The sequence below is a fragment of the Herpailurus yagouaroundi genome, unplaced genomic scaffold (assembly GCF_014898765.1).
Source record: "Herpailurus yagouaroundi ecotype Mexico unplaced genomic scaffold, PumYag 160, whole genome shotgun sequence".
Taxonomy (NCBI): domain Eukaryota; kingdom Metazoa; phylum Chordata; class Mammalia; order Carnivora; family Felidae; genus Herpailurus; species Herpailurus yagouaroundi.
In genome coordinates this window covers 50,178,621-50,246,905 of record NW_024412401.1, presented here as the reverse complement: position 1 = coordinate 50,246,905, position 68,285 = coordinate 50,178,621, and the positions used below count along the sequence as shown (strand labels likewise).

Sequence of the window (68,285 nt, the reverse complement as noted above, 5' to 3'; positions counted from 1 at the left end):
TCCACTGTTTGGCATCCGTGTGGAGGGGCAGTGAGGTCCTTGCCCCCGGAGACCCACTCCACTCAGGACTCACGCTCAATGTTGCCCAGGTTGAATTGGCCTGGCTGGAAACTTGGGAGGAAAGTTCTGATCCAGTGGTCACAGAGCTGGTTCCTGTGGAACAAGAGGTGTGTGGGTAAGAGGGTGACAGCCCACCCTGCCACAGCAGGAGGCCCGCATGCCACGCCTCAGATGGGCCTGTCTCTTCCCCGGTGAGCCCATCCCTGCCTCCTCTGCCCTGAGCCACCTGAGCTGCTCAGACTCTCCCTCTGCACCTGCTGTCCTTCCATCTTTGAGGCGTTTCCCTGGGTGGACTTTCCTCTACACTGTCCCCTTACCCAAGGTATTTGTCTCCTATTTTTTTTTTAACTTTTTAAATGTTCATTAATTTTTGAGACAGAGAAAGAGAGAGAGAGAGAAAGAGAGAGAGCCTGACTGGGAGAGGGGGGAAAGAGGGAGACACAGAATGCAAAGCAGGCTCCAGGCTGTGAGCTGTCAGCACAGAGCCCTACACGGGGCTCAAACTCAAAACTGTGAGATCATAACCTGAGACAAAGTCAGAGGCTTACCCGACTGAGCCACCCAGGGGTCCCCTGTCCCCTATGCCTATCTTGTGGCTTCCTGCTATAACCTCTCCTGGGGGAATCAACAGAGGCTCCAGTCTGCTGGATGCCAACACTCCCTTAGCTGTTGGGCCAACCCTGACCTCTCAGCTGCATCCCACCTGGTCCCCTGGCACCATAGAATCAATCTCCCAACATCTGTCTTTCTTCTGCTCCTTCTATGACAGATGCTCTAGCCCCATTCCCAAGTGCCAGAGCCAGAAACCCAGAGGAGCTGGGTAAGCCTTGCCTCCCCTCTCTAGGTCCTAATCCGCCCCTGCTCTGGTCATCTCCCACCTACGACTGATCAGCCTCCTGGGCTGCACACCATCATTCTTCTCCCTGCTACAGCCACACCCACTCCTCACCAGTACCTGAGGCCCCTGCCACTGTGGTCACTACCCCCTCCATACTGCTCATCAGCTCCTGCTCAGGGCAGCCATGCAATGGCTTGCTGTTTCTTGAAGTGGCTCTCTCTGACTCAGTCCAACAGCCCTGCCACGAAGGTCCCAGGCCTCCTTCTGATTCAGGTTGGTTCCTCAAGGCCCATCCCACAGACCACCTCCCTGGAAGCTCTTGACAAAGCCCTAGGTGGGATTCTAGGCTGGATCCAGTGACCCTCCTCCCATTCTAGGACACCCTGTTCTCTTTGTCTTGTTTCCTGATGATGGTCTGTGTCCATTCCCAGGACTGTCTTCTGTCTGTGCTGAAGCGACTGAGAAATGTTGATCCAGTGAATGAAAGAAGGAATAAATACAGGGACCAATTGCCCAGTGGTAGGATGAATTATCATCTTTCAGCTTTGGTCACCCCTTGGCTATGTCATCAGTCTGACTCCTGGACCCCCACGGCAGCCCTCTAGGCCCCCCATATTCCCATAGGAGGTGGTGGCTCTTACCGGAGCAGGGTGGAGGTGACATTGTAGCTGCTGTCTTCATTCAGCTCGTAGGTGGTGGCATACATCTTGAACTGGCTGTTTTCTTCTTTATTAAATGCGTTCCCTGCCAGTCCTACGACATACCATTTCCCCTGGAACTACAATGGGGGCTGATGATAGGCAGAGCCAGGAGCAGCCCTAGGGGGCCCTCTTGCTCCATCCCTGCAGGCACCTCTAGGCAGCCTGGCCCAGAACCAGAGGCCCCTCTAGCTGGGCTGCTGGGACCCAGACTGGCCATACAGGCTGTGCTGATGAAGCCAGCAGGAGCCATTAGGCCAGGAGGGAGCCCTGAGTGTGTCAGGGAGAAGGTGACCCTTGGCAAGTGGCCAGCTGGCATCCCTGAGCCTCAGTTTCTTCATCATGTAGAGGGCCTGAAGATGTTCCCACCTTGCAAGAACTTCAGAGATATGGAAAAGAGTGTGGACCAGGGGAGTCTGCTCAGCTGACCCTCTTGTCAGCAAGGTTGGGTGTGGATGGGGGCATGGGGTGTGCCTTCCATCAGAGGACCCAAGGGTAGACTGAGCTAAAACCTGAGCCCATCCTGCCTCTCCTCCCCTCTGTTCACACTCTTCCCGGAGCTTCCCTGCAGCTGCCCCCCACTCCCCAGGCCTCTTACCAGCTCATCCTGGAAGTCAGGCTGCAGAGGGACCTTGAGCAGAGGCGGGGCTGGGATCAGGTTTGGGGTGGAGTCCTGGGCCTGGGTCTGCAGGGCCCCCAGCAGGACAAGGCTCAGGCACAGGAGACCTAGGGCCATGACTTCAGGGCCAAGGAAGCTGGCACCACTCTGGATATCAGCTGAAAGAGGAGGTGAGTGAGGAGGCTTCCGGAGGGCCCCTTTTATGGTCCTGCTGGGCAATGGTTACCCCAGGGTGGAGCAACTTATCCTTTGCCAAATCCAGGAAGGGTGAGGCAATTGCCCGCAAATCATGCTTAAACTTTTGGCAAGCTCTCCGCGCTTTTCCCCAGGTCAGTATTATGCAAGATGAGGGGCAGGAAGGTCTGGGAGGTAGGGAGGGGGCTTTCCCCATATCTCCACATCTGTGGCAGGGACAGTGAGTCCTTCTACACTCTCTTCCCCCTAGTTAGCACTGCGTGTGGTCAGGGGTCTCCGATCTGGACCAACTGTCATCTCTGACTGCCAGGAGCCTCTCTGCTCTGGCCCAAGTGTAGGATGGCGTAAGTGCAGTGGGGTCCCCTTCCTGCACCTGACCAAAGCAGAGAATGCTCACATCAACAGAACCATGCTGCTTTGTGGGTCTTGAAAGGGAAAGGAAGGGAAGGGAAGGGAAGGGAAGGGAAGGGAAGGGAAGGGAAGGGAAGGCAGCTGAAAGAGGACATTCCTGGTAGGAACGGACAGAGTGTACCCTGTGCTGTTCATAGAGCCCAGTTCCTGGCCCTCCCAGGGACCCACCCCAGGCCCTGGCACAAGGTGAGACACCCTTTCCCTGACCCCACAACCAAAAGCCTGCTGGGGAGTGTTCCTGATGAGGGAGCATAAGGCAAGCCAAGGGCAAAGCACATGATAGGATGCCTCTCATCCCAGGTGGGATCTTTGTGACATTCCTCAGGCACTCCTGGCTGCCCAAGAACAAAGGAAAGGAAAGAAATCAAATGGTTACGTGATAGAAATCACAGTCTTCCATCCGTTTACCTATGTCTGGTAAATTAGGAGAAAAAGGGAATCTTATCAGTAGCCTAATTTCCAGAAACCTATACTCAGTTTCCCGGGCCCTGAACATCATCCTCCTCTCCATAGTTATACAGGGAACAAAGGCAAGAAGGAAATGGGAGACTGGGGCACCTGGGTGGCTCAGTCAGTCGAGCCTCTGACATCAGCTCAGGTCATGATCTCATGGTTCATGTGTTCAAGCCCCGTGTCGGGATCTGTGCTGACAGCTTGGAGCCTGGAGCCTGCTTCAGATTCTGCGTCTCCCTCTCTCTCTCTCTGTTCCTCCCCTGCTCTCACTCCGTCTCTCTCTCTCTCTCTCTCAAAAATAAATATTAAAATTTTTTTTTAAAAGAAGGAAATGGGAGATAATTTCTTTATGATCTGTAGCCCATTGACAAATTCTTGAGGCAAATATGGAGTATAATATTTCTCCAGGAATTCCCTACTGTCTCTTGACCATAGGAAAATCCCTTTAGAAACTTCTCTTGACTTGATCTCCCCAACCCCATGGTATCTAACCAGTCTCTCTTCACAACCCCATGCAGCTCTTTCTGCCCTAGAATCTTGTCTCTGTGCTTTAATAAAATCACCTTTTGTGCACCAAAGATGTCTCAAGAATTGTTTCTTGGCTGTCAGGTTCAAAGTCCCACCATTCCCATCTTGAGTCAGCCCCTCCCCATCTCCATGCCTCATTGGTAGGGTGAACCCAGACCTCACCTGGCTCCTAAGGGACTTGGTCCCTTCTGTGGGCCCAGTGGACAGAATCCCCAAGCTGGGCATGCCGGCCATAAATGGGACAGCTTGACAGAGCAGAGCTCTGAGGCTACAGTCCCAGTTCCATCCTGTGGGAGGACAATGGGGGACATGCATCCTCACTATGTGAAAAGGGGTGAGGGGCTGGGGCCCCAAGGGGGGCTCTCCCTGCTGCTCTGGACACCGGGAACCTTGGGTCACAGTGAGTGCTAGGACTCAGCCTCATCCTTGAGAGGTCACTGAGAGGTCACCTGCCATCTCCGGCCATAGTCTTTGGCTGTGGAGCCCAGGGGTTTATGCCTGGGCCCCCAGAAGTGTTCTCGCCGTGGCTGATCCCAGCTTTGACCTGGAGGGAAACGGTTTCCTCATGGGGGCTTGGCTGTCCGTGGAGGTAGCGATGGGTCTCAGACCCTGGGCAGTGTCTCCTAGATGTCACCAAGAGAGCCAGCACTGACAGAATGCCTGACCTGAGGCTGTCCTGAGGGCTCACTGGCCTCAGATGATAGTCCCGGGGATCTCAGGGGCTCTTCCACCTGCTACGGAGGAACCAGCTCCCCTAGCATGGCCTTTGGGTGGTGCGCCCCGAGGGAAGGGACTCCGGGGGTACTGAGGTGGTGAGTAGGGGATGGCTTCCACCTCCCTGAAGCCAGAAAGGCCCCCAAGGGATCCCTGCCCCCTCAGGCCTGTCAGGGTGATGAAGGCAGGAAGTGAGAATGAGCAAAGCTTTGGGGTATGATGTTGCCATCAAAGCCCAAGTGCCCTCAAAGGCACCAGTGGCCACCCCCCACCCCCGTCATCTCCACTTACAGTTCCGTGAACTCCACCCCTGCTCCTCTCCTTGACCTTAGAAGGTATCTCTGAGTTTGCATGACTTCTAGATGTAGATGGCTAGAGCTCCAGAGAATTTTTTTTTTTTTAAGTTTAATTAGTAATTTCAAGAGAGATAGAGACAACACAAGCCGGAGAGGGACAGAGAGAGAGGGAATCCCAAGCAGGCCCCACACTGTCAGCACAGAGCCCGACGGGCAACTCCATTTCACGACCATGAGATCATGACCTGAGCCGAAACCAAGAGTCAGACGCTTAACCAACTGTGCCACCCAGGCGCCTAACTAGGGGAGAGGCAGTGCTCTGGATCACCAAGGAGTCACTGGACAGAATATTCTAGACTTGAAATGTCATGAGGTAGAATGGCCAATGCTCCTTTGGTATTAATTCACACCTCTGCTCGCCAGGGTATGAACTAGGGAGGGGTTAGGGCCCGGTCTGCAGCCTGAGAAAACCAGGGCCAGGTGCAGGAAGGGACAAGGCCCAGCTCATGGGCCCCCATTTGAAACCTGACTCTCCTAGGTGCTGCCCACCCGCTGCCAGTTTTCCCCTCTGTAAAGACAGCTGCAGACAAACCATAAGAGACTCTTAAATACAGAGAACAAACTGAGGGTTGCTGGCGGGGTGTCGGGCATTAAGGAAGGCCCTTGTTGAGATGAGCGCTGGGTATTATATGTAAGTGATAAATCACTAAATTCTATTCCTATATTATTACACTATACGTTAACTAACTTGGATTTAAATTTTAAAGAGAGAGACAGAGAGAGAGAGCTGCCCTGCAAATTCTGTGAGGTGTTGAAAAGAAAACCATAGGCCCAAAATGGATTCATTTATGTTAAGGGCCCCGTCTCTGTGAGCTAAGACCTAATACCTAATCTCACTGCAGTTTCGGTCCCCCTGCCCCCACCATGTAACCTTTAACTGGTTGGAATGGAATTTCCTGGTCAGCACAATGAAACTTACTGATAGACCCTTCCCGTTTCCGATACGAGGGTAACCTTGCCTAAAACAATGGATTCTTTGATAATAATTTCCTTTTCTCTATTCCTTCTCTACCTTTAAAAAACCTTTCCTTTTCTGCAGCTCAACAAAGCTCCTCTCTCTCTGTTTACTAGATGGGATGCTGCCTGACTCATGAATCATTCAATAAAACCAATTTGATGTTTCAAATTACTCAGGTGAATTTTTGTTGTTTAACCGAGGCCATGCACACACACACACACACACACACACACACACACACACAGGGTGTCTCTACACCAGGCCATCTCGGAGTTTCTGATCAAACCCATTCTTCTCTCTGTGTTGGCTCCAGGCCTATCTCAGGCCCACTGGCCTTGTCTCTCTGTTCTCATCTCTGTATGGTCTGGCCTCAGCTGACACCTGGTGATAGCCATCTTATCACCCCTTCCTCACCTAGCTGCCTCTGCTCTCCTCCACTGGCTCAGCCCAGGAGCCAAGGGAAGGGAGAAGAGTGAAGGGGATGAGGCCTGTCCACGGATTTGAGGCTTAGCAGTGTGTAGTATCCCAGCCATACTTTGTGGGGGCCCAAGGACAGTCATGGTCATGGCCGGGCCAGAGATCAAGCCAAGCTATGGTCAATCCCAGCCAACAAGATGTGGGTACTGGGCTGGTTGGAGCTGGAGGGGTGGGGACCAGCTGGGGGTACCCATTGCATTTAGCCTTAGGAAGGGAAGAGTCCTGCAGGCTGGGCTGGGGATAAAGGTAGAGTTCTGCCTCCCCTCCTCAGAGTCCAACAGGGCTGTGGGGGGAGGGTCAGCTCAACATGCACACCTGCCTCATGTCAGTTGGGACTCAGCACTCAGAGGGATGGCGGAGGACCATGGTGTGGACTCAGGCCAACTCCAAGGGCTCCAGGGTAGACAGGACCCTGAAGGCTACACTATTCACCCGTGTGAACCTGTAACAAGCTACACAGAAGCCTTGGGGCCAAGCCCCTCCTGGGAGAGGCCAGGACTGGGCCTTCTAACCCAACCTCTGGGTCTCTACAGTATAGCAGAAACTTAAAAGGCATCCACACCTAGGTTTCTCTGTGGCAAGAAGCCAGGAGAACTCCAGCTGCTCCAGACCTTCCCCGCTGTCTCTGGAGGGTGGTTCTCCCCACTCCACATACCCAAGAGGAGAGGCTCCAAGGGACTGCAGTGGCCTGTCTTCCCATAGAGGTGCCCAGGCCCCACCCCTTGGATGATTGGGTCACCCAATCACCCAGGGGAGCAGCAAAATGCTCTCTGGCAGTTCCTGCACCTCAGGAATCCCGTCCAACCCCCCAGACTGGTTTCTAGAAGACTGTGAGCAATGTCCAGCCCAGCCCATGTTTGAGACACAAGCAGTCCTCTCTCCCCTGCTTGAAGGCTGGGCAGGCCATCCCCAGGGGAAGGGGACAACTGGACTTCTCAGAGCCCAGGACCACACCTGGGAGGAGCCTCCAAAGGAGATGCCCCCTGGAGGCCAGTCACGGCAGCAGGAACTCTTGGTGTCCACCGATGAGCCCTCCTTGCTCGCTGCAGGTCCAAACACACTGGAGGGGGAAGGCCTGCTCCTCCAGAGCCTTGGCTTGAGTTTCTAGTTTTCAGGAGTTTTCCAACTCCCACATCTCACCTGTCATACTAGGGTTCACCAGGGGGCCTCAAGGATCTCCCAGCTCCTGCCCCTTCCACGGTTGGGGACCGTGCCTATGGAAAGACTCTGAAAGGCAGTCCCTCCCTACCTCTCCCATAATACACCCACTGGGTTCCTCCCTCTGCAAAGGTCCTTTGGGCCCACAGGGCAATGGGGAGCGGGCCCTGCCATACAAGGTCTGGGCCTTGTCAGTCTGGGCCTTAGGTACCTGGCCCAAGCACGCCTCCTAGCTGGATATTCCTGCCTTTGACTCCAGGACCTGAACTCCCATGCAGGCTAGAGGGCCTATGAAGACCACAGTGGGGACTAGAGGCCACTGCCCTGGGCAGGGTCTGCGGTGGACATCCCAGTGCTTAGTTTATCAGGTCTGTGGCTGAGCCTCTCCCTCAGGGAAGGGGGTCATGAGCAAGGTTGTGACAGGCAGTAAGGACAAGGCCAGACCCCCAAGGGAGAGTACATCCAGCTTTAAAAGAAGGGGCTAACTTGGGATCAATGGAGAGTGGGGTGAAGGGCCAGGAGGCTGGTGCAGGGGGTGGAAGAAATGCCGAGAACATGCACTGAATCCTCTGCAGAGGACAGAGTACAGAGCACAGGTCTGGGTGCCTCCCTCTGGGCCCAGCATCCTTCAGGTCTTGGGTGGGCACTGGCCTCCCACCAAGGCAGTGCAGCTGCAAGCATCCCTCCCTAATTGTTTAGCCGGGTCAGCCAGGACTGGAGTTTCCCATGGCTCTTCGCTTTCTGCCCATACCCCTTGGTCCCCATTTACGGGACTGAAAGCTTAAGTCATAACCAGCCCCCCAAATTCATATGTTGGAACCTAATCTTCGGTGTAGTATTTGGGAGTGGGGGGGAGGGCCTTTGGGAGGTAATTAGATAATAGGGGTGGAGCCCTTGGGAATGGGATTAGTGCCATTGTAAGAGACCCCAAAGAGCTTCCTCGCCTCTTCTGCCATGTGCACAGTGAGAAAGCGGTCATCTATGAACCAGGAATCGGCCCTCACCAGACACTGAATCTGCCAGTGCCTTGTGGCAATGCCTTCCCAGCCTCCAGAACTGTGAGAAATAAATTTCAAAAACATTTTCGAGGGGCACCTGGGTGGCTCAGTTGGTTAAGCATCCAACTTCAGCTCAGGTCATGATCTCACGGTTCATGAGTGAGTTAGAGCCCTGCATCGGGTGAGCTCATGCCCCGCTCTGGGCTCCACCCTCTGCACTCTCTCTCCCTCTCCCTCTGCCCCTTGCTCACTCACACTCTCTCGCTCTCAAAACTAAATAAATAAATAAATAAATTTACTTAAATAAATTTTTATTTGAGTAAAGTTGACACACAATGTTACATTACTTTCATGTGTACAACATAGTGATTCAATGTCTCTGTAAATTACCTCATGCCCTCAAGTGCAGCTACCATCTGTCGACAGCGCCATGCAAGATCATGGACCCTAGTCCCTATGCTGCCCTTGAGAAATAAATTTCTGTTGTTTATGAGCCACCTAGTCTGTGGTATTCTGTTAGAGACTGAGATAGTCACCTCCCCATGCCGCTGGATCTCCCTGTCCTGGGCCACCTTCCCTCCAACGCCCCTGGAGACCCATCTTGGGCCACCTCTTCCCCCACATCCTTTGGTCTCCTGTTTAGCCCATACCCTTGACTTTCTCTCCAGAGCACCCTCTCCGAACAGTGAATTTCCTACTTTTAGGATCTTCTGGAGAGGATGCTTATTTCCCAATCATCAAATTACTGCAAAAAATCACCACGAACTTTTTAGGTAAAATTAACACATTCCAAAGGCCAGAATCAAAAATCAGAAGTTCACTGTGCTGGGGTGCCTGGGTGGCTCAGTAGGTTAAACGTGGACTCCTGGTTTCGGCTCAGGTCATGAGCTCACAGTTCAGTAGTTCGAGCCCTACATTGGGCTCCGCGCTGATGGTGCAGAGCCTGCTTGGGATTCCCTCTCTTTGCCGCTTCGTTGCTCTCTCTCCCTCTCAAAATAAATAGTCTTAGAAAAGAAAAATAAACGGTTCACTGTGCCAAATCAAGGCGTGGGCAAGGTCGCACTCCCTCTGGATGTTCCAGGCGGTCATTCCCCACCTCTTCCAGCTTCTGGTTGCTGCTGGCCTTTGTTGGCTTGCGGCCCCACTGATCCAACTTCTGCCTGTCTTCCCATCACCTTCTCCACTGTGTGTGTAATCTCACTGCCTCTCTTCTGAGCACACTCGTGATGGCAGGTAGGGCCCACCCAGCTAATCCGGGATGACCTCCTCCTGTCACCATCCTACCTCATTTAAAAGGTGGAACAACAAGAGGCAAAGAAGGAAGGAAAGAAAGTAGAAGGAAAAGAAGGGAAAGGCCAATCATTAGTTCTGAATACCTGTCTTCTACTATTAAAACATCCGCGAGTTATGAGAATCATTTTCTTCTCTTAGACATTTGAAAACCGAATATACTCTGGGTCATATTATGAATCCGGGGTGGGAAGGCTCTGCGGTCCCTTCCATGCCCCCAGCGCGGCCCAGATTCCCCTTCCCAAGGAGGCAGCCCTGAGAAAGCGAAGGTCGCGTCAGCAGCCCGTCCGTGTCACCTGCTTCCCCGAAGCCACCGTTCCCGCCTTCCGCGCCCGCCTCCGCCGGCCCGCCCAGGTCCCCGTCGGGGCCCGACATCGCGGGCTCCGGTGCCGCGGCGACCATCCAGCCGACAGCCGGTGGCGGGCGGAAAGTGGGGGCGCCTGACATAACGCGGAGCGCGGAGAGCGAGATAAGGCAAAGGAACGCCACCGCACCGCCAGGTCAGCGCAGCACCAGCCCCGCCCTGCTCCCGCCAGACTCCGCCCTTCACGCCCAGCGTTCTGCCCCGCCGCAGCCCAGCTCTCGCGCTTTCTCCCGCGAGCCAAGCTCTGTCCCCGCCCCGCCGTCAGACTCCGCCCCTCCCCGCCCACAACGTGACCCGTCTTTCGGATGGCAGCCTATTCTCCAAGCCCCGCCCCTCCCCCGGGTGCCGGGCGGGGCCATCCGGGGCTGCCCGCCGAGAAGCCTAGGTGGTGGGGGGCCGGGCCCTCAGCTATGGCGAGCGAGCCCCGCAGAGGGACAGAGACAGCCTCCACTCAGCCCCTCCGGCCGCTGGGGACCTACGGGTCAGTCAGTGAGCCGGCGCCTCCACAAGGGCGCAATCTGAGACACGTGGTTTCTAAGGCCCCTTACGTGTATGGAAGAATTTATGGTTCGGGACGCAGAAGAAACCGTGCAGCAGCGCGGGAGGGCAGAAAAAAGCCAGAGTTGGGGCACCAAGTCCGGTCCGGCTGTTTCCGCGTCCCTCCTGGACCCAATGCTGTGGCCCTTTTTCTGACACTCTGAAGGGTTCAGTATCTTTCGATTGGGTGCATGAGGTAGAAGTTAATAAACACACATTCCGGAAGACCCTGGGATCCGAAGGCCACACGGCGAGTTCCTGCATTCGGCCCGGGGTCACCACCGAGACCAGTTATATCTCATGTTCAGAAGCCGGGCCTTTAGCGACTTCCATACATCCCAGGGTGTGTTTGAGCGGCTCTGATGGGTGCGTGGAAACTGGGCGCCCGGGACGCAAGCCCATTCCCTCCAGAGTTGTCCTTCCCCGCTCGGCGTCACTGTCACCCCTAGCAACCCTCCCGCGACGGAGACCCGTCCCTTTAAGGGGAGCCTGAGCCCCGGCGGTCTTCGTTTCGCGCGCCCGCCCGCGGCGCCGGCGGAGCGAACATGGCCCAGGTTGCGCGGGCGCTGTGGCCGGTCCCGCACGCTCTGGCCTGGAGGCTGGGCGGTCGCCTCCAGTCGGCACTCCCCGCGCAGAGCCGGGCCGGCTTCGCAGGAGCGGCAGGAGGCCCGGGTCCCGCTGCTACCGCCCGCAAGGGGAGCCCGCGGCTGCTGGGGGCGGCGGCGCTGGCCCTGGGGGGCGTCCTGGGGCTGTACCACACCGCGCGGTGGCACCTGCGCGCCCAGGACCTCCGCGCCCAGGACCTCCGCGCAGAGCGCTCTGCCGCGCAGGTAAGCCCGGGCCGGATCGAGCCGCGCGGGTGGGGGTGCTGGGGGGCAGCAACGAACTTCGGGACTTCTGGCGGGGTCAGGTATCGCCTCCTCCGTCCGTTCGTGACCTTGGGCGACTGACTTGGTTTTAAGTCTCTGAGCCCTTAGCGTCCTCATCTGTGAAATGGGGTCGCTACTAATGCCTGCTAACTAGAATTGTTGTCTTTGCCCTAAAGTCGTTTTCTAACGTGTTTTTAGACTTTTTAACGGAAAGCTTTGGAGATCACAAGAAAGGGAAAGAAAGCTTGCGGAGTTTATTATTTCCCATACTTTGTTGGTCATTTGTCATTTGGAAAGTAATAAACGTTCCCTAAACCCTTCCACTGCCTTCAGATCCTAAAGCTGTGTATTTATTAGTGTTAGTGTGTTTAGGGAGCCGATGACCCTTAGATTCCAGGCCCCCGGAGACAGAGAGGGACAGGGAGGTGTCCCATAGCCGAGTGGTGGCCCAGCTGCCCTCGCAGTGCTCCATACACATCACCAACACAGCCTTTCTCTGCTGTGACACCCACCATCCGTCCAGAGATGCCCCTTTTCTGGACCCAGGGGAGCAGGATGGTGGGAGGGGAGTGGCCTTCTCTGTATCTCTCTGCCCACCCCCATTGGCCAGCTGCGGCTTCCCATCTGAATGGTGAGGAAGGTGGACTGCCGCTGTGGCTTTCCAACATGAATATGCAGCGGCAAAAGTTCACCGGGGGCTGCGGAACATGCAGATCCAGGGCCGAAGCCCAGCTACAACCCTCCCCACTTGGAGATCTGAGCTAGACCCCACTCTGACAAGTGCTGGGCTCCGCCCCCTCACCCAGAGTCCCTTGGGCGGAGGGAGTGGCGGTGGGCACTCCAAGTTGAAACAATTGCTCTGCATCTCGGGTGGCACACCTGGGGATGTCTGATGTCCCCTTGGGATAGGAGGGAGAGGAGAGGTATCTAATGTTGAACAGAGACCGGAAGATGCTTCCTCCCCATACTTCCTACCTGGGGGGCGGGGCGCTGGATGGGCGCTTGAGGCTGGACTGCCCACTGCACGAGGCTGCTCCCCACCTCCCTGTGCCTCCCTTTCTCTCTGCCACCTACCCCCGTTCCTCCTGATGTTCCCTAGAAGTCATCCTAGAAGAATCCCTTGGGAAAAGTTTGCTTGGGAGTGGGGCCTGGGCGCCAGGCTTCAGAAGCCCCTCCTCCCTCTGCTCCCCACCCAGCTCTCCCTGTCCAGCCGCCTGCAGCTGACCCTGTACCAGTACAAAACGTGTCCCTTCTGCAGCAAGGTCCGCGCCTTCCTCGACTTCCATGCCCTGCCCTACCAGGTGGTGGAAGTGAACCCCGTGCGCAGGGCCGAGATCAAGTTCTCCTCCTACAGGAAGGTGCCCATCCTGCTGGCCCAGGAAGGAGAGAGCTTGGTGAGCCTCAGGGAGCGACCCCCCATGTCCTGGGTTTTCCTGGAGTACCCCCGAGTTAGGCCCTGCTGTGCAGCTCTGGAAAAATGTGGGGTCTTTGGACCTTGCTGAGGATTATGAACCAGCTGGGCCAAAGGAGGCAGAGCATCACAGAACTCAACAGTGAGCTCTGAACTCAGGGTGGTCTGGGCTCAGGGTGGGGCTTTGTCACTCCCTGGTTGTGTGACTAAGGGCCACTTAGTCTCTCTGGGCTTGCTTGTTCATTAATCAAAGGAGGACGATACTCTTGGGTGGTAGGAAATGGTTGGCACAGTGCTTGGCTCCTAGCTTGTAGCTTCTAGAGTCCACCCTGCCCCCCACTGGCTGGGAGGCTGGACAGGCGAGTGGGGAGGTCCAAGATGTTAGGTCCTCCCCATACCCTCCTTCCCTTCAGTCACACTTGGGCCTCCCTTACCTAGGATGGGCCTCCCTGAGGATGGGGACTAGGTCCTTGGGGAGGAGAAAGCTCAGAGTGGACATCAGTTTGGGGGACGAACCCCCAGGGATGGATATAAACAATGCCAAGCTTCCCCCCCCGACCAGTTTCTTTGAATGCCTGGGGTTTGTTTTAAGAGGACCTGGTAACCCTGCTGGTGGCCAGACAACCCCTACCCACGCCCCCAATTTAAACCAACCTCTCGTTCTTCAGCAACAACTGAACGATTCCTCGGTCATCATCAGCGCTCTCAAGACCTATCTGGTGTCGGGGTAAGGAGCCCCTCTGAGGCCCAGTCTGGGGTCACATTTCATCCCTTTCATCTCCAGGGAGGCCTCACCTGGGTTCCTACAGGGGCGCAGGGTAGGGCTGCTGCCCGGGTTTCCAGAATGAGCCATGGGCTTTTTACTCTGAGATACCCCCTTCTTTTCCTCTGCACGTCTCCCTCCACCAGGGAAGTGCTTCTGGTGTTTGCCCCAAGTCCCTCTTGCTGCAGGACCTCCTGTGGCACCCACGAGAGGGTGGAAAGTTTTGCGGGTTGGTGCCGGTTCCATCCCGGAGCTGGGTCAGGCTGGGGTAGATACTCACCCTGAGGAGGTCACGGCTCAGCCCCCGCGGAGGAAGAACTACTTGGGATGAGACTCTGGATGTCGTCTCCCAAAGGCAGCCCCTGGAAGACATCATCACCTACTATCCACCCATGAAGGCCGTGAACGACCAGGGCAAGGAGGTGACCGAATTCTGCAACAAGTATTGGCTCATGCTAGATGAGAAGGAGGCCCAGCGAATGTATGGTGGGAAGGAGGCGAGGACGTAAGTGAGGCCGGCACAGGTCCCAGGAGGTGGCAAGGGCGGGGCCTTCCCAGAGGGGACAGGCTGAGCGAGACACTGTAAGGGGGGAGCACTGTGGGAGACCAGGAGGGCTGGGGCCACGGCCAGGGCTGAGTCTCCTTAAGGACCTCCTGCTCAGGCCTCAGCTTCCCATCCGCACGCTGCGCGATCTAGACAGTGTACCTGCTCCCGCGCCTCCCAGGCCCCAGGCTTCCTAAAAGCCCACCTGGCCTGCCCTCTGTCCCCACTTTGTCCACAGGGAGGAGATGAAGTGGCGGCAGTGGGCAGATGACTGGCTGGTGCACCTGATCTCCCCCAACGTGTACCGCACTCCTGCTGAGGCCCTGGCTTCCTTCGACTACATTGTCAGGGAGGGCAAGTTCGGGACAGTGGAGGGTGCCGTGGCCAAGTACATGGGTGCAGCTGCCATGTACCTCATCAGCAAGAGGCTTAAGAGCAGGTGATGATGGTGTGTGTGTGTGTGTGTGTGTGTGTGTGTGTGTGTGTGGCCTGCTGTCTCTCAGTCCCTAGTATAAACCGAGTCAGGACTCGAACTCAGAACTTCCAGTTGCCTCCACCACCCCAGGGGAAGCAGGACTGGCCTCAGAGTCCAGAGCTGGGTGCCTGCCTTCTGCCTTCTTCTGTTTCCTTCTCTGTGGCCGGGTCTCTTTCCTCCTGTGCCCACGGCCTCCCTGTCTGGGACAGATGATGACTGATTTTTGCAGGGGTGATGCCCCTCAGGGGAGCAGCCCTGCCCCCCCCCTCCCCGCGAGCCTTGCTGCTGTCCCAACCTGGGCTGAGGTTTGGAATTCCCCTAATGGACTTCCCCTTTCCCCACCCAGGCACCACCTCCAGGATGACGTTCGTGAGGACCTCTATGAGGCTGCCAACAAGTGGGTGGCAGCCGTGGGCAAAGACCGGCCCTTCATGGGGGGCCAGCAGCCAAATCTGGCTGATCTGGTGAGTGTGGTGGTGGCAGGGGGTGCCCGGACCTGAGGGGCCTGTCTGGGCAGAGAAAGCCCGGATGTAGGCAATACCTCCATCTCAACAGCTCTCCCACTCCGGAGGCACCTGGCTCCCTGCAAGGAACTGTCTTGATTTACATAACTGACAGGTTCAGAGGAGGGGTTGGCTTCAGGCCCAGCTTGATCAAGGGGCCCAAATGGTATTAGGTCTCAGCCTCTCCTGTTTCATCTCAACCCCTTGGGGTTGGCTTTAGCTTGAGGCAGGCCTGGGTCCAGCGCTCTAAGCTTGCACCCAGCAAAAGTCCCGGGACGGTGTCTTGTTGGTTTGGCTTCAATGCCAAGCCTTGAAGCCGTCCTTCAAGCCAAGGTGGAATATGTTGATTTCCAGGTCCGGGTCTTAGAGCTGGGGGGCGGGGGGGGGGTCCCCTCTCCTCAGCACATTTTCCCAAAGGAATCTCTGGAGGTGAGGGTTCTTGCCCAGATGTGGAGTGTGGGTGAAGGGCAGGCAAAACCTATAGAAATCCCACACACTTCACTCAAAGCCCCAAGTGCAAAATTGGCTGTTTAGTGAGCGCTTTCAGAGAGGAGAGGTGACGGGCCCCAGGGCACACAACTGGTGGAGGACAGGGCAGGTCTGGACACCCCCTCTGTACCCACCACCAGGCAGTATACGGCGTGCTGCGCGTGATGGAGGGCCTGGAGGCTTTTGACGACCTGATGCGTCACACCCACATCCAGCCCTGGTACCTGCGGGTAGAGAAAGCCATTGCTGAGGTCCCCCAGTGACCTGAGTGTCCCAGGAGGGGTGCGAGACAGCGGAAGACACCAGCTGCCAGGACCAGGACCATGGGGTCAGCACCTGGTGATGCTGTGCGCTGGGGGACAGGATCGTTCTGCATCTTGCCCCCCCCACCCTCCCAGCCCCAACGTTCTAGCATTGGACACCTGCTGAGGCCGTGGGACGCTGGGGGACAAAACCCAGGTTTGATTTCTGTTCGTAGTCCCCCTGAGGGGCACCCCAGCCCCAAGGAGCCAGCCCACCCCTGCCTCCCGTCCTGGGCCTCCCTACTTTCAGCCATTCTCGGGGGCTCTCAGTGGCTGCTGTGTCCACACCTTGTGGGTGGGGATTGGGTCGGGCTCCTGCCCTGGACGGGAGAAGTGGGAATAGTCCGGTTCAGAGAGGATTTCATCCCTGGCTCCTCTTGGCTCCTGCCCTTCCCAAGTGCCCCCGAGACTCTGTGTCATGTTGGCAATAAAGAAGAGGTTTGCGGCTGTCGTGGAGATCTGTGGCGAAATGCTGCGTGGGAGGCTTCAGAAGGAGGCCGTGTCCAGCCCTGGGGGTAACTGCTACCTGTCCAGTGCCTTCTAGGTGTCAGGCCTGGAGTGAAGGACTTAGCAGGCTTTGTGTCATATAAACCCTGGCACGCCACCACAGGATAAGCAGCAGGGAGGCTTGAAGTGTCCCAGGGCACGGGTCCAGCTCTGCCCCTCGCTGACTGTGGGACTTGGGGCAGTGGCGCCCCTCCCTGAGCCTCAGTGTCCTCATCTGTCGAGTGAGCATAATGATAGTCTCCACCTCGAGGGGAGGTGGTGAGGGTTTGATGGGGAGGTGCAGGTCAAGTGTGGAGAAGGACACCGGGCTCAGAGCAGGGGCTGGACGGATCTCATCCTGCTCTACACATCAGGAGAGAAGGTTCCAAGAACACTGTCCTTTTCAGGGCCCTCTGAGGCAGGTGGGCACCCATGCTTAAGTCCCAGGCCTGCGACTTTACAGGTAGAGGACTCTGGAACAAGGGGTCTAGAGGGAGAAGCCAGCTCTAGGAGCAATGGTCGGGGATGGGGGAGGAGGTGGTAAATGAGTGGTGCCCCCTTCTGAGCAGAGCACCCTGGTCGGGGGTCCCCATTCCCCTGGTTTCAGCAAATGAAGAGCACAGTGGCCTCCCCAGGCCAGACAGGTGGCTAGTGGGCAGAACTCTACTCCCTGGGCTCTCCCTGCGGGGGCAACTGGGCAAACCCTTCCCCCAGACCCCCTCAGGAGAGTTTTAAAATTTTATTTTCTTTATTAATTTTTTTTTTTAAACGTAAAAATAATTTGGGGCACGTGGGTGGCTCAGTCAGTTGAGCGTCCAGCTTCGGCTCAGGTCATGATCTCACTGTTCGTGAGTTCGAGCCCCGCATCGGGCTCTGTGCTGACAGCTCGGAGCCTGGAGCCTGCTTCCGATTCTGTGTGTGTGTGTGTGTGTCTCTCTCTCTGCCCCTCCCCCACTTGCAATCTGTTTCTCTCTCTCTCTCTCTCTCAAAAATAAACATTTAAAAAAACATAAAAAGAATTCATGTGCCTTGTGATGGCAGACGTTGAAATAAGAGGCCTGAGGAGCATTCTGGAGGCAAAACAGCCTAACATTTGGAAGCAGTGGCCTCAGTCTCTCCTGCAGAGCTGGTCTGCTACCTGCTTGTTCTCATTCCCATCACAGGCTTCTGTCCTTGTCAGCACATGTGACGCTGGCGCCAGGCCCCAGCTACCAGCTACCTTCTCCCTGTTTTCACAGATTCAGATATTTTCTTCTGTCTCTGCATTTCACAGAGGAGGATATGGTTGTGGCAGAACCGTGTGCTGGGGACAGGGACCTGGCTGGGGGCTTTTTCCCTGGGGCCGCTGCAGGCCGAAAGGCACCCACCGGCACCCTCCACACCCTCCTCCACTGACTGGTCACCTTGATGAAAAGGCCAAGGACGATAGTAGCTAGACCTGTTCCCTGCGACTGAGGCTGGGGAATGGCCAGTCAACCCAAGGCCACCGTGGGACACCAACTGAGCGTGCTTCTTCCCTTGAGTATCCTCCACCGCAGGTGACAACCCTGCCTCAGTTTTCCCAAATGCTCCTTGGCCAGCCCCTGGGTATATTTTCCCATAACCACCAGAGGGCAGTAGAGGATGCGAAACAGGGCCTCATGCTGCCACCTCGTGACCAGCTTCAGAATCGCATCTCTTGTCTGGCTGGTCTTTGTTATCCAGCGACTCTTGGCTCATCTATGAAATGCGTTGAGCAGGTAAGGGTCCGAAAATGGGCAGGCAGGAAAAGCCACACCTCTCGGAGGAAAGGGCCCCAAGCCAAGAACCTCTGCCCCATTTTGGTCAGGCTCAGATCAGGGCAGATGCCCTGTGGCCTTGATGACAGCAGAAGGCCTGAGGTGGGAACCTTGTCACTACCTGCTGTGACCTTGGACAAGCCCTCGGAGGTCAGTTAACCTTCGTGGGGTTGATGTGGTTGGAGATGGGAGCACTACACAGAGTCAGCGTGCACAGTTGACATGTGATGGGCGTTTTATGCAGCTGGTGGGGTCTGCTGGCCTCAGAACACTCTCTGTTCCCAACCGGGCTTTTAGGTCAAGAGCTCCAGGAAATAAGAAGAGTCGTGAGAACAGCGAGATCCTTCTGCCCTGGGAGTCAGGGAGGTCTCTGGGGAGGACAAGCCACAGCTGGGGCTTCAAGAGTCAGGAGGATTCCGGTTTGCTTTTTTTGTTTGTTAGACTGTTAAATTTTAAAATTTCACTTTGATTATGCAAATGATGAATGTTTATTGTACATAAATAGAACTTTCAGATAAGCAAAAAGTTGATACCAATTATTCATGGTCCCACCAACCTAGAGATACAAGCACTCAAAATTTTTTTGGAGTACAGCCTTCTAGATTATTTTTTATGTAGCCCACATATAGTGCATATGTGTGTGTGTGTGTGTGTCACACACACAGATAGGTATAGATAAAATTTATATTTTATAAATAAATATCAGCTAAATGGGGCCTATTTTATGGCAAGGATTGTTTTGAGCACTTTACATACTTTACCCCATTTAAGCTTTGCTACCCCACGTTACAAATGAGGAAACTGAGCCATCAGAGAGGTTAGGTGACTGGCCCAGTGTCACACAGAGCTAGTGGGTGGCAGAGGTGGGATCTGAACCCAGGTCTGGCTCCAGAATCTGTAATCTTTTTAGGTACGTATGAATGCATATCTGTCCGTCTGTATGTATTTTAATGTTTATTTATTTTTTGAGAGAGAGAGAGACAGAGACAGAGTGTAAGCCAGGGAGGGGCACAGAGAGAGGGAGACACAGAATCCGAAGCAGGCCTCAGGTTCCGAGCTGTCAGCACAGAGCCCGACAGGGGGCTTAAACCCATGGACCATGAGATCATGACCTGAGGCGAAGTTGGACACTTAACCAACTGAGCCACCTAGATGCCCCTCCTTTTTTTTTTTAAGTTTATTTATTTTGAGGGGGAGAGAGCAAGTGTGAACAGGGGAGGAGCAGAGGGAGTGGGAGAGAGCATCCCAAGCAGGCTCCTCACTGCCAGTGCAGAGCTGCATGTGGGGCTTGAACTCATGAACTATGAGATCATGACCTGAGCCGAAACCTAGTCAGACACTTCACTGACAGAGCCACCCAAGTGCCTCCCCCGAATCTGCGATTTTTTTTTTTTTTTTTTTTTTAAGAGAGAGAGGGCCCAAGTGAGCAAGGGGCAGAGAGAGAAGGAGAATCCCATGAGGGGCAGAGGGAGAGAGAAGCGAGGCTCACCTGAAGTGGGGATTGTGCACACCCAATGGGGAATCAGACTCACAAACCGTGAGATCATGACCTGAGCCAGTCAGATGCTTAACCAACTGAGCCACCCAGGCGCCCCAGAATCTGTGATCTTAACACAGTGCCATTCAGATCGTGAACATATTCCGGATCAGTAATTGCTCTACAAGTCTGATGGCTGTGTAGTCCTCCACGGTAGCCACCTTCCGTGGGATGACTGTTCCCTAATTTACTTCACCAGTCAAACGGGAAGGATTTTGAGGGCTGAGGGCAGAAGGGTGTAACGGGGAACAGGGTTTGCAGTGGGGGAGTGGCGTGGTGGATTGAGTAATGGCCCCCAAATGTGTCCAGGTCTTTGTCCCGGGAACCTGTGGCTGTTACCTCGTTGTGCTCAGGGGAATTTGTAGATGTGATTAAATTAGTGATTTTGAGATGAAGGGATTTTCCTGGATGGGGGTCTCAGGATTCGGCCCTAAAGGTAACAGGATCACAAATGTCCTTGTAAGAGGGAGGTGTGACTCCAGAAGAGAGGAGAAGGAAGCAGAGGCCAGCGGGGGCGGGGGGACATTCAAGAAAGCTCGACCAGCCAAGGGATGCTGAAGCCTCCAGAACCGGAAGGAGCCAAGAGGCGGACTCTCCTCGGGAGCCTCCAGAAGGAAGCAGCCCTGCGGGCACCTTGATTGCAGCGCAGTGAAATAGAGATCGGACTTCCAAGCCTCTAGAACCGTGAGAGAACAGATGAGATGAATCTGTCATAAGACACCACGCTTGTGGCACTTTGTAACAGCAGCTATGGGATACTAATACATAGGATAGAAGCCAGTGTGGCCTGGGAAGAGAATCGGCTACTGGGAGGAGCCTAGTGACCTCGGGCAAGTCCCTTGTCCCGTCAACTCTGTGAACTGAGAGGTGGGGCTGGGCTGTGTGGTGCGGAGGGGGCGGAGCCACTGAGGGGTGGAGCCAGCCCCCTCGGTCTTCAGCATCTACATCTGCTGTGGGGAGATAACAGGTCGTGTTGATGGGCAAATGGTCAAAAGAGATGGCTCCTGGGTGGCCGCCCCAGCCAGCTTCGGTTCCAGGAAGCTCCGAGCAGGAGGCCCAGCTCAGTCTTGCCCCCCTGGGGAAACTGCGACAGGCCTCTGGCCCTCCCCCGGCCTCAATTTCCTCATTCTTCGTTCTCACCTGGCCTAGCCCATTGTGTCCCTCCTGCTGGCCCTTCCTAGCCAGCCCTGGCCAGCCAGTGTGACCAGACCTGGCTGGTCTGCTCTGGCCTCCTCATCAGCCCTGGAGGGCAGGGACCAAGGTTCACACCTGGGCAGCTGGGCCCAGCACACAGGTGCTCCCCTCTGCCTTCCCCTACATTCCAACCTGCTCAGACCAGTGAGATCTGGATGGGGGGCGGCCCGGCCAGGAGCCAAGGTTGAGAACATGGCTTCAGAGTGAATGAGCTGGTTTGAATCTCACTTCAACATATACTTACCCTTTGTATGAACCCGGACAAGTTCCTTCTCACTCTAAGCCGTCAGGAAGGTTCTGTGTCCATCTTGCTTGTGAGGAAACTGAGATTCAGGGAGGCATGAGATTTGCCCAAGATCATATTGCCAGGTGCTAGGATTTAAGCACAGGCTTGCCCAACGAGTTCCAGATTCTCTGTGGCCTCCAGGCTCAGGAGAATAACCAGGGACCGGGTGCCACCTGTCTGGAGTCGAGACAGAGTGCTCCTGGGTGGAAATCCCCACGGGTGGGTCGCAGCATGGTCCCTGTCCCATGGGCCTCCTGGCGGGCAGCCTCAGCAGAGCCCAGGGGTCAGCTACTCACAGTGAGGCCTTGGGCAAGTCATTTTTCCTCCAGCCTTAGTTCCCTCATCTGTAGAATGGGGCCATGGTGGCAGAAACACCTCCTAAAACCACTGAGGGCTAAGTCCTGTGTGTGCAGTGCTCCAGCTGGTACCCTCAGGATTAGAGATGGAAGGGTCTATCTAGCCTCAGGAGGGAGACGGGTAGAGGAATCACCAGGCCCTGCAGCACAAATTGCAACCCCCACCCCACCCCCAGGTTGGGTTTCTTCAGATGCCAGAGACCCCAGGCCTGCACGAGCCTCCCAACACTGGAGGCTGGAATGACAAGCGTTGAGGGGGTTACTTACTGTGTGTTTGGCTGGGGAAAGGGAGCTGTTTTTTAAGGACCAGTCTTGTCTTTTCCTAATCTCATTTCAACTTCTTTTTGTTATTATTTTTTAATGTTTTTTTATTTATATATGAAATTTATTGTCAAATTGGTTTCCATACAACACCCAATGCTCATCCCAAAAGGTGCCCTCCTCAATACCCATCACCCACCCTGTCCTCCCTCCCACCCCCCATCAACCCTTAGTTTGTTCTCAGTTCTCAACAGTCTCTTATGCTTTGGCTCTCTCCCACTCTAACCTTTTTTTTTTTTTCCTTCCCCTCCCCCATGGGTTCCTGTTAAGTTTCTCAGGATCCACATAAGAGTGAAACCATATGGTATCTGTCTTTCTCTGTATGGCTTATTTCACTTAGCATCACACTCTCCAGTTCCATCCACGTTGCTACAAAAGGCCATATTTCATTTTTTCTCATTGCCACGTAGTATTCCATTGTGTATATAAACCACAATTTCTTTATCCATTCATCAGTTGATGGACATTTAGGCTCTTTCCATAATTTGGCTATTGTTGAGAGTGCTGCTATGAACATTGGGGTACAAGTGCCCCTATGCATCAGTACTCCTGTGTCCCTTGGATAAATTCCTAGCAGTGCTATTGCTGGGTCATAGGGTAGGTCTATTTTTAATTTTCTGAGGAACCTCCACACTGCTTTCCAGAGCGGCTGCACCAATTTGCATTCCCACCAACAGTGCAAGAGGGTTCCCGTTTCTCCACATCCTCTCCAGCATTAATGTTTATTTTTAAGAGAGAGAGTGAGAGGGAGAGAGAGAAAAGGAGACACAGACTCCGAAGCAGGCTCCAGGCTCCAAGCTGTCAGCACAGAACCCGACACAGGGTTCAAACTCAACAACCATGAGATCATGACCTGAGCCAAAGTTGGACGCTTAACTGACTGAGCCGCCCAGGTACCCCTAATTTCAACTTCCTTTTTAAAAGAATTATCATTGGGGCACCTGAGTGGCTCAGTCGGTTAAGCATCCAACTCTTGGTTTCAGCTCAGGTCATGATCTCACGGTTCATGAGTTGGAGCCCCAAATTGGGCTCTGCATTGACAGTGCGGAGCCTGCTTGGGATTCTCTCTCTGCCCCTTGCTTGCTCTCTCTCTCTCTCTCTCTCCTCAAGTAAATAAATAAATAAATATTTAAAACGATTATCATTGAGGGGCACCTGGGTGGCTTAGTCAGGTTAGCATCTGACTTGATTTTGGCTCAGGTCATGATCCCAGGGTCATTGGGATCAAGGCCTGAATCAGGCTCTGAGCTGAGCCCAGAACCTGCTTGAGATTCTCTCTCCCTCTCTGGCCCTCCCCCTGCTAGTGCACATACACCCACTCTCAAAAAATTTTTTAAATGAGTATTTTTAAAATTTGAGTATAGTTGGCACAATGTTAAATTTCATCCCAATTTTATTTTTATAGTTGATGTCTCACATTTAAAAAAAATTTTTTTTAACGTTTATTATTTTGGGGACAGAGAGAGACAGAGCATGAACGGGGGAGGGGCAGAGAGAGAGGGAGACACAGAATCGGAAACAGGCTCCAGGCTCTGAGCCATCAGCCCAGAGCCTGACGCGGGGCTCGAACTCACGGAGCGCGAAATCGTGACCTGGCTGAAGTCGGACGCTTAACCGACTGCGCAACCCAGGCGCCCCTCTCACATTTTTTAAAACAATTTGCTTTCTTTTTTTTTAGAGAGAGAGGGCACCAATGAGCAAGGGTGGAGAGAGAGAATCCCAAGGGAGGCAGAGAGAGAGAGAGAGAGAGAGAGAGAGAGAGAGAGAGAGAGAGAGAGAGAAGCAGGGCTCGTGTTCACCCGAAAGCGGGACTCAAGCTCACGGACGGTGAGATCATGACCCGAGCCGAAGTCAGATGCTGAAGCAACTGAACCACCCAGGCGCCCAAGATTTGATTCTTAAGTAATCTCTACACCCAGCCTGGGGCTCAAACCCACAACCCTGAGCTCCAGAATCGCACACTCCATTGACTGAGCCAGCCAGGCCCGCCCCCCTGTCCCTTTCCAGCTTTCTAACAGCCCTTCCAGGCAAGTCTTAATTCTTTTTATCTAACGGACAGACAGGCTCAGACAGGTGCTGTGACTCTCCCAAGGCCAACCTGGGCCACGCTGGGGCAGGGATTTCCACTGTCCCGCTGTCAACCCATGAAAAGTCAGACAGGCTTTCTATATTTGTTCCCTATTGCTGCTGTAACAAATTAGCACAGGCATAGTGACTTAACCAATATAAAAGTATTACCTTGCAGTTCTGGAGGTCAGAAGTCTGAAATGCGTCTCACTAGGCTAAAATCAAGCAGGGCCGTGTTCCTCCTGGAGACTCTTGGTGGCGAATCCATTCCTTGCCTCTTCCCACTCCCAGGGGCCACCCACATTCCTTGACTCGTGGCCTTGACAACGACCTTGGGCCGAGTCCTTCCTGTGCCGTCTCCCTGACTCTCCCTGATCCCCCATTGAAGGACCCGTGTGATTACATGGGGCCCACCTGGGTAATCCAGGATAATCTCTCTATTTTAAAGTCAGCTGATTAGCAACCTTGATTGCCCTGCCCGGTGCAATGTAACCTAATTCACAGGTTGTGGGAATTAGGACAGGGACCTCTTTGGGAGGGGGCATAATTCTGCCTACGGCACTCGGGAACATTTGGTTGGGAGAGCAGGTTCTGGGTGAGGGGACCCACTTGCCAAGGCCTACTGGTCAGGAAATGGTTTATGCCCGTTACCCTGGCAATGAACAGCTGAAGCAGGTACCATATTAGTTTCCCAGCTGCTAAAAAATCACCACAAACTTGGATGACCCCGAACAACAAAAATTCATTCTCTCATAGTTCAGGAGGCCCAGAGTTTGGGATCCAGCTGTTGGCAGGGCTGGGTCCTTCTGGACAGTCTGAGGGAGAAACTGCCTGCCACTCTCTTTGCCTTGGGTGGCCCCCTGCAATCCGTGGTATTTCTTGGCTTGTAGATGCATGCCCTGTGGTCACATGGCCTTTTACCTCTTTCTGGGCATGTCTGTCCAAATCCTCCTGTTCTATAAGGACACTACTCATTGGGCCTGGGGCTCACCATAATCCAGGTTTTGTTCTTTAATAAAAATTTTTTAATGTTTATTTTTGAGACAGAGACAGAGTGTGAGCGGGGGAGGGGCAGAGAGAGAGGGACACAGAATTCGAAGCAGACTCCAGGCTCTGAGCTGTCAGCACAGATCCCCCACACGGGGCTCGAACCCACCAACTGTGAGATCATGACCCGAGCCGAAGTCGGATGCTTAACGACTGAGCCACCCAGACGCCCCCACTGTAACCCACTTGATTACATCTGCAAAAGTCCTATTTCCAAATAAAGTGACATCCTGAGGTTCCCAGGGGACATGAATTTGGGGGGGATGCTATTCAACCCAGTACAAGTGGTATATACCAGTTTCAAAAATGGGCACACTTCCATGCCTCCCTACAGCCTCTGAATGCCACAGCCCCCTGATGGAGTCCCCAAGCTGCTTCATACTGTCCCCTGCTGCCCTGACATACCTGGGGCCATCAGGGACAGAGTGTGGATTGTTATTTAATGAAAACGGTACCCGGCGCGGTCTTAAGTGCTGGAGATAATGCTACAAACGCATTCCGTGCCCCAGAGGGCCTCACCCTCTCCCGGGGAGACAGGCAGAAAGCAAATCGAGAACATCAGGCAGGGCCCCACAACGTCTCTGTGTGCCAGCTGGGTGGGAATGAGCGGTGAGGCTGGGGAGGGGCACCCAGGGCAGTGGATGATGGCACTGCAGCACCTGGAGGGGCTTCAGGGGCAGGGAGTGACCAGCTCTGCCCGAGACTCAGAGGAGGCCTGAGGAAGAAACAACAGGCTCAGGGGGCTCTGGTGACCTGTGCAGAGCACCCCCAATCCCATTTTATTTTTTTTAATTTTTTTTTAACGTTTATTTATTTTTTGGGGACGGAGAGAGACAGAGCATGAACGGGGGAGGGGCAGAGAGAGAGGGAGACACAGAATCGGAAACAGGCTCCAGGCCCTGAGCCATCAGCCCAGAGCCCGACGCGGGGTTCGAACTCACGGACCGCGAGATCGTGACCTGGCTGAAGTCGGACGCCCAACCGACTGCGCCACCCAGGCGCCCCCCCAATCCCATTTTAAAGAGTGCCTCCGAGAAGCCCGGAGAGGGTAGCTTTCTCATTTCCTCTGATGAGAAAGGTGGATTCTTTCTCTGACATGCAGTTGCCCCCCCCAGCCCTCGAGCCCCTATCAGAAAAAAATCACATGGCTCTGTCATCAGCTTTGAAACAACTTTATTAGAAGGCTGTTTTAAAGGACAACTTCCAATTCTGTCTTAATTTGCTTTTTCACAAATTCCAGTTATCCCTAGATTTAGATAAAACAGTAATTTTTGCATTGATCTTTGCATCCTATTTGAATTGTCCTCACCAGGCCATTCTGGTGGAACAGAAGCGCGACCGTGAAGTCGCCAAGTTGACCAGCATTGCTGAGCAGGAGTGGTGGGGGGGGGAGGGGGGGCCTGGGGGGGAGGGAGCCCACTTCACAGGCGGGGGCGGGGAGCTGGCCGCCCTCTCCTGGAACCCCCACCCCAAACTCACAGTGATAGGCCCCTCGGCACCTAGTCAGTCTAAAGGCTGAAACAAGAGATCCTCCCAGCCCAAGAAATGATCTGGACTTCCACGCTCAATGGAGTGGAGATTTCTGCCACTCTTCCTGCCCCCGGTCAGACCCTCAGATCCTAAGGCTCTTCCTGGGTGCAAGCCCTGCTCCAACCTGCCAGGAGCCACCTCCCCATGACCAGGGCCCTCCTGCCCTGACCTTTCTTCTGTCGCCAGTTCCGAGGCATTTCTTTGGACAGACTTGACGACAGTGTGGCCAGCGGCGGGAAAGGTCACTCCCACGGCCCCTCCTTCCTCTCCCCACCCCACCTGGAGGGTGCTGGGAAGGTACAATCAACCATGAACATAAATATGAATACAAAATGAACTTGAAAATGACAGGCTATTAATTAAACAAATCTATAAAAATAGTTAGGACAGAACTCTGTTCAAATAAATATGAAATAAATAGGCTCCAAGCACTGTGACGCCCTGCATCGGTGGAATGTGAGGCTGGTCCCACTTTGCCCAGATTGGGATTGGACACGAATCCCCAGGGGGGCGTCAGAAACAGACTTTAATGCAGTCGGCCAGGCTTTCTACCCCCTTTGTCTTCCCTCTGGAAGCACAGAACTTGCACATTTGTCCAGTGTGCCCTTCGGAACAAAACCCTTTTTCCAACGATACACAATTAAGGCCTTTAAAAACCTTTTCCTTCTCTCCCCAGGACGCGCGGACCCCCGGCAGCGGCTCCCCTTCCCGCAGCTACATGACGCCTCACCGCTCTCACTCCAGAGCAGGGGACGGGGGTTGGTTCTGAGTTGGTGCCGGTCCTGACGGAGTCTGGGGCCAGCTCAGAGCACCAAGACACCCCGGCAGCAGGAGCAGAGGCTTTCTGCGTTGCGGGACCCAGCACGTGCCTTCCGTGAAGCCATGCACCAGGATGCCAGGCGGCCAATGGCGGGGCGTGGCCTTGCCCCCTGCATGCACACACACACCCAGGTGCCCGTCTGTCGGTGAGCTCAGAAGCCAACAGCAGGGCTCAGATGAGGGTGCGCACAAAAGCCAGACTCCTCCCTCTTCCCGGCACAACCTGGCCAGAGGTGACACTGTGGGCCGGGAAGCCAGGTGTGAGGTCCCCACGGACTGAGGCGAGAGGAGCAAGCAGTAACATGGGGAGTGGGCTGGTAGCCCTCCTCCTACCATATTAACACAGCAGCGAGGGAGGAAGGAAGGAAGGCGGGCGCAGGGTAGACGCCCAGCAGGCCAGGGGGCAAGGCCCGCGGCTGGTGGTCTGGCTGCAAGATGGAAGAACCAAGCCGGTTCCGAGCCCTGCTATCTCGGCAGGCACCGCAGGAAGCGTCCTGTCCCTGTGTGCGTGTGCCTGTGTCCTGCTACCCCCCCCACCGGAGCGGACGTGAGAGTCGACCAGGGTCAGCGGGACACAGCCGGTGAGCCTGCCAGGCCTTCCCCTACTCCCTTGCGGGCGCGCCCCAGGCTTTTCACAGCTTGGCTTCAGTCAGCTTAGTGTTGGCACATTCACAGAATGAGATGGCTAAACATCCCGGGGCTGCAGGCCCAGGATCCGTGAGTCTGCCGAGCGAGGCGGGGTCACACCCCCGTCCCATCACCGCGACTGCACGCCCAGGGTGATCTTCAGGTTCTCGTAAACCACGTAGCTGATGCTCACGGCTGGGATCACCTTCATGAAGTTGGGGGCCAGTCCCCGGTACAGGCCAAAGGCGCCCTCGGTCCGCAGGATCTGTCTGAAGAGGCTGCTCATGGTCACCTCCGGGGCGCCCTCGATGGAGGCTGTAGCGAGAGAGGCACCCATCAGAGGCTTGCCAGCTCCTCCCGAGAGCCTGACCTGCCCTGGGAGATGGGCCCCTGGGCACTGGCCCAGGACCAGCATTACCTTGGGCCTGCATCCGGGTCCTGACCAGGGCCAGTGGGTAGCTGGCCAGCTGACCACAGGTGCTGGACATGGTGCCACAGGCCAGGAGCACAAATACGCCAGGGTCGGCGCTGTTTACCGCATAGCGCTGCAGCCAGGCATTCTTGAGCGTCTGAAAGGGGAAGGGGAGCAGGGATGAGCCCAAGTGCCTCTGAGCCTCACAGAGACCTTGTGAGGCCACAAGAGACAGGGGCGCTGGGGGTGGGGACACAGTTATTGGATCCACACAGGAGGCACTTCCTTGTCACATGGGATCCTCGAGGCTACTGTAACCTGATTCGCTTGGCCTGCCTGCCCTTTGTTTCTGCCCTCACTGGGGGCTCCTGGATAAGACCGGGAGCAGGGATGACGCAGGGGCAGCAGCACCTTCCCTACACAGAGAGCCCGACTCCCGGGGTCTGAAGTCTTCCGGGGGCACAGTGGACCCCCACAGAGTTGTGCTCTGACCACCTGCCCACTGAATCCCTGAGGGCGTAGGACTTGGGGGCTGCAGTGTGACAGGAGACCCTTGCAATGACTTGATGACTCTGGGAGGAGACACTGGTGTTCCTTGTAGCAGTCATCCCCAGTGTCTTTCAGGAAGTGTGACAACAGATGGGGGGGTCCTGGCTACTAGGGGTTCCTCACCTCGTAGACGGCTAGGTCTATCCCAGCGTAGGGGATGATCCCCAGCATGTTGGGAACATAGCCTTTGTAGAAGGCGGCCATCCCTTCTCTGGCCAGGATCTTCCTGGCACAGTCCAGCATGCCCGAGTACTGGCCTGTCTTGCGCAGGGCCATCCGGGTCTTCAGAACCTGGAGAACCCAAAAGGAACGACGGGAGGGTGAGCATGGCCCCCTCCTCGCCCTCAACCCCACGCACACTGCTTGTTCTAAGAGGCTCTACCACAGACCAACGTGGCCCTCACCTCCATTGGATAGATGCTACTCTGCGCGATGGCCCCAGCCAAGGACCCTGCCACAAGTCTCTCGTGAATCCTCAGAGTCTCCTGGTCACTCCCCACAAGACGCTTGATCTAGAACAGAGAGCAAACGGACTGATGCACCCCAGAGATCAGCACACTGGCACCTGCCCCACCGTTCCTCCCAGAGCCAGTCAAGTTTAACCAAGACCCGGTGTCCCTGGCACCTGTGACACCGCCCCAAAATAGAAGGAACTGACCCACAGTGGAGCTGGCAGCAGGGTGGGGGCCGGACCCAGCCGCCTGCCCCGCCCTGCTGTCCCCAGTGACTGGCTCCAAGTTCCAGGGCATCAGCAGGGCAGGGACCTCAGCCCAGGGAAGCTGGGTCCTCACCTGTTCATAGGCCATGAATTTGATGGCCGACTCAGGGGCAATTTTGAGGACATTGATGCCGTTGCCCCGCCAGAGGGATTTGGCCCCACCTTCTCGAATCATCTGGGTGAACCCGCCCACAATGCACATGTTGTTGCTTCGGGAAGCGTGGACCTGAAGAGGGAAGGACAAGCGGTCAGAAAGAACCCTGCGGCCAGAGGGCTGCCATTGATGGACAAAGAGGCTCTATCACAGGCCAACACACCGAGGTCAGCGGGCAGCTCTCTGTTTCTCGGTTTTCAGAAGGGTAACGCAACACCGTGACAATCAAACACGGCTACCCCAGCTCCTCACTGTACACCCACTGTGTGCCAACATTGTGCTAAACACCTTCACAATGACTACCTTAAAACGTTTCTTGGGGCGCCTGGGTGGCTCAGTCGGCTAAGCGTCCGACTTCGGCTCAGGTCATGATCTCGCGGTTCGTGATTTCAAGCCCCGCGTCAGGCTCTGTGCTGACAGCTTGGAGCCTGGAGCCTGCTTTGGATTCTGTGTCTCCCCCTCTCTCTGCCCCTCCCCAGCTCATGCTTGCACTCTGTCTCTGTCAAAAATAAATAAACTTTAAAAAACAATTAAAAAAAAAAAGTTTCTTAAACTGAGCTTTTTCTTATCGCAAAATTTCAAACACATACAAAAATGCACAGAGATATCATGGGCTTTCGTGAGCCCATAATCAGCTTCGACAAGCATGAAACCACGGCCACTCTACATCTGCGTGCGCTCCCCACCCCCACCTGTTGGATCGCTTTAAGGCACATCCCAGGCACGATCATTCCACCCACGCACCGCTTTTCATCCCTACCTCGTTCCTGGGAATTCAGTTAAGAAACACAAATCGATGAGGCAATTTGCTGGAGCCCCTTGGTTTTTTTGTTTTTTTTTTTTTACAGAGGACCTGGACGTCCCGGCACTAAAGTGACTTGCCCAAAGTTCCACGGCTGTGAGGATGGGGGACCCCCTAAAGCTCTTCTCCCCCCACCATTCCACCTCCCAACTTGGGCACAAGAAGGGAATTCACATTTAACAAGCTTCAAACCAATGCAGGCTCAGGAGGGCAAGGGGGGGGGGCGGGGGAGGAAAGGATGGCACCTTTTCTGAGCAGGGCTCAGAAACACAAATGTCAGCACACAAGCAAGGGGACAAGCAGGTGACTGGCCATATTCAGGTGACACTGAAGTCCAACAGGGCGTCCTCGTGCAGGTCGATTTCACAACCCTGTCCCTGACACGGGCCTAGCTTATCTCTGCCCTGTGGACGTGGAGTCAGGCACCCGGCCAAGGTAAAGGTCTCCGGGCCAGGTGGGGGTCCACTTACTTCGACCCCGTGTGATGTCTATGCAAGATGCACCCAAGGAAACAGGTTCCTGTCACACCCGGTTCTCGGTGGCCTCACTTGCCCCCATCACGGCCCTGTAACGTGACCCCTGGCTTGCTTGACCCAGATAAAATGAGATAAACTATGTGCAAAAGGGCACCTAGATCTGGATCTTATGCTACCCTGTCTGAGCAGTAATTCCGATCTAATTTAATGGGTTAGAAAACCGTAAGCCAAACAGGGTTATACAAAGGAGGGGAAAACCAACCCGCTGAGGAACCAGGGGATAGAACCCAGGCAGTCTGAGGCCCGCTTCCCCACATACCTGCATAAGCACCTTGAGTCTGTCCAGGGGTGCCGTGCAAGTTCTGGACACGGCCCCTGCCCCGCCTCCAGCCACGAGGTGTCTCCACCACATCCCCGTCTGCCTCTCCTCCACTGTGAATTCGTCGGGGACCGTCAGATTCTCACCCACATCGAAGATCTGCGAGGAAGACCAACAAAGATAAAATAAGCAGGCTCCCGACTCTCGTGGCCAAGCTGCTGGCAGACAGCTAGGTCCATAACGTTCCACCGTCTAGAAGGGCCGAGCCCGAGGGGCCACACAGAGAGTGAGAATGCCAAGGGCCCAGGGTCGGAGACGGGTGTGCCCCTCCCCCTTCACCGTGTGAAGGTGGCACAGCTCCGATCCCTGTCGGAGCCGTGCAGAGGCCCAGGGATAGGATCTGAGAGCGCAGCTGGAAGAAAGCAGTTATAAAACCACTTGGACGGCTTTTCAGATACTGCCCCTGGCTCCTGTAAGAATGGCTTACAGAGGCATTTCAGCTGAGGATCACCAGACTGCCTGTACTGAAAGGGTCAAGTCAGGGGTAAAAATTCTTCTGAAACCCGATGTGTAACCAGATCACGCTGGCAGAACATTGTGCAAGGGCCTCAGCAAATATCAGAGGGGTTGCGATGCCTATGTAATGGCCTCTCTCCTGGGCGGCATCCTGCCGAGTCCGCACCAGCTCTGCTCTGACGCCTGGAGCAGGGCACCTAACTTCCCCCATTGAGAGCCAGGCGCGCCCTGAGGGCGAGGCCCTGACCTGGACACAGTGGGAGACAGATTGGAGGTGAACCCCAAGCGAAGGGGCTTGCAGGCGGGGCACCAACATGGCCACGACCAGGGAGGTGTGGGTCTTTCTGAACAGCGGCGCTGACAGGCGTGAAGGAACACTATGAACAGGACCGTGGGGATGTTTTCTTTTGACAGAGAGAAAGGACACAAAAAGTGGGGAGGGGGGGGAAGAAACTTAATGGCCCTGTATTTGTTCTCTGTACAGTGTCCCCCGCCGCCCAAGGCACACCCCGGCTTTGGGAGAATAAGCCGGATCGGGGAAGGGGTGTTTGGAGTGGACCCTGAAGAACAGGCGGTGTGTGGGGCAGGAGGGCACCCCTGGCAGAGGGAACCCATGTCTGGGGAACGGCTGCGTTGGCCGGTATGTGGGAACGGAGGGTGCACGTGGAGGGCTCTGGGGGGCCGCCGGCGGAGTGAGCAGGAGGCAAGCCAAAAACCCCGCCCTCACCCCCACGCCGGGGTGGGGGCTGACGCCACACGAGGGGACCCTTGAACGGAAGAGGCGGAAAACGCCTCGGGGGACAAGGGACTCACCGTGGAATGCTTCCAGTACAGGATGATCTCGGGGATGTTTTCCACGGGATGCAGAAGGTGGTAGTCTCTCCACTCGTTCCAGTCGATGGTCATCGTGCCGTTTTTATCCATGCTGCAAGACAAACGTACGGTCGGTTTCCCCCGGTAAACAGGCCCGCGTGCCAGCTGCACATCCCCCCTCCAGGCGAGCCAGGGGCAGGCGTGGGGCCACTGACGAACCCACAGGAGGTGCCTCTGCCCCAGTGAAGAGGCGAGGTGGCTCCACACCCCACTTTGCACAAAAACGGGAATTATCGTGGCCCACAAGAACCCCGTTCGGATCAGGCACAGAGGTCAAGGAGGGAGGCAGTCACCAGGGTGACACGGATACTTACTAGGTGACAGGGCCCCAGAAGTGGCCCGTTCGTATTCTGACAGACAGACAAAGGAGGATGCAGAGGAGAGAGGAGAAACACAGATAAGTGCTCGGAGCAGATGTTAGTGAAGCAGACACACGCCACGGCACAAACGCCCGGGGAGCGGTACGAGAGGCAGCTGGCCCTGACCAGCCCCTTCCGGCCCCGGGGATCTGGAAAAGGCGCAGGCAGGACGGGAAGCCGCTCCTAACGCAAGCCTGCACGACTTCCTGGCAGAGTCGCTACGCTAACCCCCCAGGACCAGGCTCCCCTGTGAGCCGTCTCAGGGCAACACGTCTGAGGACAGGGGGGAGAAAAGTCGGCCTTCTCAGGAAGAAGTCCACCGTAAACAGGCTGCCCGAGCCCCTTCCCCGCCAGGCAGTGCTCGCCTTTCACCCACTTGAAACGCCCCCAACTAGTCTTTGGTCTTCACGGGCCACCGGTGAGCGGGCACGCTTCCAAGTGATTTGTGACCCTGGCCTGGAACCCGGGGAGCAGCGGCTCTCGGGGAGAGGCTACCTGGGGCTCGCATCAAACCATCAGAAGCCAAAGTTCAGAGAAACAGGGTCAGTACAGTGCAGGGCACCACAGAGTTGGCCAGAGAACGCCTTTCTTTCGTCACACGCTTGTTAAACCAAACGCGGAGGCTGACGAAGCACTCACCTCTTGAGAATTTTTTCTGCCTGCTGTTCGGAGATCTTGACTCCCAGGTCCCGCAGGGACTGCATGATCTCCTGAGCGTCGATTCGTCCTGCAACAACAACAAAGGCTTCAGCCGGGGGCCGGGCCCCGCGAGAGGCCTGAGACCCGGGGCAGCCACTGGCTCTGGAGGCAACGCTCACCATCATTCTTCTTGTCCAAACTCTTGAACACCAGCCTCAGCTTCTTCTCATGATCTTGCAGATAATGGACAAATTCTTCAAAGTCGAGTTGCCCGTCGAGGTCTTTATCTCCAGCTTGCACGATTTTCTACAAAACAAAAGGAAGGTTTGGTCCATTAGCTCGCGCACTAGCTCTCCCTTGTCCCTCACGGTGCCCCGTCCCCAGGAAACTACTGTGCCAGCCCACGAACAGAACAGAGGTGGCCCCAAGGACCTGAGATGCTTCCCTCGCTCTACTCCCAGAGCCACCATTCAGACTCCTGGGAGCTGGCCAGAATCCAAGCAAGAGCGCATCCTGCTTCCCTCACAAGCAAAGAGGGAAAAGTACACCCAGGAGAAGCCCTTCCGCAAGAGGCTAACAGTGGCGGGCTTGGCACTTTCTCATCCCGAGTGTCCTGAAGACTAACTTGTTGTACCCCAGGGTCAGCTGCGTGGCTCCCCGGCAGCACTGTCCCCTGGCACCAGGCCTCGGCCTGCATGCTCTCTGCCCAAATGTGGGGACGGCCCTGGGCGCTCCAGATTCCCCCAGCAATGCTGTAGCCTGCTCTTTATCCCTACAAGTGGCACTGGCCCAAGAACAAATGGGTGACCACGGTAAAGGTATGGGGCAGAGCTGGTCCCTGCCAATGCCTGCTTGCCGGAAACACTGCCAGAGAACCCTGGTATGAGCCAAGGGGGGGCTATTCTGGGGCTTGGGCTTAATGGCACCGCCGGCCTCTGATCCCAGGTGACATAACTGACCTCAGCTCCCTCAACGAGGTACCAAAAGGCAGGCCAGCTCTTCTTAGTAGTTTACTGACCCAACAAGGCTTGAAGAGACCCCGTTCCTTAACAGCACTCTGTGCCTGCCCTTAGAAGTGAGCCTTGCTCAGCAGCTGCCATTGGGTTTTGGATGCCCAGCACCTGGAAATTCTCCCCAGACGAGTGAGCACTTGGCCTGTGCCATAGGACCTGCTAAATGCTTTACTTCTAGTAACCTGTTGAACCCTCTCAAGCAGCTCTAGGAGGCAGGTACTGTCATTTCCCCCATTTTACAAAAAAAGGAAACAGAAGCTCAGGGAGGTTAAGTAATTTATCCAAGGTCACACAGTTAGGGAAGTGGTGGGCGGGATTCAAGCTGGGCCTGCTGGACTGCAGAGCCACCTCCCTAGAGATCCTGCTGCCGCCCTAAAAGTTAATCTCAAGAAGGTGGGGGACACACATGAGTCACTGCAACCCAGCAACACCCCAAAATCTAGACCGAGAATCCCCTAAGGAAAATGGTTATAATCTTCCTGTGTTGCCCAAGTCTCTCAGTGAGAAACACATTCACCATTCACAAACCAATATGGCTTTAAAAGTCTCTGAGCCAACGGGTTAGGAAATGGATGGACCATTGGGCGAGCTGGTGCCCTCCAACGATTACAATCAGGGTTACTCTCCGAACTAGCTGATGGCTCTTTGCGACCGCTCAGCCACTAAGGGTGCTAGGAGGAGGCCTGGACAGATACCATGTCACCTAACATGATCCAAAGAACAACTCTGGGGGTGTGGCTGGAATGTGAGACAGATGCTGGTACATATTTTATCTGTTATCTGGAGTTAACTTCCTGCGGACATTTGCGCTCTCAGCCAAGAATGGTACGAATTACATATAGGGTTATCAGTCTAGATTTATGACAAATGGAAATAGACTCTAGGAGGCTTTGGCATCTGGGCTGTTCTGCCACCAACGCAATCCATGTGCCTTGGTGTGGGGGGGTGCCTTGTGATACAGAAAACCCAAGGTTGTGTTCATGGCAGCTGATTTCAAGATATCTTCAAAGTCATTGGTTCTACCTCAGAACTACTGGGCCTACTTTCTGGCTCCTTCCTAGGATATGCTAATCACCACCACCCCTGGCACACCATCCGACCTCTGTGTGCACCACGACCCCTGGCACACCATCAGGAGCACTGAAGGGACAGCATGAGATCTAACAGAGAAGTCAGGGTGCCCCTTCAGGAGGCAAGCAACCCCCACAGGCCGCGTAGCCATCTCCCCGTCTTTAAAATGTAACGATTTCTGCTGCCTTCCTGCTCCCAAGGGAACTCTCCCCCTTCCCAGGGCACAGCACCCCCGGCTCCGACCTCTGTAACACGACTTCCAACCCTGGGCCTCCAACAGGAGCTTCTCTGCCTATCCGTCCCTCCGTTCCCCCAACTCGGAGAAACAGCCCCACAGCATGTGGGCTGTGCCCCCATCCCCGCCTGCCCTGTACTTCTCCGGAACTACCCCCCCCCCCCCCCCACCCCCCCCACCCCCGGCAAGAGAATTCCTTTCCGTCTCCCACAAGTATCTTCCCGGTAATTCCGGCCTTCCTTGGAAGTCATATGAAAGCCAGTCATTCCCGTGACGTGACATAGCCCTTTCCCGGCAGCAGCCGCAAGAACTTGCACATTTCACACATTCTTTCCCCCACCGCGGCGGGGAGACCGGGCAGTTAGCGCACGCGCACCGTCTACCACCACTCGCGCATTCATTCACTCCGCCGGCCCCAAGGCCGCACAGACCTGCTTCCACTGGCGGTAGGTGGAGAACTCCTGGGAGGGGATAAAGACGCTGAGTTTGAAGATGGACTTCAGCTCGGCGGGAAGCCCCTTGGACTCGAAGTACTGGAATTCGGTCTGGGTCTCCCCGATGAGCGGCACGTAGAGGCACAGGCAGAGCATGCTGACGGGGAGCCGGGCGCGCCGCCGCCTGCGAGCCAGGGAATGCTTGCCGGCCGGGCACACCAGCACCAGATCTGCCGGGGCGCAGCTGTCATTGGCTGCTCAGGCCCTGCCCTTTTACTTAATTGAGAAAAGCCTGCCCACAGGAAGCCCTGCCCACAGCCAATGAGCACCGGCCCCCGCGAGGAGGCGGCGATTGCTCAAGCGGAGGCGTGTAAAGATCAGGACTGACGTCACCTGCGCCCCGACTTAACTCTTCGCCAGCGGGCCGCGAGAGCTGTCGGTCGGAGCGAACCTTCACCCTGCGCTGCCAAGCCCGCCAGATGAACAAACAGCCTTCAGCATGTTTTTCCACAAGGTCCCCAAACGCGTCACACAATACAATGGTTTTCTCCCCTTTAGTAAATCATTCCCGACAGAAAAAGAAGCGGGTGTACAGGCTGGGTCGATGCTAACTGGCAATGGGTCTAGTTCAGCTGTGAGGATAGCAGTTGGCAGGAGATGCCCGAGAGCCGGGTGCGCAGCCATCCTGGAAGCGGCCCCATCGCGGGCTCGCTCATCCGCAAGGGGGCTGCCCCTGGGCAGGCTGTGCCCTGGACTCTGAGTGCCTTAGTCGCGCCACCTTCCAGCTGGCTCCAGTGACCTTTTCCAGGCCACTCTGCAATGGGAGCACCTCAGAACCAACCCATTCCCCTGCAGGTTTCCTCCTGGGGGTCCTACAAGCACCGGGGAGCTGACATCATGGGGGCAGAGGGGATCCCCGCTAAAGATCGTTGTGCTGAGGGACTTCCCAGGAGCATCAACCTGGGGTCAGCCAGCCCCTCACTGAAGACTCCAGATGGCCTTCAGGGCCCACCCTCAGAATACTTCAAAGTTCGGTATAGTCCTAGCTTTCTGGCCTAGGTCTGTCCTATTCAAGAGGGAAGTTTTAATTTTTAAATTAATTAAAATGAAATTAAAAAAAAAAAATCAGTTCCTCAAGTTGTGTGACCACATTTCAAGTACTCCACAGCCACGTGGACTCACTGAGCATTTCCATCCCACAGAAAGTTCTGTTGGGCACACAGTTCCAGAAGATCCCTTTTAGGCGAGGATAAGGGGAAAATCTCAGGTCCTGGAAAGTCAGGTTTGGGTCATCAGTTAAGGGCGATCCATCCTCTCGAGGCCGGCCTACCACCTCCACATCATCCTCTTCCCCAAGGAGAAGTGTCAGAGACTCGTGCTGCGGAGGCAGACCACATCACAGAGATGTCCCTTCTATAGGGCGCTATTTCCTAACATAGACTAAATCTCACTACCAGGATGGATAAAAATGGATGGTTATTATTTGGAAATCACAAAAGTAAAAGGAATTTATCAACTCACTAGAAAGCTTTTTGTTAAGAACTAGAAAAAAGAATTTTAAGATAAGATGGGGTGCCTGGCTGGCTCAGTCAGAAGAGCATGTGACTCTTGGTCTCAGGGTCATGAGTTTGAGCCCCACGATGGGTGTAGAGATTAAATAAATAAGGCTTAAGAAAAAAATAAGATGTTAATGCTTACATGTAGCATTATGAAACATTTTAATAACTTATATGACATCTCAGCCCCTCTAAAAGAGACCTGATGATGAGTCTGTAATGACAGGTCTTGGACTACACTGGAGAGGATCTGATGAGGACTCCAGAGGCAGCTTGGATTATCCAGAAGATTTCCGATCAGCCTCCACCTAAATCCATGGCACTCAGCTACCTCTAGAATTGCGCCATCTAGAATTTCTGGTTTGGGCTATTTTCACATACAACTTATCTCTGCTACTGGGGTCCCTGAAGGCAGACTATTGTTTTGAACCTTTGTACCTCGACTTGGTCACTCACGGAGGGTGCTGATATAAATAGCATGATCACTCGTGATGAAGACCTCAAGTGTGTTTTTCTGAGTGTCTGCAAACATAGTCGTTGGGGTATTTCATCCACCTCAACAAGGTCGTGTATTATTATTTTTATTTTAAAGGAGGCTCACACTTATAGGGGTGCCTGGCTGGCTCAATTAGTAGGGCATGTGACTCTTGATCTCAGGGTTGTGGGTTTGAGTGCTGTGTTGGGTATAGAGATTACTTAAAAACAAAAACTAAAAAAATAATAATAATAAAGGAGATTCACATTTATAAATACAGGAGCTAAATTTTGAAATGCTGATCTTCCTTTGTTAAATTATTCATGTTCGCCTCTGAAATAGAAATAAGTTACAGACATATGTTGAAATATCTCATTTCTTGATGACTGCAGTCATTCCAATATGGCTTTGTTGTTGTTTTTTTTTTTTTTGAGAGGGCACACGAGCAGGGGAGAGGGGCAGAAGGAGAGAGAGAGAATCTTAAGCAGGTTCTATGCTCAGCACAGAGCCCGACAAGGGGCTCAACCCTATGACCCTGGGATCATGAGCTGAGCCAAAATCAAGAGGTGGGACGCTCAACCAACGGAGCCACCCAAGCGCCTCTAATATGGCAAATATTTTGGTTGAAAAAATAAGTTGTTCAACTTGGGAGATGTTCATTTTCTAACAAGTAAATATAACCGTACTACGGAATTTTTCTTTGTGTACTATCGAGTTTCATCATGTATTTACAGAACATGCGAAAATGTTCAAAAACAATACCAAATAAAAGGAAACCCATATTCTATATTTTAGGGAAAAACTGATTAAAGCATTACCAGATAACAGCAACTGTTTTCTAGGGAAAAAACAACAACAGGACGAAATCTCCTTGGTTATAACAGAGCTTGTTACTCCACAGCCCAATGGTATCATGGGGGTCAAGAAATGTTCTCTGAAAAGCTCTGCACGTGCTTATCAAAATGTTATTTTCCAATGCTAACGTTAATTCTATTCCAACGCTGATTTTAAAAAAGGGTTCCAACGTATTTTTATTGTGCAACTGTGAAGGAGTCCAACAGAATGTTTTCATTAGACAAACTGGAATTGGGTGTTTGCTTACTTATTTAAACCAGCCCTCCTCTTGAGTCCCACAGGTCAGGCAGAATTCCACTGTCGCACAGAAACTGGAAATCCCACCCAAGTGAGCCAATCTCGAAGCACCTGGGATGCAAGGTAAGTGCCCTACCCCTGGGGTTACAGACGGCGGGGCCCAGAGGGGCTCTGGGGTCACCCCCTTAATCTCTGAGATGAGCAAACAGACCTGGAGAGGCGCCCTGGTTCTCCCGGGGCCCAGGGCCTGTTGGCGGTAGGGCTGGGCCTCACCCAGGACCCAGCTCTTGTTACATCCACGGAAAACAGCGCCCAAACCTGACGCTGCCAGGAAGAATTTTAGAACTCAGTTTCCAAAGAAAGCCCGTACACGCCTGACTGGAGAATTATAGTACGCAGTGCTTCATACTGGAAGGTGGCAGGTGTGTGGGAAAGGTGTGTGACCTGAGCGAGTTCAGGCTTAGGCTTAGCTTTAAAAAAAAAAAAAAAAAAAGCAAACCCAAAACCGATCTGTGTGAAAGCTTCTGAACGCATACCAGGGAAATACAAATACGGAAGACTGAAGCAGGGCTCGTGTTCCGATCCTCCTGAGTCACACCGGCTCACAGCGTCACGTGCCATCCCTCTCCCCGTCCTGCCATCTACCATTCTTTGCTCTTTGGACTTATTTGAGTTTTGTGGCCCAGATCTACTTTTGCGGGCCTCTTCTGATGTCCGTTCCTGTAACAAGTGGCATGCAAAGCCAATGACAGCAACTCTGGATCCCTCAGGATCTAGCAGTCTCAGGTTCCATTTCATCCGTAAAGTAGAAGTTCCTCTCCCCAGCATCCTGTTCTCCTGGAGTCTGCCAACGCCACTAGAGGCTGTCTGTCCCTGTTCTACTGCTCTGGTTCATGCCTCCAGAACAGGTGCTTCCTGTAAGCGCTGAATACCGTGAGTAGGAGAAGAGCAGGGCAGGTAGAGTGCCTCTGGGAGTGGAGCATTAGGTCATAAAGTATCTCTCCCTCTTCTGCAATGACTCAGACCTGGCCAAAAATATTAATGTGCAGAGGAGCCCCGCCAGCATCCAGCCTGCTCTAGCCCCACCCACCCGTAAGGTTCTCGAACCTCATTTGCCGCTGTGACTGGGAGTGTCATTTGGTGATCAGGTTGCCATGACAGCCCAGCGTAGCTGGGTTTCCAATGAAACCTGCCTGCACTTGGCAATTAGACACACAATGGGCAAAATTCTCTGAGCTTCTGAGGAGCTGGCCCCTCAGGATTTGCGAGCTTGAATGGCCCTGAGGGCGCCTCTCTCGCGCCACACTAAATGGCTTTCTTCTCCAACTGCAGATTAACTGTTAAGACAAAGATAAAGGGGCAAACTGGAACAGCTCCTAGAAGAAAAGCCTGCAGGAACCTGACTCCCTAGCAGACAGGGGGAAGTGACAGCACAAAGAAAGTAGTGGGAACTGAGAAGCTGGGGAAGTGAGAAGCTGAGGTCCCATCGGCCAGGCATCGCGAACCCCAAACCCCACCTTCAGGAGTCTCTGCACTGGCTAAGGACACATGCTGCAGAAACACTATTCTGTCCGTTTGTCTGCAGAAATGCTCCTGCTATTCCCAGTTCTCAGTTTACCTGCTTCTCAAGAGTCCACACTGCCCAGATGTGCTTGCTTTCTTGCTTCACACCAAACTGGCTGCTCTGTCTCCCCCCTGGGGCTGCCCCCACCCCCGGCCAGCTGATCTGTCTCCCTCTTGGAGAAAGGGAAAGGTGTGGGTCTCTGGCTGGGCCCTGTGACCCCACCCCCTGGCCCCACTGGCAGGCCAGGAATTAAGCTGTTCAGAACAGAAAGTCCTGACATGAGGCCACCCAGGGGCAGGGCTGGCAATAGGTGCCAGGATGAGTTTGGGAAATGGAGCAGTTAATTATTAAAGTCCAAAGTAGGTGAATTTAAAAGGGAGCCAGCCAGTCTCTTAATCCCTTGGCCATCAGGCAAGCAGGTCTGTAGATTTAAAAAAAAAAAAAAAAAAAAAGGTTTGGGGCGCCTGGGTGGCTCAGCCGGTTGAGCGTCTGACTTTAGCTGAGGGCATGATCTCACAGCTCCTGAGTTCAAGCCCCGCATGGGGCTCTGTGCTGACAGCTCGGAGCCTGGAGCCTGCTTCGGATTGTGTCTCCCTCTCTCTCTGCCCCTAACCCACTCGCATTCTGTCTCTGTCTCTCTCAAAAACAAATAAACGTTAAAAAAACAACAAAGGTTCTCACAAAGGAGAGCGCCACCGCCATTTCTGAGCTCGTCCAGGATGACAGAAAGGTAGAAAGAGACGGGGCTCGAAGCACGCCGCAGGCGGAACACGGATTCTGAGGCCCCTGCCCACCAGGACAAGCCCGTGGCCTACAGAGGCTTCTGCTCAAAGCTTGCACCTAAATGCCAGCAGGAGCTGTTGTCCCTCCCACTTGGCAGAGAAAAACCCAACATTTAATTCTCTGATACAGCAGTTCAATTCAAACAACATTTTTGGGGAATCTACAATGTGCCAGACACAGGGCAGAATCTCCTCTCTTCTGGTTGATTTTTATCCTGAGAAAGGAGAACAGATTCAAAACAACCACAACTCAGGAAGTCAGCAAGGCTGCTCCTAACGCAGGCAGGAGAAATCCCAGGCAAGCTGCACTTTCCATTCTAATCCCAAGAACACACCTTGGTCCTGTTAAAACTGCTTTCTTCAGGGAAAGCGAGGCCAAGTACAAGGCAAAGTTCCATACAGATTTCGGGGTGAAATCTCACCTCTACCCCTCTGGAACTGTTGAATCCTGGGTAAATTATTCAGCCTTTCTGCATCTCCGTTTCCTCATCCATGAAATGGGGGTGCTACAACTTACCTTGGCTCTTGTGAACATGAGGCGAGGTGACCCACACTCACAGCACCAGATGAACAGATGGCCCTGGGAGACCCGCAGACCCGCGAGGGGACCGGCCTCTGCACCTTGGGACTCCAGCCTCTCCTGACTCCTCCTTCTCCTCCCTTCCTTACAGACCCAAAGGTCTGACCTTAGGGATGCAGGACAGGCTGGCCCTCCCCAGCTCCAAGCAGTCTGGTTCAACTTTAAAGGTCCTCCCTGCATTGTTCAGACAAGCTAAGACACAAGACATAGCGTGATCGTTTGTGTGATCGTTTGTCTCTTCCTTTCAAACGGCTTTCTGGGACCAAAATGACAAATCCTAAGGTAAATCCTCTATGGCCTTCAACTTTCCTTCCCCAAATGGCCACACTGAGCCGGTCATGATAGGGTGATAAAGCTTTTACCGTGGCCACAGGAAGATTCTAGACTGGAGGCTTGGGTTTCTTCATTGTCTAACACTTCTCCCCAGGCCCCAATACCAAAGTGATTGATTTCTAAGTCCTCTCTTCCTCCCCACACTCCAGTTTTCTCCAGGGAACCGATCCTAGAACAGCCCCTAAAGTAGGAGGTCCTCTTGAGGTTGCCATTACCTTAGGAAATTGCTCTGCAGGTCCGACCACCAGCAAAATGGTGGGTCTCTTTTCCGTGGCCTCAGCCCTTCCGTCCTGTTTCCCCAAAAAGCTTGACATCTGGTCTCCCCGAGCTGGAGCCGGGGTGCCTCTGACTTCATTATCGTTCCCCTCTCTGGAGCCTTGGCACCCAGCCCTAGGGAGAAAGCTGGACAGAAAAGGCCACAGCATCTGCAACATCACGGCTTCCTCCCAGCGTCGCCGGCGGTTGACTGTTCCACTTGTGAGGAGGGATGTGACCACAATACCAAAGATCTCTGGCTACGCGGCTGCTCGGAAGACTAGCCTGGGGGGGCTGTGAGGCTGAAAGCTCGGCATGCAGTGGCTGTTTCCTGCTTTTTCAAATTTCCTAGCACTGCTGTCCTGCCTGGCCTGAGAAGGGGCTCCCTCTAGGAAGAGCCCTGCCGCCGAGCTGCTGGCGTTGAGAGAGAGCAAGCAGACGGAGCTACTTCAATAAAAACTCACTCTTGCAGATGGATGGTGATCGAATGATTGGCTTTTTTCAAAAAGCTAAAAGCAATAGCCCAACAGATCTCCCCTGGAGGCAGAAGCAACTCGGAGGTCCCAATTATTCAGCAGTCCTCGCTCAACTAATGATCATCACACGAGCCAGGACCCGGACCCGAGCACCCCGTCTGCGTCTGCAATCTCACTGCAGCAGGGCGCGGCCAATCACCTCTGCCGACACTACCGAGTTCATTATCCCAACCAGCAACGGCCCTCCAATCACAGGCGGCCGATTCCCTGCATGCGGCCGGCAGTTCTGCAGGGAGGTGCTGATGGCAACCGCCAGATGAGCCTCCCATCTCGCAGGACCCTCCCGGTGCTGCAGCCAGCCCCCCAACCCCCGCGGGAGCCCAACTTCCTCCTCTCCGCCTGCTCGTTTCCGGGATGACTTTCACCATCAAGGTTAACACGATCAATACACCTTGGCAACACCTCCTGACACATCTAGCAACGCTCTTCGTTGCCCCATTAGCCCGTTCTCTCCAACTGCCAAGCACAACGCACGCCATACCGGCTACTCACTCTCCCATGTCTTCCTCTACACCACGAGCTGCTTAAGGACGGGGGCCAAGTCACACATCTTTCTCCCTCTAGTACCCAGAACCAGGCACAGATGAAGTCTGTAGACTGGAGGGAGTGGATGATCATGAATAAAAGTGAAGTTACATTTGCTTAAATGTTTCTCAATTTACTAGCCAACATAAGCAGTGACCAGTCTCCCCCCCCCCCCGCCCCCTGCAAAGCGACGCTTTGATAATGGTGTTCACAACCATTCTTTTAAAAACACAAGCGTGAAAAAATTTTCATGAACTGTGTTGGGGAGAGTGTACGGAAACACGCACCCTCACACGCTGCCGTGAGCGTGTAAATCAGTACCACCTCTCCCACGAGGAAGTTAGTCATGGCTTCCAACATGTCAAAAGCACAAATCCTTTGATATAACAATTCTGTTTAAGGGGCGCCTGGGTGGCTCAGTCGGTTGAGCGGCCGACTTCGGCTCAGGTCATGATCTCACGGTCTGTGAGTTCGAGTCCTGCGTCGGGCTCTGTGCTGGCAGCTCAGAGCCTGGAGCCTGTTTCGGATTCTGTGTCTCCCTCTCTCTGACCCTCCCCCATTCATGCTCTGTCTCTCTGTCTCAAAAATAAATAAACGTTAAAAAAATTTTTTAAACAATTCCGCTTTTAGCGATTTATCCTGCGGATACGTTTGCACCTACGGGAAATCACATACCCATATATGATATATGTGTGATACATATACATGTAAGGATAAAATGAGGATATATATATATTTTGCAGCTGTGTTTCTAATAGTACAAGTTTGGAAACAACTTCCAGGTCCTTGACAAGAGGAGCAGGTACGTAAGATTCAGGCACACCCACACCTATTCAACTGTTATTAAGACATTTCTACCTACTGTTATGGAATGGCTTGAACATATCTTTTTAAATGAGAAAAGCAAGGTGCAGAAGAAAGGGGGTAATACGCTGCCATTGATTTCTCAGTGTGTATATGTGACAAATTATCTCTGGAAAGACACATTAAAAATTAAAGAGGGGCGCTCTTTTTAAATATTAATACATATTAATAAAAATTAAATGCGTGTTCTCTCAAAAACGAATAAACATTAAAAAAAATTAAAGTATGGTCTGGGGCACTTGGGGGCTCAAGAGGAGAAAGGCAGGTGGTTTATTTTCACTAAATATCCTTAGAGCTTGTGAAACTGAATCATGTGCATGTTATGACCACACACGCGTGCATATGTACGTAACTACAATTGTTTAAAAAGAAAACACCAGAAGCGAAAGCAAGATGGCCAAGCTTGCTCTGAAAGCTGAGGGGCCTGCATCAGTTGCCTTCTCACTGGAAACACGGACCAACCTTATTTTGAAGCAGTTTTGTGTGTTGACTAGATGTATAGTCTTTGGAGCCAGACCCTACATGTGAATCCAGGCCACCCCTTACTAGTCGCGTGAATAATGTTGGTCAAGCTACTTTAGCTCTCTGTGCTTTAATATCTGCGCAAAATGGAGATGGTAAAAGAACTGTATTATTACTTCACAGAATTTGTTAACCATGAAATTAGATAATTAGCTCTCGGGACATCTGGGTGGCTCAGTCGGTCAAGCGTCTGACTCAATTTCAGCCCAGGCTATGATCTCAAGGTTCGTGAGATTGAGCCCTGCATCCAGCTCTGTGCTGAGTGCATATCCTGCTTGGGATTCTCTCTCTTCCTTTCTCTCTACCCCTCCCCTGCTCACGTGCTCTCCCTCTGTCAAAACAAGTAAATAAACATTTAAAAAATGTATCTATAAAGCATGTATAAACAGTACATGCTATTTTATTTTTTAAAAGATATTATTTTTAAGTAATCTCTACACCTACTGTGGGGCTCGAACTCACAACCTCGAGATCAAGAGTTGTGCACTCCACTGCGTAAGCCAGCCAGGCGCCCTCACACTAGCTATTTTATTGACAGAAAGTGATTGCGAGTTCATGAAATTAATTGTTTTAATACTGAAGAAGAATCAGTCCAGAGTCCCAAACCCTCAACAAATTAGTAATCCTTTAATGAAGATGAATCTTGTTTTTAGGCACAAGGGGTCTGTCGAATTGGACATAGCAGTGTTTTGGGTCCCCATGTGCAAACACAAGAGAAATCGCTTATGTAATAGATTATTGGTGTTTCAATTTTTTTTTTTTTAATTTTTTTTTCAACGTTTATTTATTTTTGGGACAGAGAGAGACAGAGCATGAACGGGGGAGGGGCAGAGAGAGAGGGGGACACAGAATCGGAAACAGGCTCCAGGCTCTGAGCCATCAGCCCAGAGCCTGACGCGGGGCTCGAACTCAGGGACCGCGAGATTGTGACCTGGCTGAAGTCGGACGCTTAACCGACTGCGCCACCCAGGCGCCCCTATTGGCGTTTCATTTTATGGGCTCTTCCATCCCACAGAACTGAGCAAAAACTCTAGGGCTTTCCAGCCCAGATGGAATAACAGGGACTGATTCATCTTTCTGCCAACAGGCAACGAGACAGTGACTCCTGAGAGATCCACACAAATGAGGCGAGCCCTACAACCTGCCCCAGCTTCATGGCTGGAGTTACCAGGCTGTGATGCAGGGAGAAGGCACCCAGGTAGAGCCCAGCAATCTCCCCATGCGGAAGGCAAGCCGCTGGGGGGCCAGGAAGGTCAGGGCAGCTACAGCAGGACCAAGGACCGGGGAGGAAGGAACTGCACAGACAGTAAGCTCTGGGGAGCTGCTGAGGGCCCTCCTAGAGTCATGCAGCCTGCCTGTGAGGACACTGCCTGAGGGTGGGAAAAGAACCATCCAAAGGCATCCTGTTCCCACAGGACAGAATAGAAAACCTCACAATATAGGGAGGTATGGGAAGGGAGCCCCAGAATGAAGCTCAAAAATATTCACAGTAATATGAGACTATCCAGCACCTAGTAAAAGAAAATCCAATGAAAAATTAACAGGAATGCAAAGAAACAGGAAAAAATGACCCATATGGAGGATTGAAATCAATCAGTTGAAAGTGACTCAGAAATGACATGTATGATAGAACCAGTACACAAGAATACTCATAGGGGCTGGGTGGCTCAGTCGGTTGGGTGTCCAGCTTCGTCTGGGGTCATGATCTTGTGGTCCCTGAGTTTGAGGCCCGCGTCAGGCTCTGTGCTAATAGCTCAGAGCCTGGAGCCTGCTTCGGATTCTGCGTCTCCCTCTCTCTGCCCCTCCCCTACTCACACTCTGTCTCTCTCTCAAAATTAAATAAACATTTTAAAAAAAGGAAAAATGAAAGAAAAAAGAAAAACACACTGGATGGTTTTAGCAGATTAGACGATGCAAAATAAAAGAATTAATGAGCTTGAAGACAGAGCAATCGAAACTTTCCAAAACGAAAGAGAGAAAAAAGGCAAAACCAAAAATGAACAGAGCATCAGCGAGCTGTGGGACAACCGCTAACAGGTTAGTATGAACCAGAGTTCACGAAGGCAGGGACAGAAAAAACATTTAAAGAAATAATGGCTACATTTTTCCCAAATTCATTGAAAACTACAAATCCACAGATCGAAGAAACTCAACAAACCCCACGGATAAGAAATATAAAACAAACAAACAAACTACATTCAGGCACATCAAATTAAATTTCTGAAAACCAGTGATAAAGAGGAATATCTTAAAAGCAGATACAGTAAAAAAGATCCAATACATACAGAGGAACAAAGATAAGAATATCTGGGGACTTTCCCATCAGAAACTGTTAACCCAAAAAAACACCTACTGAAAGGAAGGCAAAATAAAAACTTTTCAGACTTATGAAAGCTGAAAGATTTTCTCACCAGCAGATTTGCGTTACAAGAAATATTAAAGGAGTCCTTTAGGTAGAAGGAAGATCTAGATTTACGCAAAGGAATGAAGAAGACCAAAATAGTAATTGTATAGGTAAATATAAAGGACTTTGTTCTTATTATTTAAATCTCTGTAAAAGATAAATTTAAGGCAAAAACAAAACAAGGTATCGCGGGCTGATGACACATGTGACACATCAGAAGTAAAAATATATGAGAACAACAGCCCAAAAGCTAGGAGAATAGAAATAAAAGTATGGTTGGCCCTTGAACCATGCAGAAGGTTGGGGCTCCAACCCTGAGCAGTTAAAGATCCACTTTTGGGGTGCCTGGGTGGCTCAGTCGGTTAAGTATTCGACTTCGGCTCAGGTCAGGATCTCGCAGTTCATGATTTCAAGTCTGGGGTCCAGTTCTGTGCTGGCAGTGTGGAGCCTGCTTAAGATTCTCTCTCTCTGACCCTCCACACCCTCTCTCAAAATAAATAAATAAACTTAAAAGAAAAATCCACTTTTAGGGCACCGGGGTGGCTCAGTCGGTTAAGCAACCGACTCTTGATTTCGGCTCAGGTCTTGATCCCATGGTTTGTGAGTTCAAGTCCCACATCTGGCTCTGTGCTGACAGTGCGGAGAGCCTGCTTGAGATTCCCTCTCTTCCTCCCCTTCTCTCTCTGCCCCTCCCATACTCTCTCTCTCAAAATAAGTACAATAAATTTTTCAAAAATCCACTTTCGATTCCCTAAAAACATAGTAAGTCTACTGTTGACCAAAAGCCTTACCGATAACATCAACAGTTGATTAACACATATTTTGTATATGTATTATATACTGTAGTGTTAATAAAGCTAGAAAAAGCAAATGTATTAAGAAAATCATAAGGAAGAGAAAATATATTTACAGTACTGTACTGTATTTATTTTTTAAAAATTCATGTAGAAGTAGACCACCGCAGTTCAAATTCATGTTGTTCAAGGGTCAGCTGTATACGAAGATTCCCCTCCCACTCCTTTTAAGTTCACTTATTTATTTCGAGAGAGAAAGAGAGAGGAAGCACGGGCACAAGCAGGGGTGGGGCAGAGAGAGAGGGAGAGAGAATCCCAAGCAGGCTCCATGCTGTTAGCGCTGAGCGCAGTGTGGGGCTCCATCTCATGGACAGTGAGATCATGATCTGAGCTGAAATCAAGAACTGGATGCTTACCCAACTGAGCCACCCAGGCCCCAAAGATTCTTAAAGTATTTAAAGAATTTTTTTTCACGTTTATTTATTTCTGAGAGAGAGAGACAGACAGACAGACAGAATGGGAGTGGCAGAGGGGCAGAGACAGAGGGAGACACAGAATCTGAAGCAGGCTCCAGGCTCTGAGCTGTCAGCACAGAGCCTGACGCGGGGCTCGAACTCACGAACCGTGAGATCATGACCTGAGCTGAAGTCCGGTGGGTAACCTACTGAACCACCCAGGTGCCCCTCTTCAACTATTTAATATAATATCGGTTAAGTTAGGCCGTGGTAGGTTAAAAATGTATGTATATTATAATCCCTAAAGCTACCATTAGAAAGAGAGTTACAGCTAGTAAGGCAACAAAAGGGACCAAATGGAATCATAAATAATACTCAACTGACCCAAAAGAAGGCAGAGAGAAAGAGAAGAGTAGATGGCACACATAGAAAACAAATAGCAAATAAAAAGGTGGTAGATTCAGGGGCACCTGGGTGGCTCAGTCCGTAAAGCGGCCGACTTCGGCTCAGGTCATGATCTCAGTTTGTGGGTTCGAGCGTCGGGCTCTGTGCTGACAGCTCAGAGCCTGGAGCCTGCTTCAGATTCTGTGTCTCCCCCTCTCTCTTCCCCACCCCCACTCTCACTTTGTCTCACTCTGTCTCTCAAAAATAAATAAATGTAAAAAAAAAAAAATTAAAAAAAAAAGGTGGTAGATTCAAAGCCAATCATATCAATAACAACAGTAGATACAAGTGGTTTAAACATCCCAATTAAAAGGTAGAGATGGTCAGTTGGGATTAAAAAAGCAAGATCTAGCTATATGTTGCCTACAAGAAACATTTTTAAAATATAGAGATACGGGGCGCCTGGGTGGCTCAGTCAGTTAAGCGTCCAACTTTGGTCCAGGTCATGATCTCACAGTTCATGAGTTCGAACCCCGTTATCAGGCTCTGTGCTGATAGCTCGGAACCTGGAGCCTGCTTCAGATTCTGTCTCCCTCTCTCTCTGCCTCTCCCCCACTCATGCTCTGTCTCTCTTTCTCTCTCAAGAATAAATAAACGTTAAAAAAATAAAAATATATATATAGACATAAAAATAGGTTAAGAATAAAAGAATGGACAAAGATATACTGTACCATGTTCATATTAATCCAAAGAAAACTGGAATGGCTATATTACATTAGACAAAGTAGATTTCAGAGCAAAGGATGTTATGGTGGGCATTTCATAATAACAAAAGGGTCAATGCATCAAGAGGACATAAGAAGCCTAAATGCTTCTGAATCACATTGTAGAGCCTCAAAATACATGAAGCAAAACCAACAAAAGCGTAAGGAAAAGGAGACAAATGCACCATCATAATCAGAGATCTTAACACCATTCTTTCAGTAACTGGTAGAACAAGTAGACAGAAAATCAGCAAGGGCACAGAAGGCCTGGTTGGGCAACATTATCCACCACCTTGACCTAACTGGCATTTATAAAACACTCTACCCATCAAGACTGGAATACACATTCTTTCAAAGTATCCACAGAACAGATTCTGGCTCACAAAACAAGTCTCACTAGATTTAAAAGGGTTCAGCACGGGGCGCCTGGGTGGCGCAGTCGGTTGAGCGTCCGACTTCAGCCAGGTCACGATCTCGAGGTCCGCGAGTTCGAGCCCCGCGTCAGGCTCTGGGCTGATGGCTCGGAGCCTGGAGCCTGTTTCCGATTCTGTGTCTCCCTCTCTCTCTGCCCCTCCCCCGTTCATGCTCTGTCTCTCTCTGTCCCAAAAATAAATAAATGTTGAAAAAAATAAAAAATAAAATAAAATAAAAGGGTTCAGCTTGTACCAAATATGTTTTTTGACCATAGTGGAATCAAATTAGAAATCAATGGCAGAAAGATACCTGGAAAATACCTAAATATTTGGAAACAACGTAACACAACTCTAAATAATCCATGCGTCAAAGGAGAGCTCAAAAGAGAAATGAGAAAGCCACCTGGGTGGCTCAGTCGGTTAGGTGTCTGACTCTTGATTTTGATTCAGGTCATGATCTCACAGTTTGTGAATTTGAGCCCTGCGTTGGGCTCCGCGCTGACAGTGCAGAGCTTGCTTGGGATTCTCTCTCTCAAAATAAAAAAAAATGTTTTAAACTTAAAAAAAAAAAAAGAAAGAAATGAGAAAGTATTTCAAATGGTGTGAAAGCAGAACACATAAAAATCTGTAGGATGTTGCCAAAGCAGTACTTAGATGGGAAAGCCCATACTAGAAAAGAAAGCCCTCAAATCAGTGACGTCAACTTCCCTCTCAAGAAAGCAGAAAAGAACAAAATAAACCCAGACTAAGCAGAAGGAAATAATAAAACTAGGCAAGGGAGGGGCACCTGGGTGGCTCAGTCAATTGGGCATCTGACTTCAGCTCAGGTCACGATCTCACAATCCAGGGAGTTCGAGCCCCGTGTCGCGCTCTGTGCTGACAGCTCAGCCTAGAGCCTGCTTCGAATTCTGTGTCTCCCTCTCTCTCTGCTCCTCCCCTGCTTGCACCCTGTCTCTCTCTAAAATCAATAACCACCACCAAAAAAACCCACAAAAAACAAAAAACTAGGCAAGGGAGAGACAATGCCTTCTTTATCTTAAAATCTGCACCTAAGATATATCAATGAAAATTTGTTCAATTGCATCCTTTGCCAGTATTTTTATTTTAAAGCACTTTCTCTTGTATCTTTGGTTTCCCTGTGGGTTAATGTGGTACATTGCTCTCCTTATATCACACATCATCACCGAAACCAGGGGTACCTGGTGGACCAGTAGTTTCTTTTGGGTTACATGCAATTCCTATAATACAATTCTTCCACACTTAGCTTTCTTGGGTAAGAGAGCTCACCCATATCCAGAGGCCGGGCTAGCAAGTATAACCCTCCCATAATTATTGCTTATACACATCAACAGAACCTAGTGAAGATGGGGCTAATCACCAGCAGAAGTTACCCACTCTTCCAAGAATCCAGAAAACCAATTTTGCTGGATAAAAACAGGATCTCCCATACTTTTTAAAATTTTTTTTAATGTTTATTTATTTTTGAGACAGAGAGAGACAGAGCATGAACGGGGGAGGGTCAGAGAGAGAGGGAGACACAGAATCGGAAGCAGGCTCCAGGCTCCAAGCTGTCAGCACAGAGCCCGATGTGGGGCTCGAACTCACGGACCGTGAGATCATGACCTGAGCCGAAGTCGGACGCTCAACCGACTGAGCCACCCAGGCGCCCCTCTCCCATACTTTTCAAAGAAAACAGATTCCAATGGAATCGACGCCCCCGTGGGAGCCCATTCCACATTATCCTAAGGAACTGCCCAGGGTGCAAAAGGCCCCTAGAGCAGGGCACAGAAGAACAGCTAGAGATTCCTGAGGAGTCTTGTAACAAGGCAGAGAGGGATTTCCCACGGCTGGCTCCAGAGCCACGTTCCACGTCTGTGTCTACCAATTTAACTACCTACTACCTATCTTAGCATTATTTACCATTCAGAACAGCTGTTGCCAAAGGGAAGCCTATTAACACTTTTTTTTTAACTGAAAAATGAAGCCAGATTTTATTTGACAGAAAGCCAGACCGATTTGCCTTGAAAATGAGGACTGGCTTGGCCAAGTGGGTTATACGGAGACAACGAGGCGGAGCCAGGCACTTGCCTCCTTTGGCATCCGTGAAACCAAGGCATCGAAGATGACAGTTCTGCAGTGATGACAAAGGTGAAATCCCCCAGTTTATTTCCATTTTAGGAAGTAAAACCAAAAACGCTAGCTTTGGCGAGAGAAAAAAAAAAAAAAAAAAAAAAAAAAAGTCCCCGAAGGACACTCCTTTGACTGTGGGAAAGCGAAGTGCACTTCTGGAGAAAACTCCTGGGAGGGCTTCTGTCTACTCCTGGTGAACAGCCAGTCCCCACTGAGGCCCCAAGTTCAAGGTCAATGCCTACGAAGATGTCTTTTTCTCTTCTCTAAAAGAAAGTTAGAGGCGTACAAGATTAACCCGATTTTCAAGCATAGGATTTTGAGACGTGACACGTAAATTAAAGGTCTATGGAAGCAAGAGATCATGTGGAAACATGGCATAATATTTCTGGGGTGTCCTTTTAGAAGGGCAGGATTCTCCTTGCGGCAAGCGTTAAGGGGGAGGGGCAGGATGCGGTACTGCGGCCAGCCAGTGAAAACCCAATCACCCAAAATGATCAGAAATTTCTCAACCAATCCAAACTTGATCAGTGGGAGCCAAACCCATGGGCACATGCTGAGTCAAATTTCTGCACCCACTTTATCTTTATCCACACCTTCTCTTCTCCCACTCAAAAAGGCAAACCAGCGGATTTATTATTAAAGCAACATTAAATGTTTTCAGTTTCTTAAAACTGATTTCAGGATCACAGACTCAAACTGAGATTGGATGAACGGTGCAAAAATAGCTCTCCCCAGCTGCTTGCTCTGTACCGAGTGAGGACTGCAGAGAAGAGCCAGGACAGGGGTGTGAAACCCAGCCACCCGCTGCCTTCAGCAAAGACACTGCTTGAGGTGCGAAGGGCAGCCTTGGGAATTCTGTGTAAGCCTAACTGGTTTATACCAAACCAGTTCTTAGGAAACAATTCAGAAAAGGCATATTTTAGCTATAGATTTATTAGATGCTACGTCTTATATTGGCTAAAGAAACTCTAGCAAAAGTAATAGCATCTCCCATGTGAATGAATGAAATAAGGAGTTAACTGCATCCATAAATGCATTGTCACTAAGGGGTGCTCCAGGGACCTTACCTTCCCCCCTCTAGTGCATCTGTTGACCCTGGACAAGTTGTATTAGCCTCTCTGGGCTGCCGAGAGGGGAGACCGAACTGGACAAACCTTGAAAACCTTTCCAGTTCCAACATCGCATGGATTCAGACTCAGCCTAAAGGCATTAACCAAAAGGAGAAGCAGGTTTTGCACATGCGGGACGGGGGATGGGGGGGGGGGGGCCGAGACCAACAGATTAAAGAAGGTGGGGGCTGTAGCCGGCTGGTTTTAACCAACAGGACTATTCAACTTTGTCACCCACAGCCAAGATTTCACAGTTTGTGCTCGTTCTAAACTATCCTCTGCCCGCCTCTTTTCACCATTGGCATTTCAATGGCCTTTGAGAGTCTTCCAACACAATATAGGTGGTTTTCTTTGTGTTTTGGTAAGAAGAGTCGCACGTCAGACTCGTCAGACTCCAGCCCGTCGGACTCCAGCCGAGGAGGGAGGGCTGGAGGAAAGAAGGCATGAGGCCAGGGGTTGTTGGGAACAACGTGGAAGGCTTCACAAAGCAACAGCAGGAACAGGGACAGCCACCATCTCCAGTTTCCCCTTTGGCCCTAGAAAATGAGTCATGACTCACCTCCTTTTCAAGCTTCCTGGCCTAGAGTTTAAAGCAGATAAGAATCTCCTTAAACTCTACCTTTGTATTCATTTATTTACTTTATTTTTTTTTCAGAAACTTTTTTTTTAAAGTTATTCAGTCCTGAGAGAGGGAGACAGAGCGGGAGCAGGGGAGGGGCAGAGAGAGAGAGGGAGACACAGAATTCAAAGCAGGCTCCAGGCTCTGAGCTGTCAGCACAGAGCCCGACCCGGGGCTTGAACCCATAGACTGCGAGATCATGACCTGAGCCGAAGTTAGACACTTACCCGACTGAGCCACCCAGGCACCCCAACTTGGAAGGTACACCTTTAAGACAAAAATTTCTCCTTTTTTTTTTTTTCCCTTAAGGTATTGTGTTGAGTCTTTTATATCTCATATTTAGGAAGAGTTTACCTATCATTTTAGTCACTCCTTCCTGGGCACCATCAGGGGTCCTAAAATGCTGAGAGGGTGTTATAGGCAGATGCGTCAATGTCATGAACTGGGAAAATAAAAGTTGCAAAGCCTTGAGGTCTAGTGAAGTATCCACAGCCACGGAAGCCAGGAGGCAGCGCGTGCTAAGCTAAATTAGGCGGAGTCAAAATCCTGCACTCTGCTACTGCCTTTGCCTTAAGCCAGGCTGACCTCGGAGTCTCAGTCCCGCTTTTGCAAAATAACGAGGTTGGCGAGCTTATCTCCAAAGGTTTGAAGTCAGCTCCACTTGAGCTTCCATTTTCACAACTTCAAAGTGAACTTCAGACGTCAGAGAAGGCCATCCATGGCTCACCAGGCGGGCAAAAGGCTTGTGAGAGCCCATAAGGGCCCAGTGCCATCCAGGGGAACATCTGGGCTAAAAAGACTTCCTTAGGTGTAGAGTGAGTCTACCGTTTCAGTAACTTCTTAAGAGATTTCCTGCCAGCAGGGTTTCTTTGTTTCCATCTTCCTCAAGTCTGCCGGGCCCAGCAACCCACATTCCTTCTCGAAAACAGAAGGCCCTCTCAGCTGAGAGGAAGGAGACCTGGGTGCTATACAACCTTAATTACCGATGTCCCCAGACATTCTCTTTCCTTCTGTTCCGCTCTTCACCTAGGCAATCTGGGAGACACTGTAGCTGACTACAACCAACGCTGGGCATCTTATTTTCAAAGACTCAGTGGACGAGAAAGTTACTTTGTGTTGAACACCTAGGTATCAGACACTCTGCTAGGCTCTTTATGTACTTTATCTAATTCAATCGCACAACCACCTTAGGAAATAGGTATTCATACCGCCATGTTTCTGATACGGAAACTGAGGCGCGGAGAGGTTGAGGGATGTGTTCAAGGTCACATGGCTAGCAGGCAGCAGAAACAAGTTTTGCACCCAGGTTTTGTACCACAAATCCTGTGCTGGGCTTTTTGTTGTTGTTGTTTTTAAGTTTATTTATTTATGTAACTAATCTCCACACCCCACGTGGGGCTTGAACTCCCAACCCCAAGATCAAGAGTTTCATGCTCTTCCAACTGAGCCAGCCAGGCGCCCCTGTACTGAGTTTTTGAAAACAGTTTTATTGAGATAAAATCTGCACAGCATACAAACCACCCATTTATACAATTCAGTGGTTTTTAGTGTATTCACAGATAGGTGCAACCATCACCATGGTCAACTGTAGAACATTTTCTCACCTCAAAAAGAGCCCCCAAGACCTTTAGTTATCATCTTTTATCTCTCCTTTCCCTACCCCTCCCAGGCCTAGGCAACCACTAGTCTACTTTCTGTCTTTATAGCTTTCCCTATTCTGGACTTTCATATAAATGGATCACATAATACATGGTCTCTGTGACTGGCTTCTTCGACTTGGTGCAATGTTTCCGAGAGGAGTCTGTGCTCCCATGGTATCCTGCCTCAGATGAGGGACCCCGAAAGGTACAGACAGCATATCAAGAAATGCATGATAAAACCTGCCTTAAGCAGCAGCAGAGATTATAGAAAGATAAGACAGCTGTTTTCAGATACTTACAGAGTCCTTGGATCACTTGGGGCAAATGGGTAGCATTTGCAGATGCGAGCAGACTGTCTGACATAAGAAAGAACCCACAATGACCCAGACGAGGTCCACAATGGAATGAGCTGGACAGCTGGCTATGAAGGATGCCATAGGAGGAAAGCTCCCCACACTAGGTGGGGAGGCTGGCCTCTGATGGCCAGTGACCCTCCCAAGACTAAATTCTTTGATTCTGCCAAATTCACGTTAGTATAAGAAGAAATGGTTAAAAATGAAAAGTCTGCCCAGATTTAGGTTAATGAGACTAGTCCAAATGGATAAGTAGAGTTGTGTTCACCAGATTCACCTTGAGGCTGTACTCAGCAGGACTGGAAATGAATACCAGCAAAGTTATTGTTTCTCTCAACCCCTGTGGTTTCTGTGAGGCTCCAACAATTAATGACTCTTTGAACATCAAAGGAATCCAGCTGCAGATCCAGATGAGTCCCACTCTGGTATATTCCTGTTTTATCATTTGGTCTTAGGATCGGGGGTACCTCATTCCACCTTTCCAAATGGTAATGAATTAAAAAAAAAAAAAAAAAAACACCTTCTAGTTGACTTGATAATTACTGCAAGCCAGGAACCAATTTTGCAACAATAAAACACAATCAGTTTAATATACGAATTCAATCCAATCTGCAAATAGCATTTTTCTTTTTCTAATGGGCCATTATATCATATTGTATTATATTATATTATATTATATTATATTATATTATATTATATTATATTAAATGTTGTCCATCCCCTTTCTATGATAAGGCTCTTTCTTCTGCAGATGATCTCACCTAAGTCTGGCTACTATCTAGGTAAATACCTTCCTCACAAAAGGCCAAACATTTAAAAGGTATAGAGTTCGGGGCACCTGGCTGGCTCAGCGAGAGAAGAGCGTGTGACTCTTGAACTCAGGGCTATAAATTCAAGCCCCACATTGTGTGTAGAGATTACTTAAAAATAAAACCTTTGAAAGAGAATAAAGTAAAAGGTATAGAGTTCAACAGTACCTTCTGGGATTAAGCAATACCAACTTGACATTGGTAATCTTCTATTCAATTATTTCAAGTCAACAGATATTGCCTCACTATATGCCGCTCAGGTCAGGGGGAGAATTAGGGCAGGGTGGATTCTCAGTTTTGGATAGGATAATCTCTGGATAATCTTGAAATCTATTTGGGGAATAACAGATGTGGTTCTAAATGGATCTCTCCTCATCTTTCGTGGGCCCGGGATGGAACTCTCTGTGTGTCCCTGAGAAACAGGTAGAGTTAGAGAGGAGTGGAGCAGGAATCAGAAGACAGTTCCAGTTGCTTCTCTGGCGTAATTCCTCAGTGGCCAAATGGTCTTTTCGGCCCTCTGTTCCTTGCTCTGTAAAATGGGGTGAAAACACGGTCTTGCTTCCTTCACCACGTCATTGTGGAGCTCAAACTCCATGGCGCATATGCCAGTCTTTTGAGTGAGCAAACTCAACAGGTCTTCTGGAATCCTCACCTGCATGAAACACCGGTCCCTTAAGAGGGCCCACAAGCCTCAGCTGAAGGGACAACTGTTTCCATGTCACCCAGATTGCGTTCTCTAATTGGCTGCCTGAGCTCTAACCGAGGTTTCAAATTTGTTTTAAAACAAAGATGGCGTTTGGTCACATGCAACTGCCGAAATAGGCAATCTATAATTAGCTCCAGCTGAAGCCTCATCCCCCAAAGTCACTAGTGTTGTCGTCATCCCTTTTCTTTCTTTAACAAGCCCTGCCCCTCTTTTGTCCTAGGACGGGCTTCTGGCTCACATGCCCTTTACAAAGAAGATTTCCCTGGCTGGCTGCCATGGGTTTCTCTGCCCACTTCCATTTTAAGTTATTTTCCCTCAGCTGTCCCAATTTCTTCTGAAATAAAGGCAGGTGCCAAAAAAACGGCTGGTTCGCGTCTAAAGAAAACTTGGCTTGACCTGTTGTAAGCCAGCAAGAGGCTTTGTGTAGTCACATGGCCTGGGTTCACCACCACCCACTGATAAGCACTCACAGTGGATTCCTGCACAGACCCTTGCATCTCAGACTGACCCTCTGGGTCACGTGAAGAAGCTACCAAAATTTGATATGGTGTTTTCCAATGCCCCATTTCGGACAGAAGGGCCCCCAAATTCTCTTTTGGTTTTGCTAGCTCTGCAAAACTGCAACACCGCTTTTTCTGTATGTAGCATTAGCTGATAGAATTTCGACAGGAAGTGGCATGGGGGGGGGGGTTCACGAGGGAGTATGTCTTCCCGTGGCCCACTTATTTACAAAAAAAGGAGGTTCTCTAATACTTCAACCGTTTGCCACAGGATGAACTTGGATGTTAAGTGGCTCTTGGATGTAGGCAGTAACTTGGATGTAAATTGGTTCATTCTGTGTGTCTCAAGCTGAAAGAGGTGTAGAAATAGAGTTCACACTAAATCTACACACCAAAAGAGTAATAAGGAATTGTTTCATGTCACAGAACTGAGGTAAGTCAGAGTCCAAGATTTTAGAGCCAATGTGACCCCAAGGGGCAAAGCTCCCTTTGGTTAATTGAAAAAGTTTTCTTTTAACACCTGAAAGAGAAATGGTCACTTTCTCCTTATATGCCATTACAAATTTACTACCAAAAAAAAGAAAAAAAAAAAAGAAAAGATGAGCATCAATATCAGATGTATCATGAATTACAGTTGTGGCACAAAGCATGGCATAAAAATATTGAGTAACTCCTGCAGCCAGATGCCCTCGATGTGCCTGGCACCATATGTCAGGTGGGTAGGTTCACGAAAGCAGAAAGGTTCACATAGGCTCACGCTTCACTGAGCCCAGACCCTCTGAGTTTAGCCATCCTGTCTTTCCAAGTGACTTATTCATCAGATGTGTATGGGAAAATATCTAGCTCACAATGCCATTTTGTGTAAAACTCAGAAGAAGAAAAAAAACTTAAACTGAGTCTCTAAGCCTCTTGGACTTACCCAAAGATTCTATCTTGCACAGTGTTACTTTTGGTCTTCCTAGGCTGATCCTAAGTGGGTTAAATACCTTAGATGTTGATCCAATATACTGTGGGCAGGAGTTAAAAACACCTTACAGATACCCACCCAACCAACAAATGGATTTAATTCACTGGTGTATTATCAGACTTTTTTTTCCCATACTTGGCGATGAGAGATTCTCCAATTGTTTTACGTGCAAATGGTCCAAACAAACTAAACTCACAAGAGAAACAGGTTACTAGGAAAAGCACTCGGAAGTTCTAGTCCAGGCTGGAAATCAGGTTAAGCCACACTGAATCAAACACTTGGGAAGAGTGCCTGAGACTACCAAGTCAGGCTGGGCCAGGAAAACACCATGAGAGACAGAAGGGGAAGGGACAGCCTCTGTTTGAGGTTCTTATAAAGAAAGGACAGCACTTTTCTTTATGGCCCCCCATCCATCTTCTGTCCCCCCATCCTCCTTGGCCAAAGCCCACTCCAGAACAGGAATAACAACATCCTAGGTTTGCAACACTTTCACTTTTAGGAAGACTTTCCCCCCAGATTCTTTCACTCTAGATCACGATCCCATCTTCTGGATAAGCACGTCAATGGGGATGAGCCTAAACGATGAGAACTGTCAGTCTTCACCCACATCCTCACAGAGCTGCCTCAAACCCCAGTTCCCATTTTTTCTAACTCCCACATGCTTCTGAGAGGAACCAGATCAGGGCCCACGGCTGGCATGGAAACGAGAAGGGAAGGGAGGGGTGCCACTGGAGGATGGATGAAATAGTCCATGGGGGGTAGGGGAGAGCATCAAGCTTAGCTTGGAAGGTCAGTCAGTGGGTGACAAAAGGCGACTCCCGAGACTTGGCCTTCTACTCTGGGGAAAGCCTAAGCAAAAAGGGCTATTGCCCACCAGACAGCCCCAGACGGTGCCCACCTGTGCCCACGGAGAGCCTTTCCCCCTGGCCCAAGCACCCACAGAGGTCAAGAAACAGCTCCACTCCCACCAAGGCACAAATCGGGTGCTCTACCCAGCCCAACAGGCGGTCCACCAGACCTGCCACGCTCCCAGGGGCTGCTCAAGAAGCCGGGCTGTCCAGACCTGTCACCAAGCAGCCAGACCTGTCACCCCGAGCCCCCGGAGCTGCGGCGCGAAGAAGCCCCCTCCCAGACCGCGCGGACTGTGCGCGCCGCCTACCCGAAGCTCGCCCTCGGTGCGGTGCAGTCCCAGGCGCCGCAGTCCCACGGCCAAGTCGTTGACACACAGGCCGCCGTCACGGTTGACGTCGAGGGTCTGGAAGAGGCTCCACAGGCGCAGCCGATGGTCCGGGCCCCCGCAGACGGCGCCGCCGCACGGGTCCACGGACGCCGGCGACGAGGCGGACGACGAGGCGGCGGTGGCGGCGTCCGGCGGCGGGGAAGCCACGCAGCGGCACAACACACTGCTCACCATCGGGCGCGAGACAGGGGCGCCGGGCGCGAGGCGGGGGCGGCTGGGCGGCGGGGAGAACGCGGAAGACACGCTGGAGTCCCCAGACCGCGAGCGCGGGATGGAAGAAGCCGGCAAGGGGGCGGGAGGGGCCGCTTCCGGGAGCCCCGCCCCGCCGCGCGCCGCCTTGTTGGCCACGCCCCCAGGCGCGCCGTGGGCCAGTCACAGGCCCCGACGGCCACCTGGGCGGGGCGGAGCCTCCCCGAGGACCGCGCACGCCGCGGGCACTGCGCGGATCAATGGAGAAGGCGGGGCGATCCCTGCTCAGCCTGCGGCCGATTCAAATTGAAAGAGGTGGGGATTGGCTGAACTGGGCCAGAGAGAGGAAGTCACGCCGTGATAGGCAGAAGTTATGTGACTAGCAGGCGGAAGGCCCCGTGTCCAATTTCCATTGAGAAACGCTGTTTAGGCTGAGGAATCGTAAGGCTGGGAGGAGCGGTCATGTACGGAGATGTCGTAGCCTCGGGTGGGAAGTAGGATTTGTGTGAAGAGCACTTGTGAGCTGAGGCTGCAAGGCAGAGTTGGCCCCCGTGAGTAGAATTAAAAATTAATTGGCCAGTGGCTCAAGGCCAAAAGCACTAGGTATCCTCAGGAGGCCGGGTTTTGGTAATCGAACTCCCTAAACCACCAATAAAATAGCTTAATTTAACGGCGTTTAATAGTCGCAATGCTGACGATTGAAGGACAGAACGATTTTCCAATGGAAGTGAATAAAGGCAGGTGGGCGGAGCGTTCTGTAGCGACAGACCAATGATCAGGCCAATTCCAGCAAATAGGCGTGTCCTTTAGCTGAGCGACAGATCACAAGAACCAGTGATCGACGTGATGCCTGAGCCGCGGCCAACCAGGAGGGCACGTTCCCCGGGAGAAGGTCTGGGAGGCGGGAAAAGGGGAAGTGGGCGGATCTCCGCACGCCCCGGCGGAAGAGGCAGATTCAGGAAGCCATTACGCAGCTGGCTGGCAGCGGCCGGGCCGGTCGGGGCTGGGCCCTACGCACTTTGCGTAGCGAGGGGGGTTACCAAAGGCCTGGTGCTTGGCCTTGGGCAAGCCCGGCCTATCCCCTGTAGGGGGGTGGGTGAGAGGCGAGGTTGAGGAAGAAGAGAAGGGGAATTGGGGCGGCTGGGGGGATTATAATTTCTTTAAAAAGGGAGGGTGGGGAGAGGCCATGGCCGTCCCAGCCAAGAAGAGGAAGATGAACTTCTCTGAGCGAGAGGTGGAAATCATCGTAGAGGAGCTGGAACTGAAGAAGCACCTGCTGGTGAACCACTTCAACGCCGGGGTCCCTCTGGCTGCCAAGAGTGCGGCCTGGCACGGCATCTTAAGAAGGGTCAACGCGGTGGCCACCTGCCGCAGGGAGCTGCCTGAGGTCAAGAAGAAGTGGTCTGACCTCAAGACCGAGGTCCGTCGCAAGGTTGCCCAGGTCCGGGCAGCGGTGGAGGGTGGCGAGGCCCCAGGGCCCACAGAGGAGGATGGAGCCGGTGGGCCTGGGACAGGTGGTGGCAGTGGCGGCGGTGGCCCAGCTGTAGCCCCCGTCCTGCTCACCCCCATGCAACAGCGCATCTGCAACCTGCTGGGCGAGGCTACCATCATCAGCTTGCCCAGTACCACAGAGATCCACCCCGTGGCCCTTGGACCCACAGCCACTGCAGCCGCAGCCACGGTCACCCTGACACAGAGTGAGTGACCTCTCCCGCCCAGTCCGTCGTGCATAAATGGGAAGGGCCAGCCAGAGCTGGGGCAGCCCGGGGAAGGTTGGCTGCCAAGGGTCAAAGGTCAGATGGGAGTCTTGGAAGACCACCCGGCCTTCCAAGAGCTCCGCAGACAGAAGTGATCTCACTCTCTTTGGGACTTCCTCAGCACACAGTCTGGACTTCTGATGGGCTGGATTGCTCTCAACTGTTTTGCCATCATTCGTGTCCATGACTGACTGAACTCTGTGGTCCTTGAAGACAGAGACCATGTCTGTATCCCCACGGGACTTATCACAGGGCCTGTCACATAGTAGGCAGTCAGGACATATTTGTCGAATGGACAGATAGATGGGAATAATAATACCCAAGTAAGGCATCGATTCTGGACAAAGACGTTCTGGGTTTTCAGTGCGGCAAACGTTCATCAGGCATTGCTCAGAAACCTCATGGTTCCTAGCGTTAATCTGTTCGTTCACTCCTCAAACACCAGCACTTACTCCATTCAAACATTGTGCTTGGCACTGGGATTTGGATTCCCAAGGTGTTTAAAATATAGGCCAGCTATATTCTAGTAGGACAGATAAGACACACATGAATAACCGTAGTGTCAGGAGAACCTAAGGACTCAGAAGGAAGGGGCTTCCTGATCGGGGTGGGGACCCAGAGCTGATGTTGGCACTGAAGGATAGAGAAAATTGACCTTTCCCACAGGCGTGGAGGCCCCAACAGCCCACCCAGAATTCCTTCAAAGGTTCTCAGCTATGAATGACGATGGTTTGGTTGGATTTTTCAGTTCAGATAAGGGTTTGTACCAGTGACCGTGAACTGCTTGTTTGTGCTGGGCTATTGGCCTGTATCAGTCAGTGATTCTCAGTGGGGCTCTGGGGAATTGGGTGTGTGTGTGAGTGCCATCCCCCCCTGCAGCCATATTTTCTAAGGATAGCAGGTGGGAAAGAGGATCGAACGCTAGTCTAAAGCAGTTGCTCCTCTAGAACAGGAAGGACCTCTAGGTATTCCTTTGGCCAAGGAGACAGGAGGCATTTATTGGGCACTTCAGCAACTGCTTGGCCATAAAAGAAGGAGGGAGATAAGGCAAGTGTGGCCGCAAACGCTTCAAGCAGAGTCCCACCCAAGATGGCTGCTGAGTGCTGGCACTGGAGAGCATGTGGCCCTGCCTTTATCGGCTGGAAGCATCCCAGTGCGGTGGTTCTGAGCAAGTTGGACTCCGGTGTTAGGGAGACCTGGGCTTGCTTCCTGGGCCTGTTGAATAAACTGCGTAACCTTGGGCGAGTACTCCACGTTTTTGAGTCTGTTTCCCCATCTCCAAAACGGAACACGACAGTGCCTGCCTCTCTGTGTCATTCTGAGGATTCGTCGAGCTAACGCGTGCAAAGGGCTTAGCACGGTGCCTGGCACATAGTAGGCGCTCTGCGCACCAGCATTGTTATCGGCGTCTTTGCTTTTGCCTGATCTGGGACTGGTCCTGTGGTTACCAAGTAGATTCTAAACGCTTTAGATTCTAGATTTATGCAAGAAGAGCTCTAAAGCCAAAGGACCTGAATTCCCCCAGAATAGGGCTTAACGGCCTCCTCCCTGCCCTGTGTGGCCAGCTTCATTCTTTTCAGCAGGTGACCTGCCACTGCCTTTGCTCTTTCTTCCCCCACAGTCCCCACGGAGACCACCTATCACACGCTGGAGGAGGGAGTGGTGGAGTACTGTACCGCTGAGGCGCCCCCACCCCTGCCCGCCGAGGCCCCCGTGGAGATGATGGCTCAGCACGCTGATACCTCGGTCAAACCCCAGGCGCTCAAGAGCCGCATTGCCCTCAACTCCGCCAAGCTGATCCAGGAGCAGCGAGTTACCAATCTGCACGTGAAGGAGATCGCCCAGCACCTGGAGCAGCAGAACGACCTACTGCAGATGATCCGCCGCTCCCAGGAGGTCCAGGCCTGCGCCCAGGAGCGCCAGGCCCAGGCCATGGAGGGCACCCAGGCAGCGCTGAGTGTCCTCATCCAGGTCCTCCGGCCCATGATCAAAGATTTCCGCCGCTACCTGCAGAGCAACACGCCCAACCCCACTCCCGCCTCTGACCCTGGACAGGTGGCCCAGAACGGGCAGCCCGACAGCATCATCCAATGAGGACGGGGGTGGCGCCAGCCTTCTGCTCTGTTTGGATGACGTCACTGTGGTCTTGTACGTGGGTTCTGTGACTGGCCACGTGGACAGCTCTCACTTTGATAGACTGTTAGGGGTCCGCAGTTTCGGAGGAGTGAGGGAGACCGAGAAGAACTTGTTGGGCTCCTGGGACCCGCACTCTCTTACCCTCACCACTTGAGCTGCCTGGCTGACAGCCTGAAGATTGGCTAGGTGGGCGGTGGGCGCTGGTGAGGCTCCACACCTTGTCATGAGCCAGGGCTCGGGACACGACCCAGACCCTGTCTAGGACAACTGTAAGGGAGGTTCTCACTGGGGGCCGTCTGCCAGCCGGGGTCTGTGCTGAAATTCTCCCCCTTCCCCCCCACCCCCCCCCCCCACCCAACCCAGTGTCATCGTTTGGAATAAGATGTCAGTGGTGCTGGCAGTGACACAATACCTTCTTCCTCCCTAGGGAGGCAGAGTGACTAGGCCTGAAGAGGAAACTCCACCCTTTTCTCCTTTGTACTGTGCCTCAGTTCTCAGGGGATTCTAGTCAATCTGTGCTCTCCCCACCCCCCACCCCAGCCCGGGCCTGACAGGGGCCCCCTTGGTATATACCCTGAGCTGCCTCTGCATTACACCCAGGATGGGGCCCGCTGGGCTCAGGGATGCTGGGTGCGGTGGGGACAGCTTGGCCACCGTCTTGTCCTCCACTGCATCCCTGGGCAGCCCTTTAGTGGTTTGTCCTGACAGCTCTTGACTCAGGTCGGGCATCAGGCTTTAGGTGCTGTAAATTCGAGAGAAAACAGACCCGCGTGGAATCGTATTGTTCCCCCCCTCCCCCCACCCGCCCCTGCAGTGAATCTGAGGTGACCGGTTGGCTTCTTCCAGAAGGCTTGCTTCAAGCCAGCTGTCTTTATTCTGTACCACGGACCCCTTCTGGGAAAGGGCGGGGGGCAGCTCTGGCCACACCCTTCCTCCTTTCCTCTCTACTGACTCCACGATTCCGAAACTCATTGTGGGAAAAAGCCTCCTCAGCATCACGCCCCGGACTCCCTGTCCCATTATTCAGCGCCTCGTGTTCCTGCGGGACTCCCACTGCCTGGCTGGGCGAATCGGAAGGCCTGATTGGCCCCGAGTGTCTGAGGCAGGAGAGCCAGAGCTGACCTAAGACGCGGGACCTTTGACTTCTGTGCTCGGGGAAGAGCAGACCGACCTCGGAGTGCGGAAGGAGGTAGTGTGTTCCCTGTTCTGTCTTGACGCTCTGTCACCTTCTGTAGGGAGTTTACCCAGATGGCATTTGTCTGTTTCATTTTCAGAATCGCCATCGATCACCGAGACGCTCGCATCTCCCCAGATCATTCCCCGGGATTGCCATTTTGCCGCCGGTGCCTTGGCCACGCGTGACCAACGGTTGCAACTCGAGGCTCCGGATCTCAGCTAAACCATGGAGGTGCTGCGCTTCTGGGCATGTACGTTTGGAATCGCTTGCTCTGCAGTTGCAATCACCGGAAGATGCTCCCAGAGATGCTCGGGAGGTGACCGCAGTACAGTACGGTCCGCCCCCCCCTGTGGAGCACGGGTGCAGCGTCGGCTACAGAGCAATGGAGAGGAATCAGGCTGGTGAGGGGGTGAATGGCGGAAAGAAAGCTCCGCGAGCTGGAAAGCAGCAGCCCCTGGCAGCCCGGGCACGCTCCCTCCGTGGAGCCCGACAGCCCTGGCCGGGAAGCTGTGGAGACTTCCTGAGGACTTGCCACTTGGTTTGGTTTTTCTCTGGGGTTGGCAACCTGAGCCAGTATTGGATCTGTTCCAATTGGGTATAAGGAGGAATCCTGGATCACTTAAACTGACTGCTTCTTTCCAGGTCATAATTTTAAATTAAAAAAAAAAAATGTATCACTTTTTTTTTTTTTACACATATCCGTGTCTTTATTGGTTATAGGTGGAAGAGATATGGGCTGGCAGAGAGCAGGGGCTGGCACAGTATGGCCCAGAGGTCATATCTGGCCCACCACCTGTCTTTGTAAATAAAGTTTTATTGGACACAGCCACAACTCTTCATTTACTTAATGTCTGTGGCAGGTTTTGGGCTACAATAGCAGAGCTGAGCAGTTGTGACAGAGACATCTGGCCCACAAAGCCAAAAGTATTTACTCTCCTTTATGGAAAAGTCTGCCTATCCTTGGTTTAGGGCAATGTTTCAGACTCTGGATGAGAATTACTTGGGTAAACATATCCCAAACCTGACCCCACGTAAAACCTAAAAGAGACGCCTGGAAGGAGAGCTCTAAGAATCTGCTTTGTAAACAAGCTCTCTGGGTGATTCTGGTATTTCCTGAAGGGTACAGATGAACTTTGCTAGAAGACTTAATCTCAGCTGGAATCACAGAGCATGGAATCATGGAGCACACTTCAGTGAGGGTGGTTCTCAGGAGTTGCTGCTGACAGTTGAGAAGTCCTGCCTAGCACATATTCTCACTTAAGAGTGGCCTTAATTCTGGAGGGAGCCCAGCCTTCTTGGATGTAGTTATCACTCTCTCCCGTAGTTAGTAATAATAAAAACAGAATTAACCAAGCCCCTGCTCTGTCTAGGCATTACCTCATTGGCTCCTTGCAATAGCCCCACGAATTAGGTAATAATACTGTTCTCAGTTCGCAGATGAGGACACTGAAGATCAGAGAGGTTAAGCCATTCGCTTAAAATCACACAGCTACCTGATTCTCTGGGGTGGCCTATGCTCTTAACTCTTGTTCTTAACCATGCTAATCTTGCTGCCAGTCAGATGTGAAATCACCTAGAGACCATTTGAGCCTAACCTTGAGAAGTCTCTAGGTCAAATGAGGAGGCACGATGTGCTAAATTGTTCTTGGCACTTGAAAGAGAAACACAGTGGCCTCTCTAATTCTCTGCAGGCTTTGGACGTTCATATTAAGAGGGAAAGGGGTGGTTTAACAGAATTAAACCCACCTCACCTTGATGCTGCTACTGGAGAACTGTCACTTACATTGGGGGTGACTGTTTTGGAGGCCTTCCTGAAATGTGGGAGATCATCCAACCCACTGAAACTTACCGGTTCAAGGGGTGGAGACCTTTGGCGTTTTAAACCATTTCGATGGCAATCTTTCAGAAAGGTGTCCTTTGTGAACTGTAGTTTGCCCAGCAGGACCAAGGGGCCAGAAAAAAGCCCCTGGGCTCAGGCAGGTTTGGGCTTGAGCTGGGTTCCACTGTTTACTCACTGCGTCTCTTAA

The 68,285-nt window shown here is 52.3% G+C and overlaps 4 protein-coding genes and 1 long non-coding RNA gene across 15 annotated transcripts in view; 2 read left to right on the top strand and 3 right to left on the bottom strand.

Moving 5' to 3' along the window:
* Positions 1 to 2,428, bottom strand: part of LOC121035043 (neutrophil gelatinase-associated lipocalin-like) — a 37,686-nt gene extending 35,258 nt beyond the window's left edge. Inside the window, exons 1-3 of one of the 3 annotated variants that reach the window (XM_040482468.1) lie at positions 2,195 to 2,428; positions 1,540 to 1,676; positions 74 to 153 (exon numbers count right to left, since the gene is read on the bottom strand). In XM_040482468.1, coding sequence (XP_040338402.1) covers positions 74 to 153; positions 1,540 to 1,676; positions 2,195 to 2,332 — 355 coding nt within the window. In that variant the 5' untranslated portion in view covers positions 2,333 to 2,428. The remainder of the gene's footprint in view (positions 1 to 73; positions 154 to 1,539; positions 1,677 to 2,194) is intronic. The other 2 variants (XM_040482467.1, XM_040482466.1) reach the window with 2 other exon arrangements.
* An 8,739-nt stretch (positions 2,429 to 11,167) lies between these two features.
* On the top strand, positions 11,168 to 16,466 carry PTGES2 (prostaglandin E synthase 2). Of its 3 annotated transcripts, none has more exons than XM_040482446.1 (7): positions 11,168 to 11,484; positions 12,720 to 12,917; positions 13,603 to 13,661; positions 14,053 to 14,202; positions 14,480 to 14,680; positions 15,063 to 15,180; positions 15,849 to 16,466. In XM_040482446.1, the coding sequence occupies exons 1-7, from the start codon at positions 11,200 to 11,202 to the stop codon at positions 15,969 to 15,971; spliced, it is 1,134 nt and encodes a 377-aa protein (XP_040338380.1). In that variant the 5' UTR covers positions 11,168 to 11,199; the 3' UTR covers positions 15,972 to 16,466. The 3 variants fall into 3 exon arrangements, with proteins under 3 accessions (XP_040338380.1, XP_040338381.1, XP_040338382.1); XM_040482447.1 differs by having other exon boundaries at positions 11,170 to 11,484; positions 12,825 to 12,917; XM_040482448.1 differs by lacking the exon at positions 12,720 to 12,917 and having other exon boundaries at positions 11,170 to 11,484.
* A 3,418-nt stretch (positions 16,467 to 19,884) lies between these two features.
* On the bottom strand, positions 19,885 to 24,569 carry LOC121035041 (uncharacterized). The gene is made up of 3 exons (XR_005792731.1): positions 24,207 to 24,569; positions 21,250 to 21,468; positions 19,885 to 20,487 (listed from the first exon to the last, which is right to left on the bottom strand). It is a non-coding gene; the product is annotated as an uncharacterized LOC121035041 (long non-coding RNA).
* A 1,669-nt stretch (positions 24,570 to 26,238) lies between these two features.
* Positions 26,239 to 61,275, bottom strand: SLC25A25 (solute carrier family 25 member 25). Of its 7 annotated transcripts, none has more exons than XM_040482438.1 (11): positions 60,919 to 61,275; positions 34,055 to 34,181; positions 33,876 to 33,963; positions 33,192 to 33,227; positions 32,818 to 32,929; positions 31,489 to 31,647; positions 29,811 to 29,963; positions 29,424 to 29,531; positions 29,143 to 29,310; positions 28,477 to 28,627; positions 26,239 to 28,373 (listed from the first exon to the last, which is right to left on the bottom strand). In XM_040482438.1, the coding sequence occupies exons 1-11, from the start codon at positions 61,171 to 61,173 to the stop codon at positions 28,189 to 28,191; spliced, it is 1,542 nt and encodes a 513-aa protein (XP_040338372.1). In that variant the 5' UTR covers positions 61,174 to 61,275; the 3' UTR covers positions 26,239 to 28,188. The 7 variants fall into 7 exon arrangements, with proteins under 7 accessions (XP_040338372.1, XP_040338375.1, XP_040338373.1 ...); XM_040482441.1 differs by lacking the exon at positions 60,919 to 61,275 and adding an exon at positions 43,226 to 43,915; XM_040482439.1 differs by lacking the exon at positions 60,919 to 61,275 and adding an exon at positions 42,615 to 42,647.
* A 1,061-nt stretch (positions 61,276 to 62,336) lies between these two features.
* NAIF1 (nuclear apoptosis inducing factor 1) lies at positions 62,337 to 67,087 on the top strand. The gene is made up of 3 exons (XM_040482449.1): positions 62,337 to 62,885; positions 64,567 to 66,270; positions 66,356 to 67,087. Exons 1-2 carry the CDS (start codon positions 62,375 to 62,377, stop codon positions 65,037 to 65,039), a joined length of 984 nt encoding a protein of 327 aa, XP_040338383.1. The 5' UTR covers positions 62,337 to 62,374; the 3' UTR covers positions 65,040 to 66,270; positions 66,356 to 67,087.
* The last annotated feature ends 1,198 nt before the right edge of the window (positions 67,088 to 68,285 follow it).

Excerpts from the sequence above, each read along its gene's own strand:
- PTGES2 (XM_040482446.1), top strand. The coding sequence starts at position 11,200 with ATGGCCCAGGTTGCGCGGGCGCTGTGGCCGGTCCCGCACGCTCTGGCC. Across the intron at positions 13,662-14,052 it reads AAGACCTATCTGGTGTCGGG|GCAGCCCCTGGAAGACATCA; the intron begins GTAAGGAGCCCC and ends CGTCTCCCAAAG. Across the intron at positions 14,681-15,062 it reads AGCAAGAGGCTTAAGAGCAG|GCACCACCTCCAGGATGACG; the intron begins GTGATGATGGTG and ends TTCCCCACCCAG.
- SLC25A25 (XM_040482438.1), bottom strand. The coding sequence starts at position 61,173 with ATGGTGAGCAGTGTGTTGTGCCGCTGCGTGGCTTCCCCGCCGCCGGAC. Across the intron at positions 29,311-29,423 it reads GTAGCATCTATCCAATGGAG|GTTCTGAAGACCCGGATGGC; the intron begins GTGAGGGCCACG and ends TGGGTTCTCCAG. Across the intron at positions 28,374-28,476 it reads GACCCGGATGCAGGCCCAAG|CCTCCATCGAGGGCGCCCCG; the intron begins GTAATGCTGGTC and ends CTCTCGCTACAG.
- NAIF1 (XM_040482449.1), top strand. The coding sequence starts at position 62,375 with ATGGCCGTCCCAGCCAAGAAGAGGAAGATGAACTTCTCTGAGCGAGAG. Across the intron at positions 62,886-64,566 it reads CACGGTCACCCTGACACAGA|TCCCCACGGAGACCACCTAT; the intron begins GTGAGTGACCTC and ends CTTCCCCCACAG.